The sequence below is a fragment of the Ranitomeya imitator genome, chromosome 10, assembly GCF_032444005.1.
Source record: "Ranitomeya imitator isolate aRanImi1 chromosome 10, aRanImi1.pri, whole genome shotgun sequence".
Lineage (NCBI taxonomy): Eukaryota > Metazoa > Chordata > Amphibia > Anura > Dendrobatidae > Ranitomeya > Ranitomeya imitator.
In genome coordinates, this window is record NC_091291.1 from 59,135,457 (window position 1) to 59,207,545 (window position 72,089).

General features: G+C 45.7%; 1 protein-coding gene across 1 annotated transcript in view; it reads left to right on the forward strand.

Moving 5' to 3' along the window:
- Nucleotides 1-71,453: 71,453 nt before the first annotated feature.
- The window catches only part of ZNF865 (zinc finger protein 865), an 8,104-nt gene continuing 7,468 nt past the window's right edge, over nt 71,454-72,089 (forward strand). Inside the window, exon 1 of the mRNA XM_069741479.1 lies at nt 71,454-71,729. The gene's annotated coding sequence lies outside the window, so the exon portion shown is untranslated. The remainder of the gene's footprint in view (nt 71,730-72,089) is intronic.

Below are 72,089 nucleotides of genomic sequence, written 5' to 3' on the forward strand. Positions count from 1 at the left end.
GCCGAATGCAGTGTTGTTTTCAAAAACTACTAAACGAGAGCCAGAAGATCGAAGCAATGGAGAGGAAACCTGGGGAACACCTTGGAGTGGAAGACAACGTCTCTACACCCCAGACCCATCTTGTAGGCCGAATGCAGTGTTGTTTTCAAAAACTACTAAACGAGAGCCAGAAGATCGAAGCAATGGAGAGGAAACCTGGAGAACACCTTGGAGCGGAAGACACCGGCTCTACAACCCAGACCCAACTTGTAGGCCGAATGCAGTGTTGTTTTCAACAACTACTAAACGAGAGCCAGAAGATCGAAGCAATGGAGAAGAAACCTGGGTAACACCTTGGAGTGGAAGACACCGTCTCTACACCCCAGACCCAACTTGTAGGCCGAATGCAGTGTTGTTTTCAACAACTACTAAACAAGAGCTTTAAGATTGAAGCAATGGAGAGGAAACCTGGGGAACACCGTGGAGCGGAACACACCGTCTCTACACCCCAGACCCAACTTGTAGGCCGAATGCAGTGTTGTTTTCAACAACTACTAAACAAGAGCTTTAAGATTGAAGCAATGGAGAGGAAACCTGGAGAACACCTTGGAGCGGAAGACACCGTCTCTACAACCCAGACCCAACTTGTAGGCCGAATGCAGTGTTGTTTTCAACAACTACTAAACAAGAGCTTTAAGATTGAAGCAATGGAGAGGAAACCTGGAGAACACCTTGGAGCAGAACACACCCTCTCTACACCCCAGACCCAACTTGTAGGCCGAATGCAGTGTTGTTTTCAACAACTACTAAACAAGAGTTTTAAGATTGAAGCAATGGAGAGGCAACCTGGGGAACACCTTGGAGCGGAACACACCATCTCTACACCCCAGACCCAACTTGTAGGCCGAATGCAGTGTTGTTTTCAACAACTACTAAACAAGAGCTTTAAGATTGAAGCAATGGAGAGGAAACCTGGGGAACACCTTGGAGTGGAAGACACCGTCTCTACACCCCAGACCCAACTTGTAGGCCGAATGCAGTGTTGTTTTCAACAACTACTAAACAAGAGCTTCAAGATTGAAGCAATGGAGAGGAAACCTGGGGAACACCTTGGAGTGGAAGACACCGTCTCTACACCCCAGACCCAACTTGTAGGCCGAATGCAGTGATGTTTTCAACAACTACTAAACAAGAGCTTTAAGATTGAAGCAATGGAGAAGAAACCTGGGGAACACCTTGGAGTGGAACACACCGTCTCTACACCCCAGACCCAACTTGTAGGCCGAATTGTTATGACCTGGTGGTTAGGACAATAATGGACCTGGTGGTTAAGAGCACACGGAATGACCTGATAGTTACCAATAATATAGGACGAGCTCTGAGACGTGGGAACTCTGCTGACCGCAATCCCTAATCCTATCACACACACTAGAAATAGCCATGGATTGCTCCTAACGCTCCCTATGCAACTCGTCACAGCCTAAGGAACTAGCTAGCCCTGAAGATAGAAAAATAAAGCCTACCTTGCCTCAGAGAAATTCCCCAAAGGAAAAGGCAGCCCCCCACATATGACTGTGAGTAAAGATGAAAATTACAAACACAGAGATGAAATAGATTTAGCAAAGTGAGGCCCGACTTACTGAACAGATTGAGGATAGGAAAGATAACTTTGCGGTCAGCACAAAAAACTACAAAAAGACCACGCAGAGGGCGCAAAAGACCCTCCGCACCGACTCACGGTGCGGAGGCGCTCCTCTGCGTCCCAGAGCTTCCAGCAAGCAAGACAAAAATCAAAATAGCAAGCTGGACAGAAAAACAGCAAACAAGAGAAAAACAAGCAGGAACTTAGCTTCTGCTGGGAAGACAGGTCACAAGAACGATCCAGGAGTGAACTAAACCAATACTGGAACATTGACAGGTGGCATGGAGCAATGATCTAAGTGGAGTTAAATAGAGCAGCTAGCTAACGAATTAACCTCGTCACCTGTGGAAGGAAACTCAGAAGCCGCAGCCCCACTCACAACCACCAGAGGAAGCCCATGGACAGAACCAGCCGAAGTACCATTCATGACCACAAGAGGGAGCTTGACAACAGAATTCACAACACCGAATGCAGTGTTGTTTTCAACAAATACTAAACAAGAGCTTTAAGATTGAAGCAATGGAGAGGAAACCTGGAGAACACCTTGGAGCGGAAGACACCGTCTCTACAACCCAGACCCAACTTGTAGGCCGAATGCAGTGTTGTTTTCAACAACTACTAAACAAGAGCTTCAAGATTGAAGCAATGGAGAGGAAACCTGGGGAACACCTTGGAGCGGAAGACACCATCTCTACACCCCAGACCCAACTTGTAGGCCGAATGCAGTGTTGTTTTCAACAACTACTTAAGAAGAGCCAGAAGATTGAAGCAATGGAGAGGAAACCTGGGGAACACCTTGGAGTGGAACACACCGTCTCTACACCCCAGACCCAACTTGTAGGCCGAATGCAGTGTTGTTTTCAACAACTACTAAACAAGAGCTTTAAGATTGAAGCAATGGAGAGGCAACCTGGGGAACACCTTGGAGCGGAACACACCGTCTCTACACCCCAGACCCAACTTGTAGGCCGAATGCAGTGTTGTTTTCAACAACTACTAAACGAGAGCCAGAAGATCGAAGCAATGGAGAGGAAACCTGGGGAACACCTTGGAGTGGAAGACAACGTCTCTACACCCCAGACCCATCTTGTAGGCCGAATGCAGTGTTGTTTTCAAAAACTACTAAACGAGAGCCAGAAGATCGAAGCAATGGAGAGGAAACCTGGGGAACACCTTGGAGTGGAAGACAACCTCTCTACACCCCAGACCCATCTTGTAGGCCGAATGCAGTGTTGTTTTCAAAAACTACTAAACGAGAGCCAGAAGATCGAAGCAATGGAGAGGAAACCTGGAGAACACCTTGGAGCGGAAGACACCGGCTCTACAACCCAGACCCAACTTGTAGGCCGAATGCAGTGTTGTTTTCAACAACTACTAAACGAGAGCCAGAAGATCGAAGCAATGGAGAAGAAACCTGGGTAACACCTTGGAGTGGAAGACACCGTCTCTACACCCCAGACCCAACTTGTAGGCCGAATGCAGTGTTGTTTTCAACAACTACTAAACAAGAGCTTTAAGATTGAAGCAATGGAGAGGAAACCTGGGGAACACCGTGGAGCGGAACACACCGTCTCTACACCCCAGACCCAACTTGTAGGCCGAATGCAGTGTTGTTTTCAACAACTACTAAACAAGAGCTTTAAGATTGAAGCAATGGAGAGGAAACCTGGAGAACACCTTGGAGCGGAAGACACCGTCTCTACAACCCAGACCCAACTTGTAGGCCGAATGCAGTGTTGTTTTCAACAACTACTAAACAAGAGCTTTAAGATTGAAGCAATGGAGAGGAAACCTGGAGAACACCTTGGAGCAGAACACACCCTCTCTACACCCCAGACCCAACTTGTAGGCCGAATGCAGTGTTGTTTTCAACAACTACTAAACAAGAGTTTTAAGATTGAAGCAATGGAGAGGCAACCTGGGGAACACCTTGGAGCGGAACACACCATCTCTACACCCCAGACCCAACTTGTAGGCCGAATGCAGTGTTGTTTTCAACAACTACTAAACAAGAGCTTTAAGATTGAAGCAATGGAGAGGAAACCTGGGGAACACCTTGGAGTGGAAGACACCGTCTCTACACCCCAGACCCAACTTGTAGGCCGAATGCAGTGTTGTTTTCAACAACTACTAAACAAGAGCTTCAAGATTGAAGCAATGGAGAGGAAACCTGGGGAACACCTTGGAGCGGAAGACACCGTCTCTACACCCCAGACCCAACTTGTATGCCGAATGCAGTGTTGTTTTGAACAACTACTTAAGAAGAGCCAGAAGATTGAAGCAATGGAGAGGAAACCTGGGGAACACCTTGGAGTGGAACACACCGTCTCTACACCCCAGACCCAACTTGTAGGCCGAATGCAGTGTTGTTTTCAACAACTACTAAACAAGAGCTTTAAGATTGAAGCAATGGAGAGGCAACCTGGGGAACACCTTGGAGCGGAACACACCGTCTCTACACCCCAGACCCAACTTGTAGGCCGAATGCAGTGTTGTTTTCAACAACTACTAAACAAGAGCTTTAAGATTGAAGCAATGGAGAGGAAACCTGGAGAACACCTTGGAGCAGAACACACCCTCTCTACACCCCAGACCCAACTTGTAGGCCGAATGCAGTGTTTTTTTTAACAACTACTAAACAAGAGCTTTAAGATTGAAGCAATGGAGAGGCAACCTGGGGAACACCTTGGAGCGGAACACACCGTCTCTACACCCCAGACCCAACTTGTAGGCCGAATGCAGTGTTGTTTTCAACAACTACTAAACGAGAGCCAGAAGATCGAAGCAATGGAGAGGAAACCTGGGGAACACCTTGGAGTGGAAGACAACGTCTCTACACCCCAGACCCAACTTGTAGGCCGAATGCAGTGTTGTTTTCAAAAACTACTAAACGAGAGCCAGAAGATCGAAGCAATGGAGAGGAAACCTGGAGAACACCTTGGAGCGAAAGACACCGGCTCTACAACCCAGACCCAACTTGTAGGCCGAATGCAGTGTTGTTTTCAACAACTACTAAACGAGAGCCAGAAGATCGAAGCAATGGAGAAGAAACCTGGGTAACACCTTGGAGTGGAAGACACCGACTCTACACCCCAGACCCAACTTGTAGGCCGAATGCAGTGTTGTTTTCAACAACTACTAAACAAGAGCTTTAAGATTGAAGCAATGGAGAGGAAACCTGGGGAACACCTTGGAGTGGAACACACCGTTTCTACACCCCAGACCCAACTTGTAGGCCGAATGCAGTGTTGTTTTCAACAACTACTAAACAAGAGCTTTAAGATTGAAGCAATGGAGAGGAAACCTGGAGAACACCTTGGAGCGGAAGACACCGTCTCTACAACCCAGACCCAACTTGTAGGCCGAATGCAGTGTTGTTTTCAACAACTACTAAACAAGAGCTTTAAGATTGAAGCAATGGAGAGGAAACCTGGAGAACACCTTGGAGCAGAACACACCCTCTCTACACCCCAGACCCAACTTGTAGGCCGAATGCAGTGTTGTTTTCAACAACTACTAAACAAGAGCTTTAAGATTGAAGCAATGGAGAGGAAACCTGGGGAACACCTTGGAGTGGAAGACACCGTCTCTACACCCCAGACCCAACTTGTAGGCCGAATGCAGTGTTGTTTTCAACAACCACTAAACGAGAGCCAGAAGGTCGAAGCAATGGAGAGGAAACCTGGGGAACACGTTGGAGTGGAAGACACCGTCTCTACACCCCAGACCCAACTTGTAGGCCGAATGCAGTGTTGTTTTCAACAACTACTAAACGAGAGCCAGAAGATCGAAGCAATGGAGAGGAAACCTGGAGAACACCTTGGAGTGGAAGACACCGGCTCTACAACCCAGACCCAACTTGTAGGCCGAATGCAGTGTTGTTTTCAACAACTACTAAACGAGAGCCAGAAGATCGAAGCAATGGAGAAGAAACCTGGGTAACACCTTGGAGTGGAAGACACCGTCTCTACACCCCAGACCCAACTTGTAGGCCGAATGCAGTGTTGTTTTCAACAACTACTAAACGAGAGCTCTAAAACTGAAGCAATGGAGAGGAAACCTGGGGAACACCTTGGAGTGGAACACACCGTTTCTACACCCCAGACCCAACTTGTAGGCCGAATGCAGTGTTGTTTTCAACAACTACTAAACGAGAGCTTTAAGATTGAAGCAATGGAGAGGAAACCTGGGGAACACCTTGGAGTGGAACACACCGTTTCTACACCCCAGACCCAACTTGTAGGCCGAATGCAGTGTTGTTTTCAACAACTACTAAACAAGAGCTTTAAGATTGAAGCAATGGAGAGGAAACCTGGAGAACACCTTGGAGCGGAAGACACCGTCTCTACAACCCAGACCCAACTTGTAGGCCGAATGCAGTGTTCTTTTCAACAACTACTAAACAAGAGCTTTAAGATTGAAGCAATGGAGAGGAAACCTGGAGAACACCTTGGAGCGGAAGACACCGTCTCTACAACCCAGACCCAACTTGTAGGCCGAATGCAGTGTTGTTTTCAACAACTACTTAAGAAGAGCTAGAAGATTGAAGCAATGGAGAGGAAACCTGCGGAACACCTTGGAGTGGAACACACCGTCTCACACCCCAGACCCAACTTGTAGGCCGAATGCAGTGTTGTTTTCAACAACTACTAAACAAGAGCTTTAAGATTGACGCAATGGAGAGGAAACCTGGAGAACACCTTGGAGCGGAACACACCGTCTCTACACCCCAGACCCAACTTGTAGGCCGAATGCAGTGTTGTTTTCAACAACTACTAAACAAGAGCTTTAAGATTGAAGCAATGGAGAGGAAACCTGGAGAACACCTTGGAGCGGAAGACACCGTCTCTACACCCCAGACCCAACTTGTAGGCCGAATGCAGTGTTGTTTTCAACAACTACTTAAGAAGAGCCAGAAGATTGAAGCAATGGAGAGGAAACCTGGGGAACACCTTGGAGCGGAAGACACCGTCTCTACAACCCAGACCCAACTTGTAGGCCGGATGCAGTGTTGTTTTCAACAACTACTAAACAAGAGCTTTAAGATTGTAGCAATGGAGAGGAAACCTGGAGAACACCTTGGTGCGGAACACACCGTCTCTACACCCCAGACCCAACTTGTAGGCCGAATACAGTGTTGTTTTCAACAACTACTAAACAAGAGCTTTAAGATTGAAGCAATGGAGAGGCAACCTGGGGAACACCTTGGAGTGGAACACACCGTCTCTACACCCCAGACCCAACTTGTAGGCCGAATGCAGTGTTGTTTTCAACAAATACTAAACAAGAGCTTTATGATTGAAGCAATGGAGAGGAAACCTGGAGAACACCTTGGAGCGGAAGACACCGTCTCTACAACCCAGACCCAACTTGTAGGCCGAATGCAGTGTTGCTTTCAACAACTACTAAACGAGAGCCAGAAGATCGAAGCAATGGAGAGGAAACCTGGGGAACACCTTGGAGTGGAAGACACCGTCTCTACACCCCAGACCCAACTTGTAGGCCTAATGCAGTGTTGTTTTCAACAACTATTAAACGAGAGTTCCCCGTTATGTGTCGCTTCTTGTTGTATGTGAGGCACTATGTGTAGCATGCGGTAGTGCGGTGGCAGCGCACCGCTTATGAGCAGTACTTTATATCATGTGCACCTCTGTCATCAATCTGTGCCACGGTGGTGCGTTCCACGTTTGAAGCGCACCACACTATCGACGCACCGGAGGTGGTATCTATCTATGCCCCGGTGATGCGTTCCACATTTGAAGCGCAACACAATATTGGCGTTGGTGGCGCATCTAATCTGGCGCCGATACTTCCTGCTATTCAGACCCTTGTCACTACTGGGCGCCTTACGGATGCGTTCCATTTCTGGAGCGCATCACATTATCGGTGCACCGGAAGTGGCGTTGCCAATATGGCGCCGGCACTTCCGGTTTTTCGGATATCAGCGGACGACAGCCCGGCGGCATGGGAGGATTCCTGCGTGCGTTCCAGGAGTGGAACGCAGCATGGATTCGACCGGACTCATGGCGATATCATAGGTTGGTAGGGGTGGACACTCATTATGTCATTATGTCATCTGCCTGGGAGGGAGGGGCCCCCCACCGGTTTATTAGGGGGGAGCGGGCGTCACTCAGAGCTGACTCACTTCTTGTGGCAGACACCACACAGGACTGCCGGTATCTGGAAGCTATATAGCCACTGCATATAGCTCCGGTCTATGGACTGCTAACTTCGCTTATGGACTTTTGAGCTACGTTTGGGCCTGTTGGCCACTGAAACTCCCCTGATGAATCTCCGGGATTGGAGAGGAAACGCGTAGGGAGGCGTTATACTACATCATACATTGTGGAGGGGTGTCCGTAGTGGGGCTTATCCGGGCCTGTCCTTGTGAGGACAGGAGTCATTGCTGGGACACGACAGGGGATATAGGGCAGAGGTCCCCCGTTCCTACATTCTTATCCCACAACTACTGGACCCTCCCTGGGACCCTTTTGCATCGATTTGGGTACCCATCGTCCATAATTGGTGAGACCATACCAGTTTTTTAATTGAGCACGGTTTTCGGAGTGAGCACTTTGTTTATATGTTGTATTGTTTTGTCCACCTTTTAATATCATTCGTAAAAGTTACGTTTTATATTATTGGGTTATGCTCTTCTGGCTGCTTCCCTATTATCTACCCAAAGAGTTGTGCAACAGCTTGGTACTTCTAGCTGCAGCTGTTTCACACAACAACTATTAAACGAGAGCCAGAAGATCGAAGCAATGGAGAGGAAACCTGGGGACCCAACTTGTAGGCCGAATGCAGTGTTGTTTTCAACAACTACTAAACAAGAGCTAGAAGCTCTAAGCTATGGAGAGGAAACCTGGGGAACACCTTGGAGCGGCAGACACCGTTAGTAGGCCCTACCGAAGTAGTAGTAGTAGCCCCAATGCAGTTTTCAAATTCCTATAGGCTGAAAACCAGACTATTGACGCTCAGCTTTTTTAAAAGGAGGACAGCTGTATTGAGTGGCGCAGACAGACACAGGTAGTAGGCCTTAACCACAACATTTGGCTCAATGCAGTTTAAAAAAGGTTACAGGGGTACACAGGCAGCATTGGTCTGTTCAGTGGAGGACAATTTCAATTATGGACCACAGACAGAGTTTGTATGCCTACTATTAAAAAAAGGATGCTCTATGCAATTTAAAATAGGTTCCAGGGGTACACGGGCAGCAGTGGTCTGGTCAGTGGAGGGCTAGTGGAAGGAGGGACCGCAGACAGGTGTAGTAGGCCTAACATAACAAAATTTGGCTGTAGGCACTTTTAAATTGGTTCCAGGGGTACACGGGCAGCAGTGGTCTGGTCAGTGGAGGACTAGTGGAAGGAGGGACCGCAGACAGGCGTAGTAGGCCTAACATAACAAAATTTGGCTGTAGGCACTTTTAAATTGGTTCCAGGGGTACACGGGCAGCAGTAGACAGGTCACTGGAGGACTAGTGGAAGGAGGGACCGCAGACAGGCGTAGTAGGCCTAACATAACAAAATTTGGCTGTAGGCACTTTTAAATTGGTTACAGGGGTACACGGGCAGCAGTAGACAGGTCACTGGAGGACTAGTGGAAGGAGGGACCGCAGACAGGTGTAGTAGGCCTAACATAACAAAATTTGGCTGTAGGCACTTTTAAATTGGTTCCAGGGGTACACGAGCAGCAGTAGACAGGTCACTGGAGGACTAGTGGAAGGAGGGACCGCAGACAGGCGTAGTAGGCCTAACATAACAAAATTTGGCTGTAGGCACTTTTAAATTGGTTCCAGGGGTACACGGGCAGCAGTAGACAGGTCACTGGAGGACTAGTGGAAGGAGGGACCGCAGACAGGCGTAGTAGGCCTAACATAACAAAATTTGGCTGTAGGCACTTTTAAATTGGTTCCAGGGGTGCACGGGCAGCAGTAGACAGGTCACTGGAGGACTAGTGGAAGGAGGGACCGCAGACAGGCGTAGTAGGCCTAACATAACAAAATTTGGCTGTAGGCACTTTTAAATTGTTTCCAAGGGTACACGGGCAGCAGTAGACAGGTCACTGGAGGACTAGTGGAAGGAGGGACCGCAGACAGGCGTAGTAGGCCTAACATAACAAAATTTGGCTGTAGGCACTTGCAATTCTCTTGCAGGGGTACGCAGGCAGCATTGGTGTTGTCAGCGGAGGCCGATTGTAATGAGTGTCTGTCAGTTAGTACTCCAAAAAAATAAATAGATGTTAATGTCTCGCATTACAACAAAACCAAAACACAAAAGGGTGGAATACTTAGGTACAGGGGTGGGCTCCTCTACTGAGTTTTAGACCTAGTAATTTGGCGCTAATTATTTACTGGTGTAAATATAGGACACTGCCCCTGACTATGTTAAGTACCATCATACATGTCAACACATTGGTATTGTCAGTGCCAGGCATTGAATGATGTCAGCACATAGACTAAACATTGGTGGAACTGTGAGAGATAATTGTGCAAGTGGTAGAGCAATGTTTGAGCTGGGGGGGAACTCTCTTGTGGTCAGCGGTACAGGCCCAGGGCCCCTCATGTTACAACAGTGTGTCTGACGTTGGGTGCGCACCACCACCGCCAGAGACACTTTATTGTACTATGAGGGACCCAGTGGCAGTGCCGTCGACCAAAAGCGGGCACACCCACCTCTTCAGACAAGCGGCACTCTCACGGGTGCTTGCGCCAAGTGGCGAGACCATGGCCCCGTGGGGGGGATTTTGGCCATTTAGGGAGGTGTAAACATGTCGTATGCTGGACAATCAGCTGCTGCAAATTACGCGATTGGAAAAGTCAGTCAGAGTAGTCCACAAGCAAGACCTTTTCATAGGAAAGCTAGGTGTCGGCCGGGCAAGGTGGGGCAAAAGAATTCGAAATCCAGTTGTGGTTCATTTTAATGAAGGTTAGATCATTAACATTTTGGGTAGCCAGTTGAGTCCTTTTTTCGGTTAATATTGAACCTGCAGCACTGAATACTCTTTCTGATAGGACACTAGCTGCCGGGCAAGCAAGCTCCTGCAATGCATATTCTGCCAATTCTGGCCAGGTGTATAATTTGGATGCCCAGTAATCAAATGGGAATGACGGTTGAGGGAGAACATCGATAAGGGATGAAAAATAGTTAGTAACCATACTGGACAAATGTTGTCTCCTGTCACTTTGAATTGATGCTGCAGTACCTGTCCTGTCTGCGGTCATAGCAAAATCACTCCACAACCTGGTCAGAAAACCCCTCTGTCCAACGCCACTTCTGATTTGTGCACCTCTAACACCTCTGGTCTGCTGGCCCCTGCAGCTCGTGTGAGAACGATCACGGGCGCTGTGTGCTGGGAATGCCTGAAGCAAACGGTCAACAAGAGTTGATTGTTTGGTTGCTAATATTAGTTCCAAGTTCTCATGTGGCATAATATTTTGCAATTTGCCTTTATAGCGAGGATCAAGGAGGCAGGCCAACCAGTAATCGTCATCGTTCATCATTTTAGTAATGCGTGGGTCCCTTTTGAGGATACGTAAGGCATAATCCGCCATGTGGGCCAAAGTTCCAGTTGTCAAATCTGCGGTTGTGCTGGGTTGAGGGGCTGTTTCAGGCAAATCTACGTCACTTGTGTCCCTCAAAAAACCAGAACCCGGCCTTGCCATGCCACCAATTTCCCGTGGCCCCGGAAAAGCTTCCTCATTAAAAAAATACTCATCCCCATCATCCTCCTCGTCCTCGTCCTCCTGTTCACCCACTACCTCGTCCTGTACACTGCCCTGACCAGACAATGGCTGACTGTCATCAAGGCTTTCCTCTTCCTCTGCTGCAGACGCCTGCTCCTTTATGTGCGTCAAACTTTGCATCAGCAGACACATTAGGGGGATGCTCATGCTTATTCTGGCGTTGTCTGCACTAACCAGCCGTGTGCATTTCTCAAAATACTGAAGGACTTGACACATGTCTGGTATCTTCGACCACTGCACACCTGACAACTCCATGTCTGCCATCCTACCGCCTGCCCGTGTATGTGTATCCTCCTACAAATACATAACAGCGCGCCTCTGTTCGCACAGTCTCTGAAGCATGTGCAGTGTTGAGTTCCACCTTGTTGCAACGTCTATGATTAGGCGATGCTGGGGAAGGATCAAAGAACGCTGATAGGTCTGCATACGGCTGGAGTGTACGGGCGAACGGCGGATATGCGAGCAAAGTCCGCGCACTTTGAGGAGCAGGTCGGATAACCCCGGATAACTTTTCAGGAAGCACTGCACCACCAGGTTTAAGGTGTGAGCCAGGCAAGGAATGTGTTTCAGTTGGGAAAGGGAGATGGCAGCCATGAAATTCCTTCCGTTATCACTCACTACCTTGCCTGCCTCAAGATCTACAGTGCCCAGCCATGACTGTGTTTCTTTCTGCAAGAACTCGGACAGAACTTCCGCGGTGTGTCTGTTGTCGCCCAAACACTTCATAGCCAATACAGCCTGCTGACGCTTGCCAGTAGCTGCCCCATAATGGGACAACTGGTGTGCAACTGTGGCAGCTGCGGATGGAGTGGTTGTGCGACTGCGGTCTGTGGACGAGCTCTCGCTTCTGCAGGAGGACGAGGAGGAGGAGGAGGGGGTGCGAACGGCTACAGCCAACTGTTTCCTAGACCGTGGGCTAGGCAGAACTGTCCCAAAATTGCTGTCCCCTGTGGACCCTGCATCCACCACATTCACCCAGTGTGCCGTGATGGACACGTAACGTCCCTGGCCATGCCTACTGGTCCATGCATCTGTTGTCAGGTGCACCTTTGTACTCACAGATTGCCTGAGTGCATGGACGATGCGCTCTTTAACATGCTGGTGGAGGGCTGGGATGGCTTTTCGTGAAAAGAAGTGTTGACTGGGTAGCTCGTAGCGTGGTACAGCGTAGTCCATCAGGGCTTTGAAAGCTTCACTTTCAACTAACCGGTAGGGCATCATCTCTAACGAGATTAGTCTAGCTATGTGGGCGTTCAAACCCTGTGTACGCGGATGCGAGGCTAAGTACTTCCTTTTTCTAACCAGAGTCTCATGTAGGGTGAGCTGGACTGGAGAGCTGGAGATCGTGGAACTAGCGGGGGTGCCGGTGGACATGGCAGACTGAGAGACGGTTGGAGATGGTATTGTTTCCGCCGGTGCCCTAGATGCAGTGTTTCCTACTACGAAACTGGTGATTCCCTGACCCTGACTGCTTTGGCCTGGTAAAGAAATCTGCACAGATACTGCAGGTGGTGCGGAAAATGGTGGCCTTACACTGACGGAAGGGATGTAGCGTTGCTGACTAGCTTCATTGGCCGAGGGTGCTACAACCTTAAGGGACGTTTGGTAGTTAGTCCAGGCTTGCAAATGCATGGTGGTTAAATGTCTATGCATGCAACTTGTATTTAGACTTTTCAGATTCTGACCTCTGCTTAAGATAGTTGAACATTTTTGACAGATGACTTTGCGCTGATCAATTGGATGTTGTTTAAAAAAATGCCAGACTGCACTCTTTCTAGCATCGGATACCTTTTCAGGCATTGCAGACTGAGCTTTAACCGGATGGCCACGCTGTCCTCCAACAGGTTTTGGCTTTGCCACGTGTTTTGGGCCATCTACGGGCCCGGCAGATGGAACCGGTTGCGATGTTGATGCCTGCTGCGGCCCCTCCTCCTCCGCTTCAGAACTACTGCCGCCTGCACCCTGTTCCCCCAATGGCTGCCAATCGGGGTCAACAACTGGGTCACCTATAACCTCCTCTTCTAGCTCGTGTGCAACTTCGTCTGTGTCACCGTGTAAGTCGGTGGTATAGCGTTCGTGACGGGGCAACATAGTCTCACAGGGTCTGATTCTGGATCAGTACCCTGCGAGGGCAATGTTGTGGTCTGAGTCAAAGGACCAGCATAGTAGTCTGGCTGTGGCTGTGCACCAGTGCACTCCATGTCCGATTCAACTTGTAATGGGCATGGCCTGTTAACTGTTTCACTTTCTAAGCCAGGGACGGTATGTGTAAAGAGCTCCATGGAGTAACCCGTTGTGTCGCCTGCTGCATCCTTCTCTGTTGCTGTTTTTGCTGAAGAGGACAAGGAAGCGACTTGTCCCTGACTGTGAACATCCACTAACGACGCGCTGCTTTTACATTTACCAGTTTCAGAAGAGGAGGCAAAAGAGCCAGAGGCTGAGTCAGCAAGGTAAGCCAAAACTTGCTCTTGCTGCTCCGGCTTTAAAAGCGGTTTTCCTACTCCCAGAAAAGGGAGCGTTCGAGGCCTTGTGTAGCCAGACGACGAACCTGGCTCCACAGCTCGAGACTTAGGTGCTATATTGTTTTTCCCACGACCACCCAATGCTCCACTACCACTACCATCATTATCAGCTGGCAATGAACGCCCACAGCCACGACCTCTTCCACCAGACTTCCTCATTGTTTTAAAAATGTCACCAAACTAACGGTATTTGTTACTGTCAAACAACTTACAAGGTGAACTCTAACTTCTTTATGATTTAGATATCCCTTTATAGGTGGGTGAGACCGCAAGGAAACTCAGGCAGGATGTTATACACTCTGTTTTCTGTGGCACCAAATGAGAGAGATGCCACACACGCAGGACTGTCACTCAAGCACAAAGGCCAATATTAATCTCCCACTGTTTTTTTTTTTTTCAGGGAGAATTTAGATACCAAATTTAAAAAAACAACAACTAGGCTTTCTATGGCCAACTATTTAAGAGAGATGGCACACTCAGGACTGGCAGACAAGCAGAAAGGCCAATATTAATCTCCCACGTTTTTTTTTATTTTTTCAGGGAGAATTTAGATAGCAAATTTTTTTAACAAACAAAACTAGGCTTTCTATGGCCCACTATTTAAGAGAGATGGCACACTCAGGACTGGCAGACAAGCAGAAAGGCAAATATTAATCTCCCACTGTTTTTATTTTTTTTTTCAGGGAGAATTTAGATATCAAATTTAAAAAAAAAACACTAGGCTTTCTATGGCCCACTATTTAAGAGAGATGGCACACTCAGGACTGGCAGACAAGCAGAAAGGCCAATATTAATCTCCCACAGTTTTTTATTTTTTCATGGAGAATTTTGATACCAAATTAAAAAAAAACACTAGGCTTTCTATGGCCCACTATTTAAGAGAGATGGCACACCCAGGACTGGCAGACAAGCAGAAAGGCCAATATTAATAATCTCCCACTTTTTTTTATTTTTTCAGGGAGAATTTAGATACCAAATTTAAAAAAATAAAAAAACACTAGGCTTTCTATGGCCCACTATTTAAGAGAGATTGCACACTCAGGACTGGCAGACAAGCAGAAAGGCCAATATTAATCTCCCACGTTTTTTTTTATTTTTTCAGGGAGAATTTAGATAGCAAATTTTTTTAACAAACAAAACTAGGCTTTCTATGGCCCACTATTTAAGAGAGATGGCACACTCCGGACTGGCAGACAAGCAGAAAGGCAAATATTAATCTCCCACTGTTTTTATTTTTTTTTTCAGGGAGAATTTAGATATCAAATTTAAAAAAAAAACACTAGGCTTTCTATGGCCCACTATTTAAGAGAGATGGCACACTCAGGACTGGCAGACAAGCAGAAAGGCCAATATTAATCTCCCACAGTTTTTTATTTTTTCATGGAGAATTTTGATACCAAATTAAAAAAAAACACTAGGCTTTCTATGGCCCACTATTTAAGAGAGATGGCACACCCAGGACTGGCAGACAAGCAGAAAGGCCAATATTAATAATCTCCCACTTTTTTTTATTTTTTCAGGGAGAATTTAGATACCAAATTTAAAAAAATAAAAAAACACTAGGCTTTCTATGGCCCACTATTTAAGAGAGATTGCACACTCAGGACTGGCAGACAAGCAGAAAGGCCAATATTAATCTCCCACGTTTTTTTTTTTTCAGGGAGAATTTAGATACCAAATTTAAAAAAAAAAAAACCTGGCTTTCTATGGCCCACTATTTAAGAGAGATGGCACACTCAGGACTGGCAGAAAAGCAGAAAGACCAATATTAATCTCCCACAGGTTTTTTTTTTCAGGGAGAATTTAGATACCAAATTTAAAAAAAAACACTAGGCTTTCTATGGCCCACTATTTAAGAGAGATGGCACACTCAGGACTGGCAGACAAGCAGAAAGGCCAATATTAATCTCCCACAGTTTTTTTTTTTTCAGGGAGAATTTAGATACCAAATTTAAAAAAAAACAAACTAGGCTTTCTATGGCCCACTATTTAAGAGAGATGGCACACTCAGGACTGACAGACAAGCAGAAAGGCCAATATTAATCTCCCACAGTTTTTTTTTTCAGGGAGAATTTAGATACCAAATTAAAAAAAAAAACTAGGCTTTCTATGGCCCACTATTTAAGAGAGATGGCACACTCAGGACTGGCAGACAAGCAGAAAGGCCAATATTAATCTCCCACAGTTTTTTTTTCAGGGAGAATTTAGATACCAAATTAAAAAAAAAAAAAACTAGGCTTTCTATGGCCCACTATTTAAGAGAGATGGCACACTCAGGACTGACAGACAAGCAGAAAGGCCAATATTAATCTCCCACAGTTTTTTTTTTTTCAGGGAGAATTTTGATACCAAATTAAAAAAAAAAAACACTAGGCTTTCTATGGCCCACTATTTAAGAGAGATGGCACACTCAGGACTGGCACACAAGCAGAAAGGCCAATATTAATCTCCCACAGTTTTTTTTTTTTCAGGGAGAATTTAGATACCAAATTTTTTTTTTAAAAAACTAGGCTTTCTATGGCCCACTATTTAAGAGAGATGGCACACTCAGGACTGGCAGACAAGCAGAAAGGCAAATATTAATCTCCCACGTTTTTTTTAATTTTTTCAGGGAGAATTTAGATACCAAATTTAAAAAAAAAAAAACCAGGCTTTCTATGGCCCACTATTTAAGAGAGATGGCACACTCAGGACTGGCAGAAAAGCAGAAAGACCAATATTAATCTCCCACAGGTTTTTTTTTTCAGGGAGAATTTAGATACCAAATTTAAAAAAAAACACTAGGCTTTCTATGGCCCACTATTTAAGAGAGATGGCACACTCAGGACTGGCAGACAAGCAGAAAGGCCAATATTAATCTCCCACAGTTTTTTTTTTTTTCAGGGAGAATTTAGATACCAAATTTAAAAAAAAACAAACTAGGCTTTCTATGGCCCACTATTTAAGAGAGATGGCACACTCAGGACTGACAGACAAGCAGAAAGGCCAATATTAATCTCCCACAGTTTTTTTTTTCAGGGAGAATTTAGATACCAAATTAAAAAAAAAAAACTAGGCTTTCTATGGCCCACTATTTAAGAGAGATGGCACACTCAGGACTGGCAGACAAGCAGAAAGGCCAATATTAATCTCCCACAGTTTTTTTTTTTTTTCAGGGAGAATTTAGATACCAAATTAAAAAAAAAAAAACTAGGCTTTCTATGGCCCACTATTTAAGAGAGATGGCACACTCAGGACTGACAGACAAGCAGAAAGGCCAATATTAATCTCCCACAGTTTTTTTTTTTTTCAGGGAGAATTTTGATACCAAATTAAAAAAAAAAAACACTAGGCTTTCTATGGCCCACTATTTAAGAGAGATGGCACACTCAGGACTGGCACACAAGCAGAAAGGCCAATATTAATCTCCCACAGTTTTTTTTTTTTTCAGGGAGAATTTAGATACCAAATTTTTTTTTTTTAAAACTAGGCTTTCTATGGCCCACTATTTAAGAGAGATGGCACACTCAGGACTGGCAGACAAGCAGAAAGGCAAATATTAATCTCCCACGTTTTTTTTAATTTTTTCAGGGAGAATTTAGATACCAAATTAAAAAAAAAAAATAAAAGGCTTTCTATGGCACACTATTTAAGAGAGATGGCACGCACAGGACTGGCACTCTAGCAGAAATGCCAATCTTAATCTCCCACAACTTATTATTTTAGGGAGAATTAAAAAAAAAAAGGGACTGTCCTACAATTACTATCTCCCTGCAGTAATCTCAGCCAGGTATGGCAGGCAGCAATAACAAAGAGTGGACTGCTGCACAAATTACATCAAAAGTGTGGACAAACAAAAAAGATAGCTGTGCAGAAAGGAAGGAACAACAGGATTTGTGCTTTGAAAAAAGCAGTTGGTTTGCACAGCGGCGTACACACAGCAATGCAGCTATCAGGGAGCCTTCTAGGGCAGCCCAATGAGCTACAGCGCTGAGGAAAAAAAATGTAGCTTCCACTGTCCCTGCAAACAAAAGGTGGTGTTGGACAGTGGAAATCGCTACAGCACAAGCGGTTTGGTGGTTAATGGACCCTGCCTAACGCTATCCCTGCTTCTGACGAAGCGGCAGCAACCTCTCCCTATGCTCAGATCAGCAGCAGTAAGATGGCGGTCGGCGGGAACGCCCCTTTATAGCCCCTGTGACGCCGCAGACAGCAAGCCAATCACTGCAATGCCCTTCTCTAAGATGGTTGGGACCAGGACCTATGTCATCAAGCTGCCCACACTCTGCGTCCACCTTCATTGGCTGAGAAATGGCGCTTTTAGCGTCATTGAAATGCGACTTTGGCGCGAAAGTCGCGTACCGCATGGCCGACCCCACACAGGGGTCGGGTTTCGTGAAACCCGACTGTGCCAAAAGTTGGCGACTTTTGAAAATGAACGATCCGTTTCGCTCAACCCTATTGCTCTCTATTAGGCTTTTACCTGTGCGAGTGCCATTATTATTCAGTCTGATCAGGCTTTATATACATAGCCACAACTTTTGCGGTGATTCATCGGCAAAACCACTTGCTTCATATTGAGCATGCACACATAACACTGCTATTCAACATGCTCAACACATGGGGCATTACTATGTTTATCTACGATTGTAGTATATTGTGAACTATATTTTTTATTAATCTTCTGCACTATTATGTCAGTTTGATTGTCCGCTTTGGTTTCAGCTATGCATTAGATTTGTGCACAAGAGACATTTTGTATATGTATTTGCATTACCAAGCATTGTATGTACTCTGAATGGGATCTGTATTATGCATAGTATGGTTATGCTATATCATGTATTTTTTATATAGGGGTGACGGCTACTTGGTCCTATATTTAGGCCCTTTTTAAATGGTTTTACTCTGTTTGTCGTTTTTGAGGTGTAATTAAAGATTTTAAAAAAAATGTTTAATTATCCCTGGGTGTGCATACCATAATTGGTTTAGTCTTTTTTCTCCTACATTTTGCCCAGTTCTCTTTACGGACCAGGTTTTGCACCCTGTCTTATTGTTGATACGTGGGTGCACCCCTTGTCTATATATATTCCTAATAGGAAGGCTTCTAACTCCACCTGGTAAAGGGGACTCTGAATTTGCTTCTAAGCTGGCCGGACCCTACTGACCGAATACCACAGGTGGCATCACAAACACAAACTTTAATCAATTTCCTTTTACATGGGCGCCCAGGGCCATGGACCGGGTCGCTCCCGTGACACATCCCCCTTAAGTACCGGATCCGGTGGATGACTCACATGTGATGGGCGCGCACATCCAGCAGAGGTCATTTGCTAGGACGGTGGCCACTTTAATATGAGCTCGTCGGATCTGTAGAGATGGAGGATGCCGCCTGGCCCTGGGAGTGCAGTCATGTAAGAGGAATCTTTTTTAACCTTTCTCTCTGTGCATGCGGCCAGGACAAGGTGCCAGGATTGATATATTGGGGGCCAGGATGGATATATATGCGGGCCAGGATGTGTGTATATCTATATGGCGGACCAGGATGGCTATATGGGGGGCAAAGATGGATATATATGGGGTCCAGGATGGATATATGTGGGGCCAAGATACATATATATAGGGGATCAGGATGGATATAAGGGAGGCACGATGGATATATGGGGGTACGACAATGGACCAGGATGCTTATATATTGGGGGCCAGGATGGATATATACAAGGAGCTGGGATGGGTATTGTAATGTGCTGCTGCAGTGCAGTATAGAGCAACCTCCACCAGGGGGTGCTGGTTAAGGAAAGGAGATTGTACACACAACGCAGCAACACTGAACAACAACACAGGTGTCACAAGTAAAGAGAGAAACGTGAGACAAACCAAGGTCATACACGGAGATAGCAGCGCGGTACAGAAGGGGCGAGCAGAGAATAGTCGGGGACAAGCAAGACGTCAGAGCCTACCGGGAACGTGGTAACCAAAACGTGAGACGTAAGACGGAGTCGGGGTACAGGCCAAAGGACGGAACAAGTCATAAACGGGTGCAGGCAGTCAGACGCAAAGAGGAACACTAGAACAGGGATCCAAGTCAGGTGCTCAAACCGTGCACCATGAACTATAGCTGACACTGTCCCACAGGCTGCAGAGGACTTAAATAGCTCAGCCAGCTTCAAAGTGAGGCAGAGGGGATTAACTCCCACATGACCAGTCCAGAGATAAAACAGCTGAACATAAACTCAGAACTGGATCATGACAGATATATGGGGGGACCACGATGGATATATGAGGGAGCCAGGATGGATGTATGGGGGAGCAAGGATGCATATATATGGGTGCCATGATGGATATATGGGGGCACCAGGATGGGTATATGGTGGAGCCAGGAAGCATATATATGGTGGGCTAAAATGGATATATGGGGCCAAGATGGATATATGGGAGACCAGGATGGGTATATATGGAAGGCCAGGATGGATATATATGGGGGGCAGGATGGACATAAAGGGGGCAGGATGAATATCAAGTGACCAGGATGCTTACAGTATATATTGGGGGACAGGATGGATATATATGGGGGGGTCCAGGATGGATAAATATGAGCCAGAATTTATATATGGAGAGGCCAGGATGGATATATGGGGGGCCAGGATACATGTATATGGAGAGCCAGGATGGATTTATGGGGAAGCCAGGATGGATGTATAGGGAAGTCTGGATGAATATATATGGTGGGCCATGATGCATATACAACCCCTGGCAAAAATTATGGAATCACCGGTCTTGGAGTATGTTCATTCAGTTGTTTAATTTTGTAGAAAAAAAGCAGATCACAGACATGGCACAAAACTAAAGTCATCTCAAAAGGAAACTTTCTGGCTTTAATAAAGACTAAAAGAAATCAAGAATAAACAATTTGGTAGTCAGTAACGGTTACTTTTTTTTTTAACCAAGCATAGCGAAAAAATTATGGAATCACCCTGCAAATTTTCATACCCAAGAATAACACCTGCATCAAATTAGATCTGCACATTTGCATCTAAAAATGAGTGATCACACATTGGAGAGCCGTTGCACCAAGTGGACTGACATGAATCTTGGCTACAACATGAGAAATGTCAATTCTCAAACTCTTAAGAGGGTAAATCATCACGCAATGTTGCAAAAGATGTTGGTTGTTCATAGCCAGCTGTGTCTAAAATCTGGACCAAATACAAACAACATGGGAAGGTTGTTAAAGGAAAACATACTGGTAGACCACGGAAGACATCAAAGCATCAAGACCGGAAAATTACTTCAAATTCCGCTGGACAGTTAATTATAGATTGGCTGTCTACCTACTACACCTACGAAGACATAGGGGGCAACATTGGGAGAGGGGCGTCTCTAGGGTCCCGGAAGACCTCCAAGCCTTCCCGTCAAATGGGTGGCATCCTAGCCATAACATATCTGGGGGACGTTAGAAACTAGTAACATCTGGAACCAAAGAACGAGGGAGAGAAAGAAAGCTGTAGAGAACGAACGAACGAGAACAGCAGTTGTGAGGACTATTCCGAATGCTCAGCAGGGTAGGACTAGAACACACAGGCGCTATTGGTAGGCAACGATTTCCATCTGCGAGGGAAACTCTGGATGTGCCCATCGGACCGGCCGGTCTCTGATAGCCCGGTTGAACGTGCTCTGGACTGAGGATATTGAAGCCTTCAGTAAAGAGGTAAAGAGACTGCAACCTTGTGTCCTCGTTATTGCCTGCACCGCACACCATCACCATCCACCTTACTGGGAAGCCCTGGGGACATACTTCACCTGTGGGAAGTTATACCATCCAGCTGCCATTCCATCACCCCAGCGGACCCCACAGCAGCGTTGGTCACCCTGACCGAATACCACAGGTGGCGTCACGAACCCCTGACAGACTGTACTATCACCTTTATTGGACGTCCCTTAGCAGGGTCACGACCGGTTCCAGCCACCGTGACAACCCCAGAATTGAGCAGAAAGGACCGGTACCGAGTGACCTGTGGCCCTGTGTCTGGGGGCGCTCCACAAATATTGAAATTCTACTCTGAATGTCCCCTACAAGGTCATTAATAAATATGTTAAAAAGAAGAGGGCCCAATACTGACCCCTGTGGTACCCCACTGCTAACCGCTACCCTGTCCGAGTGTGCTCCATTAATAACCACCCTTTGTTTCCTATCCCTGAGCCAGCTCTCAACCCACTTGCACATATTTTCCCCTATCCCCATTATTCTCATTTTATGTATCAACCTTTTGTGTGGCATTGTATCAAAAGCTTTTGAAAAGTCCATATACACTACATCCACTGGGTTCCCTTGGTCCAATCCGGAACTTACCTCTTCATAGAAACTGATCAAATTAGTCTGACATGAACGGTCCCTAGTAAACCCGTGCTAATACTGGGTCATGAGGTTATTCCTCTCCATATACTCCAGTATAGCATCCCTTAGAATACCCTCCAGGATTTTACCCACAGTAGAGGTTAAGCTTACTGGCCTATAATTTCCGAGTTCAGTTTTTGTCCCCTTTTTGAATATTGGCACCACATTTGCTATACGCCAGTCCTGTGGTACAGACCCTGTTATTATGGAGTCTTTAAAGATTATAAATAATGGTCTATCAATGACTGTACTTAATTCCTGCAGTACTCGAGGGTGTATCCCATCCGGGCCCGGAGATTTGTCAATTTTAGTGATTTTTAGACGCCACCGCGCTTCCTGCTGGGTTAAGCAGGTGACATTTAATTGGGAATTTTTATCACTAGTCATTTTGTCTGCCATGGGATTTTCTTGTGTAAATACTGATGAAAAAAAGTCATTTAGCATATTGGCTTTTTCCTCATCCTCATCCACCATTTCACCCAGACTATTTTTAACCCCTTTCTGACCTCGGACGGGATAGTACGTCCGAGGTCAGAAGCCCCGCTTTGATGCAGGGCTCCGCGGTGAGCCCGCATCAAAGCCGGGACATGTCAGCTGTTTTGAACAGCTGACATGTGCCCGTAATAGGCGCGGGCAGAATCGCGATCTGCCCGCACCTATTAACTAGTTAAATGCCGCTTTCAAACGCAGACAGCGGCATTTAACCACCGCTTCCGGCTGGGCGGCCGGAAATGACGTCATCGCCGACCCCCGTCACATGATCAGGGGTCGGCGATGCGTCTCCATTGTAACCATAGAGGTCCTTGAGACCTCTATGGTTACTGATCGCCGGTGGCTGTGAGCGCCACCCTGTGGTCGGCGCTCACAGCACACCTCCATTTCTGCTACATAGCAGCGATCAGCAGATTGCTGCTATGTAGCAGAGGCGATCGTGCTGTGCCTGCTTCTAGCCTCCCATGGAGGCTATTGAAGCATGGCAAAAGTAAAAAAAAAAAAGTTGAAAAAAATGTTAAAAAAAATTAAAAAAAATATAAAAGTTTAAATCACCCCCCTTTCGCCCCAATCAAAATAAATCAATAAAAAAAATATAAAATCTACGCATATTTGGTATCGCCGCGCTCAGAATCGCCCGATCTATCAACTAAAAAAAAGCATTAACCTGATCGCTAAACAGCGTAGCGGGAAAAAAATTAGAAACGCCAGAATTACGTTTTTTTGGTCACCGCAACATTGAATTAAAATGCAATAACGGGCGATCAAAAGAACGTATCTGCACCGAAATGCTATCATTAAAAACGTCATCTCGGCACGCAAAAAATAAGCCCTCAACCAACCCCAGATCATGAAAAATGGAGACGCTACGAGTATCGGAAAAAGGCGCAATTTTTTTTTTTTTTTAGCAAAGTTTGGAATTTTTTTTCACCACTTAGGTAAAAAATAACCTAGTCATGTTTGGTGTCTATGAACTCGTACTGACCTGGAGAATCATAATGTCAGGTCATTTTTAGCATTTAGTGAACCTAGCAAAAAAGCCAAACAAAAAACAAGTGTGGGACTGCACTTTTTTTACAATTTCACCGCACTTGGAATATTTTTCCCGTTTTCTAGTACACGACATGCTAAAACCAATGATGTCGTTCAAAAGTACAGCTCGTCCCGCAAAAAATAAGCCCTCACATGGTCAAATTGACGGAAAAATAAAAAAGTTATGGCTCTGGGAAGGAGGGGAGCGAAAAACGAACACGGAAAAACAAAAAATCCCAAGGTCATGAAGGGGTTAATAATGGTCTATTCATGACTGTACTTAATTCCTGCAGTACTCAGGGGTGTATCCCATCTGGGCTCGGAGATTTGTCAATTTTAGTGATTTTTAGACGCCACCGCACTTCCTGCTGGGTTAAGCAGGTGACATTTAATTGGTAATTTTTATCACTAGTCATTTTGTCTGCCATGGGATTGTCTGATGAAAAAAAGTCATTTAGCATATTGGCTTTTTCCTCATCCTCATCCACCATTTCACCCAGACTATTTTTAAGGGGGCCAACACTATCATTTTTTAGTTTCTTACTATTTATGTAGTTAAAGAATATTTTGGGATTATTTTTACGCTCTCTGGCAATGAATCCCTCAGTCTCAATCTTTGCTGCCTTGATTTGCTTTTTACAGAATTTATTCCTTTTTTGTATTTATTTAATGCCTCATCACTACCTACTTCCTTTAATTCTCTAAATGCTTTCTTTTTGTCACTTATTGCGCCCCTTACAGCTCTATTTAGCCATAAATATATACTCGTTACTCGAGGTTTCTCGGGCATGCTCGGGTGTCCTCCAAGTATTTTTTAGTGCTCGGAAATTTAGTTTTTATTGCCGCAGCTGAATGATTTACATCTGATTGCCAGCATAAGTACATGTGGAGGTTACCTGGTTGCTAGGGAATCCCCACATGTACTTATGCTGGCTAACAGATGTAAATCAATCAGCTGCGGCAATAAAAACTAAATTTCTGAGCACTAAAAAATACTCAGAGGACACACGAGCGTGCTTGAGAAATCTCGGGTAACGAGTATTTTCGCTCATCACTATCAATAAACCCCCCAAAAAATCAAGCGATATAAAACCAACAACAGAAATTGTTTAAAATCGCAATGACGCAAATAAACGCAAGCAGCACATAAGTAAAGAATGCAAATTAGTAATGTAATAATAATTCCTTGCAGAGATTCAATCCTGCTGCGCTACAAGTGCTCAAATAAAACATCCAAAAGGTTTCCTGGTCATGAAGATGTTTCCTGATGTCTCCTCCCCTTTGTGTCAAATGGGTTCTCTCAATGGCATAAACTTGAAAGGATGATGTATTCCACCCATGGACCTGTACAAAATGTCTGGAAGCCTGTGACATTGTACGAAATGATTCTGAAATACTATAAATGTCACATGTTCAGAAATGCGTTTTTTTAAAATTCCTAATAGTGCATCCAACATACATTTTATCGCAACTGGAACAGTGAATGATGTATTCTACATTCTCACTATTACAGTTTAGATAGTGTTTAAAGGGAACCTGTCACCCCCAAAATCGATGGTGAGGTAAGCTCACCGTCATCAGGGGCTTATCTACAGCATTCTGTAATGCTGTAGATAAGCCACCGATGTTACCTGAATGAGGAGAAAAAGACGTTAGCTTATACTCACCCAGGGGCGGTCCCGCTCCAGTGGGTGTCTCAGGTCCGGTACAGCGCCTCCCATCTTCATTCTATGACGTCCTCTTCTTGTATTCACGCCACAGCTCCGGCGCAGGCGTACTTTGTCTGCCCTGTTGGGAGCAGAGCAAAGTACTGCAGTGCGCAGGCGCTGGGCCTCTCTGACCTTTCCGGCGCCTGCGCACTGCAGTACTTAGCTCTGTCGTCAACAGGGCAGACAAAGTACTCCTGCGCCGGAGCCGCGGTGTGAAGACCAGAAGAAGACGTCATGGAATGAAGTTAGGAGGCGCCGGAGTGGACCTGAGAATCCCATTTGACCGGACCGCAGCGGGACCGCCCCTGGGTGAGTATAATCTAACCTCTTTTTCTCCTCTTTCAGGTAACATCGGGGGCTTATCTACAGCATTCCAGAATGCTGTAGATAAGCCCCTGATGCCGGTGGGCTTACCTCACCATCGATTTTGGGGGTGACAGCTTCCCTTTAATATCAAAGTGCTTAGATGCATTAGAGTTACTGAAGGCTTTCGTTACAGACACAAATTTGCACATCCTACATCGGTTTTCACCAGATTTAAAAAAAAAACCTTACAATTCAGCCATCTATGTCTACCCTGGTTGGTATAACGTAAGAGAGAATGTTACCCACAGTTTGGGCTCTTTTTGCAACAACAGCACAACCCGAAGTTAGTACTTTGGACCCTTTTATGATGACTGTCGGTTGCGCTCTTTTATGACTGTCGGTTGCACTCTGTTATGATGACTGTCGGTTGCGCTCTGATATGATGATGGTCAGTTGCGCTGTTTATGATGACTGTTGGTTGCGCTCTGTAATGATTAAGTAAATAAGGCAGCACACTACAGCGCTAGAACATACAAACTCGAAAAACGAAATTTGAACTGCATTACTGCAGTAGAAATATGAAAAATGAGAGCGTTTAGCGCATAAAAATGGCCAATTTTATGTGTACCTGGTAGCCCCTTTACGGCATCTCTCTTATACCAGGTCCTACACTTGCCTTACCTCGCTGCAGTAATGCAGTTCAAATTTCGTTTTTCGAGTTTGTATGTTCTAGCGCTGCAGTGTGCTGCCTTATTTACTTAACTATATACGAGTTGGCGACTCTAGGTTCAGCACCTGTTCACACTGAGTCTATGTTTGGATGTGCCGGTCAGGTTTTTGAAATGCGCTCAGTAATGATGACTGTCGGTTGCGCTCTGATATGATGATAGTCAGTTACGCTGTTTATGAGGACTGTTGATTACTCTTTTATGATGACTGTCGGTTGCGCTCTGTTATGATGACTGTCGGTTGCGCTGTTTATGACTGTCGGTTGCGCTCTGATATGACAGTCATTTGCGCTGTTTATGATGACTGTTAGTTAGGTTCTATTATGACTGTCAGTTGCGCTCTGTTATGATGACTTTTGGTTGTGCTGTTTATGACTAGGGCCGCCATCAGGGCATTACAGCCCTTACTACAGTATGGGGCCCGGAGGTCAGAGGCAAAAAGGGGGGCCCGAACACGCTGGCAGCTCACTCCGCTCGGGCCCCCCTCTCTTTGTTTCTGTTCATCAGGCCCCTGGACATTTTGTTCTATTCTGCCGAACTCACGATGCATAACAACACTGTGGTGATTTAAACATAAACCTAGTGTTGTTAATGCATCGGACAGAAGAAAATGGGCGCTGTACTTTTAAGTTGCAGCCAGCCCGGGTGCATCATTGACCTGACGTCACGCTGCTCATGCTCACACTTCCTCATTCCAAGCAGAGCAGTGCGATGTGCCAGGTGTCGGTGGGCGGACAAAGTAGGCTGCTGAGGAGGCGGTGGCGGCGGCGAGCAGTCAGGCAGAGTAAAGTGAGGAGACTGCGTCCAGTCTCTCTGAGTCTGGTGAGCAGAAGAGGCTTCAGGTGGCTGCGTCTGGCAGTGTGTGGCTGATGAGGGAAGGCGAGTGGTGACTGGGGGCTGCGTCCAACAGGGTTCAGGGGAAGGATAGTGGGAACTGCCAGCCCCCACTAGCCTCCCCCTGGACCCTGCAACCCCCACTAGCCTCCCCCTGGACCCTGCAGCCCCCACTAGCCTCCCCCTGGGCCCTGCAGCCCACAGTCCTCACTAGCCTCCCCTGGACCCTGCAGCCCCCGCTAGCCTCCCTCTGGGCCCTGCAGCCCCCAGTCCCCACTAGTCTCCCCCCCTGGACCCTGCAGCCCCCAGTCCCCACTGGTCTCCCCCTGGGCCCTGCAGCCCCCACTAGCCTCCCCCTGGGCCCTGCAGCCCCCACTAGTCTCCCCCCTGGGCCCTGTAGCCCCCAGTCCCCACTAGTCTCCCCCCTGGGCCCTGCAGCCCCCACTAGCCTCCCCCTGGGCCCTGCAGCCCCAGTCCCCACTAGCCCCCCTGGACCCTGCAGTCCCCACTAGCCTCTCCCCTGGGCCCTGCAGCCCCAGTCCCCACTAGCCCCCCCTGGACCCTGCAGCCCCCCTGGACCCTGCAGCCCCCACTAGTCTCCTTCTGAACTCTCCACTAGCCTCCCCCTGGACCCTGCAGCCCCCACTAGCCTCCCCTGGACCCTGCAGCCCCCACTAGCCTCCCCTGGACCCTGTAGCCCCCACTAGCCTCTCCCCTGGGCCCTGCAGCTCCCAGTTCCCACTAGCCTCCCCCCTGGACCGTGCAGCCCCCACTAGCCTCCCCTGGACCCTGCAGCCCCCACTAGCCTCCCCTGGACCCTGTAGCCCCCACTAGCCTCTCCCCTGGGCCCTGCAGCTCTCAGTTCCCACTAGCCTCCCCTGGACCCTGTAGCCCCCACTAGCCTCCCCTGGACCCTGTAACCTCCACTAGCCTCCCCCCTGGTCCCCTGCAGCCCCCAGTCCCCACCAGGCTCCCCCTGGGCCCTGCAGCCCCCAATAGCCTCCCCATGGGCCCTGCAGCCCCCAGTCCCCACTAGCCTTCCCTGGACCCTGCAGTCCCCACTAGCCTCCCCCTGGGCCCTACAGCCCCCACTAGCCTCCCCCCTGGGCCCTGCAGCCCCCCAGTCCTCACTAGCCTCCCCCTGGGCCCTGCAGCCCCCAGTCCCCACTAGGCTCCCCCTGGGCCCTGCAGCCTCCACTGGCCTCCCGCCTGGGCCCTGCAGCCCCCCCAATCCTCACTAGCATCTCCCTGGGCCCTACAGTCCCCCGTACCCACTAGGCTCCCCCTGGGCCCTGCAGCCCCCACTAGGCTCCCCCCTGGGCCCTGCAGCCCCCACTAGACTCCCCCCTGGGCCCTGCTGCCCCCACTAGCCTCCTCCCTGGGCCCTGCAGCCCCCAGTCTCCACTAGGTTCCCCCCTGGGCCCTGCATCCCCGACTAGCCTCGCCCTGCAGCCCCCACTAGGCTCCCCCCTGGACCCTGCAGCCCCCACTATTCTCCCCCTGGGCCCTGTTGGGGCCGCATCCAACAGGACCCAGGGGAGGCTAGTTGGGACTGGGGGCCACGTCCAACAGGGTGAGGGGAGGCTAGAAGGGTAAGGGTGCTAAGGGGAGTATGCATCCAGCAGGTGGAGATTGCTAGGGAGAGTCTGCGTTCCACAGGTGGAATCTGCTGCGGGGAGGCTGAGGAGATAGCGAGGTCAACCAGGGCTAGTCGACGATTGCATTTCAAGAGGGTGCCAACCTCTGTGAACAGGTAGCAAACAAGATATAGTTGACAAGTGTAAAGAGTTGTGGAATTAATGGTGCTATAAAAGTAAGTAAAATAAATAATAATAAATAATAATTTTATTTATATAGCGCCAACATATTCCGCAACGCTTTACAAATTATAGGGGGATTTGTACAGACAATAGACATTACAGCATAACAAAAATCACAGTTCAAAACAGATACCAAGAGGAATGAGGGCCCTGCTCCAAGCTTACAGACTATAGGAAAAAGGGAGACACGAGAGGTGGATGGTAACAATTGCTTTCGTTGTTCGGACCAGCCATAGTGTAAGGCTCGGGTGTTCATGTGAAGCTGCATGAACCAGTTAACTGCCTAAATATGTAGCGTTACAGACACAGAGGGATATTAACTACATGAAGTGTATGAGAACATGATGCGAGGAACCTAATTATGGTTTAAATTTTGTGAATGGGCCACACAGGGATAGTTAGGTTAAGGTCCTCGCCCCTCTGTATCAGTCTGTCATTGTTTATTGTGATATCTGTAATTTGTATGTAACCCCTTCTCATGTACAGCACCATGGAATCAATGGTGCTATATAAATAAATAATAATAATGCATTGAGGCGGTAGGCCAGTCTGAACAAATGCGTTTTTAGGGCATGCTTAAAACTGTGGGGATTAATTGTATTAACCAGCGCAGTAAATAAATGGGGTGATCACCCCTTTACTGTTGACTACTTTTTATTTTTTATATGATCACTTTGAGTTAAGTTTTGAGGTGTATTTATGTTCTAGAATTTATAGATTTTTAATAAATACCAATACATTGGCTGTAATATAGGCTGAAATGGATGGACAAATGTCTTTTTTCGGCCTTACTAACTATGTTACTATGTTACTATGTTACATTTTTTAGTTTAGCATAATTGGTGATTATATACAGTGCCTACAAGTAGTATTCAACCCCCTGCAGATTTAGCAGGTTTAATAAGATGCAAATAAGTTAGAGCCTTCAAACTTCAAACAAGAGCAGGATTTATTAACAGATGCATAAATCTTACAAACCAAAAAGTTTTGTTGCTCAGTAAAATTTTTATAAATTTTAAACATAAAAGTGTGGGTCAATTATTATTCAACCCCTAGGTTTAATATTTTGTGGAATAACCTTTGTTTGCAATTACAGCTAATAATCGTCTTTTATAAGACCTGATCAGGCCGGCACAGGTCTCTGGAGTTATCTTGGCCCACTACTCCATGCAGATCTTCTCCAAGTTATCTAGGTTCTTTGGGTGTCTCATGTGGTCTTTAATCTTGAGCTCCTTCCACAAGTTTTCAATTGGGTTAAGGTCAGGAGACTGACTAAGCCACTGCAACACCTTGATTTTTTGCCTCTTGAACCAGGCCTTGGTTTTCTTGGCTGTGTGCTTTGGGTCGTTGTCTTGTTGGAAGATGAAATGACGACCCATCTTAAGATCCTTGATGGAGGAGCGGAGGTTCTTGGCCAAAATCTCCAGGTAGGCCGTGCAAACCATCTTCCCATGGATGCGGACCAGATGGCCAGGCCCCTTGGCTGAGAAACAGCCCCACAGCATGATGCTGGCACCACCATGCTTGACTGTAGGGATGGTATTCTTGAGGTCGTATGCAGTGCCATCCAGTCTCCAAACGTCACGTGTGTGGTTGGCACCAAAGATCTCGATCTTGGTCTCATCAGACCAGAGAACCTTGAACCAGTCAGTCTCAGAGTCCTCCAAGTGATCATGAGCAAACTGTAGACGAGCCTTGACATGACGCTTTGAAAGTAAAGGTACTTTATGGGCTCGTCTGGAACGGAGACCATTGCGGTGGAGTACGTTACTTATGGTATTGACTGAAACCAATGTCCCCACTGCCATGAGATCTTCCCGGAGCTCCTTCCTTGTTGTCCTTGGGTTAGCCTTGACTCTTCGGACAAGCCTGGCCTCGGCAGAGGAGGAAACTTTAAAAGTCTGTCCAGGCCGTGGAAGGCTAACAGTAGTTCCATAAGCCTTCCACTTCCGGATGATGCTCCCAACAGTGGAGACAGGTAGGCCCAACTCCTTGGAAAGGGGTTTGTACCCCTTGCCAGCCTTGTGACCCTCCACGATCTTGTCTCTGATGGCCTTGGAATGCTCCTTTGTCTTTCCCATGTTGACCATGTATGAGTGCTGTTCATAAGTTTGGGGAGGGTCTTAAATAGTCAGAAAAGGCAGGAAAAAGAGATAATTAATCCAAACATGGGAAGCTCATTGTTCTTTGTGCCTGAACTACTTCTTAATACTTTAGGGGAACCAAACAGAATTCTGGTGGGTTGAGGGGTTGAATAATAAATGACCCTCTGAAATTCACAATTTAAAAAAAAAAATAAACAAAGAAATAACAATCTTTTTTGCTGCAGTGCATTTCACACTTCCAGGCTGATCTACAGTCCAAATGTCACAATGCCAAGTTAATTCCAAATGTGTAAACCTGCTAAATCTGCAGGGGGTTGAATACTACTTGTAGGCACTGTATGCAATAATATACACTGTTTCCATTTATTTGGTGGGCAGGCTGAGGCAGCAGCGGTGGGCAGGCTGAGGCGACCATTAGATTCTTGACTGGGTAGTGGGCGCGGTGGCAACATCGGCTGTGTGAGTAAATAACAAGTCCATGTTTGTTTGTCCACCATTTCAGTTTTATTGATGCAATTGTTGATGCAACTGAGTATATATGACTGGGAAGCATCTTTATTATTATGGCAGTGTAATTTTTGAAAGGGGGAAATCGGTCTGCGCTTGCACAGCAGTGCATGGACTGGGTGCCGATCTCCTGACCAGCATCCTCATGCAGGCTGTGAGGCTGCTGAGTTCAGGTCAGGAGACCCGCGGCCGGTCCATGCACTGCAGTCCAGGTGCAGACCGATATTAACCAGTTCCTCTAGTCAGATTCCTCTAGTTAGATCAAGTCTACCTTGTTTTGGTGGCAGGCTTAAAAAATCTTTTGGTCAAAACAAAAGCTGATGGCTATATATGTGATATTGTGTATGTGTGATTGGTGAGGACGTGGTGCAGTAGTGGAGTTTTTCCAAGAGAGGGTAGAGGGACTGTGGAAGGTTTGAAGGGTGGAGGCGGAACTGGGGGTGGAGCCTGGGTGGAGTTTCAAGGGGGCCCCGAAATTTTGACAGTATGGGGCCCTGAAATTCCTAGTGGCAGCCCTGTTTATGACTGTCGGTTGCGCTCTGATATGATGATAGTCAGTGGCGCTGTTTATGATGACTGTCGGTTGCGCTCTTTTATGATGACTGTTGGTTGCGCTTTTATGATGACCATCAATTCCACTCTGTTATGATGACTGTCGGTTGGGCTGTTTATTATGACTGTCGGTAGCGCTCTTTTATGATGACTGTCGGTTGCGCTGTTTATGACTGTCGGTTGCGCTCTTTTATGATGACTGTCGGTATCGATGTTTATGATGACTGCTAGTTGCGCTCTTTTATGACGACAGTCGGTTGCACTGTTTATGACTATCAGTTGCGCTGTTTATGATGACTGTCGGTTGTGCTCTTTTATGATGACTGTCGGTTGTGCTCTTTCATGATGACTGTCCGTTGCACTGTTTATGACTGTCGGTGGCGCTCTTTTAGGATTGTCGGTTGTGCTCTTTTATGATGATTGCCGGTTGCGCTCTGTTATGATGACTGTCGGTTGCGCTTTTATGATGACTGTCGGTGGAGTTCTTTTATGATGACTGTCGGTTGCGCTCTGTTATGATGACTGTCAGTTGCGCTGTTTATGATGACTCTTGGTTACGCTCTTTTATGACTGTCGGTTGCGCTCTGTTATGATGACTGTCAGTTGCGCTGTTTATAATGACTGTCGGTTGCACTGTTTATGACTGTCGGTTGCGCTCTTTTATGATGACTGTCGGTTGCACTGTTGATTGTGGTTTATGATGACTGTCGGTTGCACTCTTTTATGATGATTGTCGGTTGTGCTATGTTATGATGGCTGTCGGTTGCGCTCTGTTATGATGACTGTCCGTTGCGCTGTTTATGACTGTCAGTGGCTTTCTTTTATGATGACTGTCGGTTGCACTTTTATGATGACTTGGTTGCACTCTGTTATGATGACTGTCGGTAGGGCTGTTATGTTGACTGTCAGTTGCGCTGTTTATGATGGCTGTCAGTTGCGCTCTGTGATGTTGCCTTTCTGTTGCGCTCTGTTATGATGACTGCCGATTACGCGGTTTATGACTGTCGGTTGCACTCTTTTATGATGACTGTTGGTTGTGCTCTTTTATGATGACCATCGATTGCGCTCTGTTATGATGACTGTCGGTTGCGCTGTTTATGATGACTGTCGGTTGCGCTCTGTTATGATGACTGTTGGTTGTGCTCTTTTATGATGACCATCGATTGCGCTCTGTTATGATGACTGTCGGTTGCGCTGTTTATGATGACTGTAGGTTGCGCTCTGTTATGATGACTGTCGGTTGCGCTGTTTATGATGACTGTCGGTTGCGCTCTTTTATGATGGCTGTCGGTTGCGCTGTTATGATGACTGTCCATTGCGCTGTTTATGACTGTCAGTGGCTTTCTTTTATGATGACTGTCGGTTGCGCTTTTATGATGACTTGGTTGCACTCTGTTATGATGACTGTCGGTAGCGCTGTTATGTTGACTGTCAGTTAAGCTGTTTATGATGGCTGTCAGTTGCGCTCTGTGATGATGCCTTTCGGTTGCGCTCTGTTATGATGACTGCCGATTACGCGGTTTATGACTGTCAGTTGCACTCTGATATGGTGATAGTCAGTTGCGCTCTTTTATGATGACTGTTGGTTGTGCTCTTTTATGATGACCATCGATTGCGCTCTGTTATGATGACTGTCGGTTGCGCTGTTTATGACTGTCGGTTGCGCTCTTTTATGATGGCTGTCGGTTGCGCTCTGTTATGATGACTGTCGGTTGCGCTGTTTATGATGACTGTCATTGGCATTCTTTTATGATGACTGTCGGTTGCGCTCTTTTATGATGACTGTCGGTTGCGCTGTTTATGACTGTCAGTTGTGCTGTTTATGACTGTCGGTTGCGCTCTTTTATGATGACTGTCGGTTGCACTGTCGGTTGTGGTTTATGATGACTGTCGGTTGCACTCTTATGATGACTGTTGGTTGCGCTGTTATGATGACTGTCGGTTGCACTCTTTTATGATGACTGTCGATTGCGCTCTGTTATGATGGCTGTCGATTGCGCTCTGTTATGATGACTGTCAGTTGCGCCGTTTATGACTGTCAGTGGCTTTCTTTTATGATGATTGTCGGTTGTGCTTGGTTGCACTCTGTTATGACTGTCGGTTGCGCTGTTATGTTGACTGTCGGTTGCTCTGTTTATGATGGCTGTCAGTTGCGCTCTGTTATGATGCCTTTCGGTTGCGCTCTGTTATGATGACTGTCAGTTGCGCTCTGTTATGATGACTGTCAGTTGCGCTGTTTATGACTGTCGGTTGTGCTCTTTTATGATGACTGTTGGTTGCACTCTTTTATGATGACCATCGATTGCGCTCTGTTATGATGACTGTCGGTTGCACTGTTTATGACTGTCGGTTGCGCTCTTTTATGATGGCTGTCGGTTGCGCTGTTATGATGACTGTCGGTTGCGCTGTTTATGATGACTGTCATTGGCATTCTTTTATGATGACTGTCGGTTGTGCTCTTTTATGACTGTCCGTTGCGCTGTTATGATGACTGTCGGTTGCGCTCTTTTATGACTGTCCGTTGCGCTGTTATGATGACTGTCGGTTGCGCTCTTTTATGATGACTGCCGGTTGCGCTCTGTTATGATGACTGTCGGTTGCGCTCTTTTATGATGACTGTCGGTTGCACTCTGTTATAACTGTCGGTTGCGCTCTTTTATGATGACTGTCGGTTGCGCTCTGTTATGATGACTGTCGGTTGCGCTGTTTATGATGACTGTCATTGGCATTCTTTTATGATGACTGTCGGTTGTGCTGTTTATGATGACTGTCGGTTGCGCTCTTTTATTTTATTATTTTTTTTTTTTAATTTTCAAACTTTTCAATACATGTAAACAAGTAAACAATCATGCAGGTTACATGAATCAGATGAGGGTGGATACATAATAATAGTGGATTGTACTATAGCATTTCGGCCGAACCCTCCTCACGGGTCGATAAACTGAAGTGTACACGGTTCTGATTTTAGCATAACTAGTATGCGATCCACATAGTAGGCTACACAATCCGCAACCCGAATCTCAAGAAAATATCGTTCAGAAAATGAGACCAACAATAACAATAAAACAAACAGAGAAAAATAGAAAATAGGTAGGGAGGGGAGTAGGGGTGTGGGAGGTACCGGGGGGGGGGGGGGAGATATGCGGTCAAAGCAGGACTCTTTGTACAAAGATACCCCGTCAGGGATAAAAAACGGTCAGAATGAGACCATGACTATACAGGGAGCAAAACAGATGTTTTTGACCAGTTAGGAAGCAGAGAATAGGACAAATAATGAGCATTACTCAAACAATCAGGTAATTGAGCTGTGTCCGGGGCCATCACAGTGCAGGAAAGAGCCTTAGGAGAAAAGAAGTCAGCACAACCATATGTTGTGTAAGGAGAATAGTGAGTGGGAGACTAGGGGGTAGCTTGAGATGCTAGTTGCCATGGCAACCATATACGAAAGAATTTATCATGCGTATGTGAATCCCAACTAGTCAATTCTTCCATCCTGAAGATGTCCTGGACTTTTTTGAGCCATTCATTGATATGAGGGGGGGACGTTTGTCTCCAGTGTAAAGCGATCAAGTGCTTGGCAGCGGCTATTAGAAGGGGGAGTAGGTCATGCTTCTTAGGTTTGTAGGACTTCGTGGGGAGGGACAGTAAAGCCTCTTGAGGAGACAAGTTCTGCATTATTAGTTTCATCTTACGGAGTTGGTTAAAGATCTCCTCCCAAAATTTAGCGATAATTGGGCATGACCAGAAAATGTGCGCCAGAGAGCCTTTAGTCTTCATACATCTCCAGCAAAGCGGAGATTCCGAGAGGCCAAAGTGGTAGAGCGACTCAGGGATTTTGTACCATCTGGAGAGGACTTTAAAGGCATTCTCCTGGAGCAAAACACATCTTGAGAACCCATGTGAGTGCTCTAAGACTTGCGCTATTTCTCTGTTGGAGAGAGATATGTTCAACTCAGACTCCCATGATGAAATATATAGTGGTTTAAAGTGAGATTTAGGGGAGATTAAGTTATGGTATAGTTTAGAAATTAATTTGGGGGGTGTAGGGTTGAGTTTAAGAAGAAGTTCCAGCCAGAGCCAATCGGAATTAGTTTGGATGTCTGACTTAAGCTTAGAAAAAATATATTGTACATGGTGGATTTGAATGAAATCTTTGGGTTGTTTCTTGGCGTCTCGAGGCCAACTGTTTATGCAACTAATTTGGTTGGAGAGTAGGTGTGAGATTGGGAGGGACGGCAGGGATTTCCAGAGGTCAAATGTGTCTATGTATTTTGGCTCAATGAGCCAAGGTATAACTCCCAAAGGCATGCTGTCCAAAAAAAAGGCATCTTGGCCAGTTGTTCTGGACTAGCTTCTTCCTTATATTCAGGGTGTTGCTGGTTATTTCCTCCAAAGAATTTTGCGGGGGGCCGCAGCGGTCCAGAGATATTTCTCCGCCTCACCTCCCATTAACAATCGTTCAAGATTGGGGGGTTTTGAATCATGTTTTGTTTTAACCAGGCACATCCACCTAGCCAGATGGACCGCCTGATAATAAGTCTTAAAGTTAGGGAGTCCAAGACCACCTTTCTTTTTCGGGAGTGAGAGTATTTTAAAGGGTAATCTAGCCCTCCTGCCCCTCCACACATACCCATTGACTATTTTATTGGCTAAAGTGAAGAAAGATTTGGGGAGAGGTATGGGAATCATGGTCATATGGTAGAATATTTTTGGTAGGATGTATGATTTAATTACATTTATCCTCCCGATCCATGAGAGGAATGGTAAATCATAGGATTTAAGAAGTGTTTGGAGATTATCCAGAAGGGGAACAAAATTGTATTTATACAGAGATGAGGGGTTAGCAGTGAGAAAGACTCCTAGATACTTCAGTTTGTCTGCAAGCCATTTGAAGGGGGCAGACTTTTTAAGATCCAGGACTACTTTGACCGGTATCGAGACATTCATGACTTCCGATTTGTGCATATTAACTTTGAAGTTGGAGATAACCCCAAACTCGTCAAGAAGTTTCAGGATAGAGGGAAAAGCAGTCATAGGATTGGAGATCACGATCATAAGGTCGTCCGCGAATGCAGCTGTTTTAAATTCTGTCTGTTCCACGACTAGACCTCTGATCAACTCCTCCTGTCTTATTCTTTGTATTAAGGTCTCCATAACTAGCACAAAGAGGGTGGGAAAGAGAGGGCAGCCTTGTCTGGTTCCATTCCTAATCCCAAAGGAATCTGAAAGTAACCCGTTGACCCTGACCCTAGCGGTTGGAGCAGAGTACAGAGTCATGATGGCGTCAATAAAAGGTTGGGGGAAGTTAAACTTCCGCAAAGTGCATGGTTGCGCTCTTTTATGACTGTCCGTTGCGCTGTTATGATGACTGTCGGTTGCGCTCTTTTATGATGACTGCCGGTTGCGCTCTGTTATGATGACTGTTGGTTGCGCTCTTTTATGATGACTGTCGGTTGCGCTCTGTTATGATAACTGTCGGTTGCGCTCTTTTATGATGACTGTCGGTTGCGCTCTGTCATGATGACTGTTATGACCTGGTGGTTAGGACAATAATGGACCTGGTGGTTAAGAGCGCACGGAAAGACCTGACAGTTACAATAATACAGGACAAGCTCTGGGAAGTGGAAACTCTACTGACCGCAATCCCTAATCCTATCACACACACTAGAAATAGCCGTGGATTGCTCCTAACGCTCCCTATGCAACTCGTCACAGCCTCAGTACTAGCTAGCCCTAAAGATAGAAAAATAAAGCCTACCTTGCCTCAGAGAAATTCCCCAAAGGAAAAGGCAGCCCCCACATATAATGACTGTGAGTTAAGATGAAAATCACAAACACAGAGATGAAATAGATTTTAGCAAAGAGAGGCCCGACTTACTGAACAGACAGAGGATAGGAAAGGTAACTTTGCGGTCAGCACAAAAACTACAAAAAAAACACGCAGAGTGCGCAAAAAGACCCTCCGCACCGACTCACGGTGCGGAGGCGCCACCCTGCATCCCAGAGCTTCCAGCAAGCAAGACAAAAATCAAAATAGCAAGCTGGACAGAAAAAATAGCAAACAAGAGAAAAACAAGCAGGAACTTAGCTTCTGCTGGAGAAGACAGGTCACCAGAACGATCCAGGAGCGAACTAGACCAATACTAGAACATTGACAGCTGGCATGGAACAATGATCTAAGTGGAGTTAAATAGAGCAGCCCGCTAACGAATTAACCTCGTCACCTGTGGAAGGAAACTCAGAAGAAGCAGCTCCACTCACAGCCACCAGAGGAAGTCCATGGACAGAACCAGCCGAAGTACCATTCATGACCACAGGAGGGAGCTCGACAACAGAATTCACAACAGTACCCCCCCCTTGAGGAGGGGTCACCGAACCCTCACCAGAGCCCCCAGGCCGACCAGGACGAGCCAAATGAAAGGCACGAACCAGATCGGCAGCATGAACATCAGAGGCAAAAACCCAGGAATTATCTTCCTGACCATAACCCTTCCACTTGACCAGGTACTGGAGTTTCCATCTCGAAATACGAGAATCCAAAATCTTCTCCACCACATACTCCAACTCCCCCTCAACCAACACCAGGGCAGGAGGATCAACGGATGGAACCACAGACGCCACGTATCTCCGCAATAACGACCTATGGAACACATTATGGATGGCAAAAGAAGCTGGAAGGGTCAAACGAAATGACACAGGATTGAGAACCTCAGAAATCTTATACGGACCAATGAAACGAGGCTTAAACTTAGGAGAGGAAACCTTCATAGGAACATAACGAGACAACAACCAAACCAAATCCCCAACACGAAGTCGGGGACCCACACAGCGCCGGCGGTTAGCGAAACGTTGAGCCTTCTCCTGGGACAATGTCAAATTGTCCACCACATGAGTCCAAATCTGCTGCAACCTATCCACCACAGTATCTACACCAGGACAGTCCGAATACTCAACCTGCCCTGAAGAGAAACGAGGATGGAAACCAGAATTGCAGAAAAAAGGAGAAACCAAAGTAGCCGAGCTGGCCCGATTATTAAGGGCGAACTCAGCCAAAGGTAAAAAGGTCAACCAATCATCCTGATCAGCAGAAACAAAGCATCTCAGATATGTTTCCAAAGTCTGATTAGTTCGTTCGGTTTGGCCATTTGTCTGAGGATGGAAAGCCGAGGAAAAAGACAAATCAATGCCCATCCTAGCACAAAAGGATCGCCAAAACCTCGAAACAGACTGGGAACCTCTGTTCGAGACGATGTTCTCCGGAATGCCATGTAAACGAACCACATGCTGGAAAAACAATGGCACCAAATCAGAGGAGGAAGGCAATTTAGACAAGGGTACCAAATGGACCATCTTAGAGAAGCGATCACAAACCACCCAAATGACCGACATCTTTTGAGAGACAGGAAGATCCGAAATAAAATCCATAGAAATATGCGTCCAGGGCCTCTTCGGGACCGGCAAGGGCAAAAGCAACCCACTGGCACGAGAACAGCAGGGCTTAGACCGAGCACAAGTCCCAAAGGACTGCACAAAAGAACGCACATCCCGTGACAAAGACGGCCACCAAAAGGATCTAGCCACCAAATCTCTGGTACCAAAGATTCCAGGGTGACCAGCCAACACCGAACAATGAACCTCAGAGATAAGTCTACTAGTCCATTTATCAGGGACAAACAGTTTCTCCGCTGGGCAACGGTCAGGTCTATCAGCCTGAAATTTTTGCAGCACCCGCCGCAAATCAGGGGAGATGGCAGACAAAATTACCCCCTCTTTAAGAATACCCGCCGGCTCAGGAACACCCAGAGAGTCAGGTACAAAACTCCTTGACAGGGCATCAGCCTTCACATTCTTAGAGCCCGGAAGGTACGAAACCACAAAATCAAAACGGGAGAAAAATAGCGACCAACGAGCCTGTCTAGGATTCAACCGTTTGGCAGACTCGAGATAAGTCAAATTCTTGTGATCCGTCAAGACCACCACGCGATGCTTGGCTCCTTCAAGCCAATGACGCCACTCCTCGAATGCCCACTTCATGGCCAACAACTCTCAATTGCCAACATCATAATTGCGCTCAGCAGGCGAAAACTTTCTAGAAAAGAAAGCACATGGTTTCATCACCGAGCCATCAGAACTTCTTTGCGACAAAACAGCCCCTGCTCTAATCTCAGAAGCATCAACGTCGACCTGAAACGGGAGCGAAACATCTGGCTGGCACAACACAGGGGCAGAAGAAAAACGACGCTTCAACTCCTGAAAAGCTTCCACAGCCGCAGAAGACCAATTGACCACATCAGCACCCTTCTTGGTCAAATCAGTCAACGGTTTAGCAACACTAGAAAAATTAGCGATGAAGCGAAGATAAAAATTAGCAAAGCCCAGGAACTTTTGCAGGCTCTTCACAGATGTCGGCTGAGTCCAATCATAAATGGCCTGGACTTTAACAGGGTCCATCTCGATAGTAGAAGGGGAAAAAATAAAACCCAAAAATGAAACCTTCTGAACTCCAAAGAGACACTTTGACCCCTTCACAAACAAGGAATTCGCACGAAGGACCTGGAACACCATTCTGACCTGCTTCACGTGAGACTCCCAATCATCCGAAAAGACCAAAATATCATCCAAATATACAATCAGGAATTTATCCAGGTACTCTCGGAAGATGTCATGCATAAAGGACTGAAATACTGATGGAGCATTGGAAAGCCCGAATGTCATAACCAGGTACTCAAAATGGCCCTCCGGCGTATTAAATGCTGTTTTCCATTCATCGCCCTGTTTAATACGCACAAGATTATACGCCCCTCGAAGATCTATCTTGGTGAACCAACTAGCCCCTTTATTACGAACAAACAAATCAGACAGCAGCGGCAAAGGATACTGAAATTTGACTGTAATTTTATTAAGAAGGCGGTAATCAATACAAGGTCTCAAAGAACCATCCTTCTTGGCCACAAAAAAGAACCCTGCTCCTAACGGTGATGACGACGGGCGAATATGACCTTTCTCCAAGGATTCCTTTATATAACTCCGCATAGCGGCGTGTTCTGGCACAGATAAATTGAACAGTCGGCCCTTAGGAAACTTACTACCAGGAATCAAATTAATTGCACAATCACAATCCCTATGAGGAGGTAGGGCACTGGATTTGGGCTCATCAAATACATCCCGGTAATCCGCCAAAAACTCTGGGACTTCAGAAGGAGTGGAAGACGAAATTGACAAAAATGGAACATCACCATGTACCCCCTGACAACCCCAGCTGGACACAGACATAGATTTCCAATCCAATACTGGATTGTGGACCTGTAGCCATGGCAACCCCAAAACGACCACATCATGCAGATTATGCAACACCAAAAAGCGAATATCCTCCTGATGTGCAGGAGCCATGCACATGGTCAATTGGGTCCAGTACTGAGGCTTATTCTTGGCCAAAGGTGTAGCATCAATTCCTCTCAATGGAATAGGACACTGCAAGGACTCCAAGAAAAAACCACAGCGCCTGGCAAACTCCAAGTCCATCAAATTCAGGGCAGCGCCTGAATCCACAAATGCCATAACAGAATAGGACGACAGAGAGCGAATCAGAGTAACGGACAAAAGAAATTTAGACTGTACCGTACCAATGGTGGCAGACCTAGCGAACCGCTTAGTGCGCTTAGGACAATCGGAGATAGCATGAGTGGAATCACCACAGTAAAAACACAGCCCATTCCGACGTCTGTGTTCTTGCCGTTCAGCTCTGGTCAAAGTCATATCACATTGCATAGGCTCAGGTCTATGCTCAGATAATTCCGCCAAATGGTGCACAGCTTTACGCTCACGCAAGCGTCGATCGATCTGAATGGCCAAAGACATAGACTCATTCAGACCAGCAGGCATGGGAAATCCCACCATGACATCCTTAAGGGCTTTAGAGAGACCCTTTCTGAAAATTGCTGCCAGGGCAGATTCATTCCACTGAGTGAGCACAGACCACTTTCTAAACTTCTGACAATACATCTCTACCTCATCCTGACCCTGACACAAAGCCAGCAAGATTTTCTCTGCCTGATCCACTGAATTTGGTTCATCATAAAGCAATCGAAGCGCCAGAAAAAATGCATCAACATCACGCAATGCCGGATCTCCTGGCGCAAGGGAAAATGCCCAGTCTTGAGGGTCGCCACGTAACAAAGAAATAATGATTTTCACTTGTTGAACAGGGTCACCTGAGGAGCGAGGTTTCAAAGCAAGAAACAATTTACAATTATTTTTGAAATTCAGAAACTTAGATCTATCCCCAAAAAACAAATCAGGAATTGGAATCCTAGGCTCTGACATCGGATTCTGAACCACAAAATCTTGAATGTTTTGTACCCCTGCAGTGAGATTATCCATCCAAGAGGACAGACCTTGAATGTCCATATCTACACCTGTGTCCTGAACCACCCAGAGGTAAAGGGGAAAAGAGAGACAAAACACACTGCAAAGAAAAAAAAATGGTCTCAGAACTTCTCTTATCCCTCTATTGAGATGCATTAATACTTTGGGCCAGCTGTACTGTTATGACCTGGTGGTTAGGACAATAATGGACCTGGTGGCTAAGAGCGCACGGAAAGACCTGACAGTTACAATAATACAGGACAAGCTCTGGGAAGTGGAAACTCTGCTGACCGCAATCCCTAATCCTATCACACACACTAGAAATAGCCGTGGATTGCTCCTAACGCTCCCTATGCAACTCGTCACAGCCTCAGAACTAGCTAGCCCTAAAGATAGAAAAATAAAGCCTACCTTGCCTCAGAGAAATTCCCCAAAGGAAAAGGCAGCCCCCCACATATAATGACTGTGAGTTAAGATGAAAATCACAAACACAGAGATTAAATAGATTTTAGCAAAGAGAGGCCCGACTTACTGAACAGACAGAGGATAGGAAAGGTAACTTTGCGGTCAGCACAAAAACTACAAAAAAACCACGCAGAGTGCGCAAAAAGACCCTCCGCACCGACTCACGGTGCGGAGGCGCCACCCTGCATCTCAGAGCTTCCAGCAAGCAAGACAAAAATCAAAATAGCAAGCTGGACAGAAAAAATAGCAAACAAGAGAAAAACAAGCAGGAACTTAGCTTCTGCTGGAGAAGACAGGTCACCAGAACGATCCAGGAGCGAACTAGACCAATACTAGAACATTGACAGCTGGCATGGAGCAATGATCTAAATGGAGTTAAATAGAGCAGCCCGCTAACGAATTAACCTCGTCACCTGTGGAAGGAAACTGCGCTGTTTATGATGGCTGTCAGTTGCGCTCTGTTATGATGCCTTTCGGTTGCGCTCTGTTATGATGACTGTCAATTGCGCTGTTTATGACTGTCAGTGGCTTTCTTTTATGATGACTGTCAGTTGCACTGTTTATGATGACTTGGCTGCTCTCTGTTATGATGACTGTCGGTAGCGCTGTTATGTTGACTGTCGGTTGCGCTGTTTATGATGGCTGTCAGTTGCGCTCTGTGATGCCTTTCGGTTGTGCTCTGTTATGATGACTATCAGTTGTGCTGTTTATGATGACTGTCGGTTGCGCTGTTTATGACTGTCGGTTGCGCTCTTTTATGAGGACTGTCGGTTGCACTGTCGGTTGTGGTTTATGATGACTGTTGGTTGCACTCTTTTATGATGACTGACGGTTGCGCTATGTTATGATGGCTGTCGGTTGCGCTGTTATGATGACTGTCGGTTGCGCTGTTTGTGACTGTCAGTGGCATTCTTTTATGATGACTGTCGGTTGAGCTGTTTATGATGACTGTCGGTTGCACTCTGTTATGATGACTGTCGGTTGCGCTGTTATGTTGATTGTCGGTTGCGCTGTTTATGATTGCTGTCAGTTACGCTGTTATGATGCCTTTCGGTTGTGCTCTGTTATGACTGTCGGTTGCGCTCTTTTATGATGACTGTCGGTTGCACTGTCGGTTGTTGTTTATGATGACTGTCGGTTGCACTCTTATGATGACTGTCGGTTGCACTCTTTTATGATGACTGTTGCTTGCGCTCTGTTATGACTGTTGGTTGCGCTCTTTTATGATGACTGTCGGTTGTGCTGTGTTATGATGACTGTCGGTTGCGCTCTGTTATGACTGTCGGTTGCACTCTTTTATGATGACTATTGCTTGCGCTCTGTTATGACTGTTGGTTGCGCTCTTTTATGATGACTGTCGCTTGCGCTCTGTTATGATGACTGTCGGTTGTGCTCTGTTATGATGACTGTCGGTTGCGCTCTGCTATGATCTGTCGCTTGTGCTCTGTTATGATGACTGTCGGTTGTGCTCTGTTATGATGACTGCCGGTTGCGCTATTTTATGATAACTGTCGGTTGGGTTCTTTTATGATGACTGTCGGTAGTGCTCTTTTATGATGACTGCCAATGGAGCTCTGTTATGACTGATGGTTGCGCTGTTTATGACAGTCGGTTGCGCTCCTTTACACTAGGGTTGAGCGACTTTTAGTTTTTTAGGGTCGAATCGGGTTTCACGAAACCTGACTATCTCAAAAGTCGAGTCGAGTGGAATCGGCCGATTATCGCGAAAAGTCGGGGATCGACCGAAACACGAAACCCAATGCAAGTCAATGGGGGAGCATAGTCAGCAGTGAGTGGAGGCCAGGAAAACATGTACAGTGCCCATTTTAATGGCAAAAACATACATTCTTGTTACTGAAGCTTGTCAATCTTAATTTACCTTATAATAATAGTAAGGCATTGGAAATTGGGGGTCATTTGGCTAAAGTTGTGGGGGGTAGGGCTGGTTCAAGTATTTAGTGGGCCCAGGAAATCTGGACCACGTCACGGCAGTGGAGCAGGGAGAGGTAAGTATTTCAACTTTGCAAATGCTGTGATCCTGAGCAAGCAGGGGGGGCCCACTCATTGGCATTGGCACTGGCACAGGGCCCCTCAAAGTACGGCGGTGTGTTTGCACGGCGGGGCGCCTCCCACCGGCAGCGACACTTTTGCGTACTATGAGGGGCCCTGTGCCAGTGACGTCGCCAACGAGTATTCCTCCCCCCACCTGATGAAGGAACCTGCACCTTCATCTGCACCTTCCTCTTTGTCCCCGTGTAAGGTGGTATGGTATGCGGGAAGGGGAACCTAACTTTCAGCAGGGTCACAATCTTGCTGTGTAGCGTGCACGGGGAATGTTGCGTTATGGGTCAATGTACCAGCAGACTCATCTATCACTGGCTGGGCAATGGACATGATGAGGAGGAAACAGATATGGGCCCAAAGAATAAAGTGGGCTAAATGCAGTTCAAAATTGGTAACATGACTAACCTGGGGGCATTGCTTTGTTCAGTGGAGGACAACAGGAATGAGAGGCTGACACAGAGAGTAGGCCCAAATCAGTAAGTAGTCTAAATGCAGTTCAAAATTGGCAACAGTAGTAAACAGGCGGCACAGCTTTGTTCAGTGGAGGAGAACAGCAAGGAGCGGCAGACACCGATAGTAGGCCCCAACCCAACTAGTAGGCCAAATGCAGTCTAACATTAACAACTACTTAACGAGAGCCTGAAAATGGAATTTCAGGACAGGAAACCAGGAGAACAGCAAGGAGCGGCAGACACTGTTAGTAGGCCCCAACCCAACTAGAAGGCCAAATGCAGTTGTTCCATTTAACAACTATTTAACAAGAGCCTGAAGATAGAAGCTCAGGAAAGGCAACCAGCAGAACACCTTGGAGCGGCAGACACTGTTAGTAGGCCCCAACCAAACTAGTAGGCCCACTGCCGTTTTAAAATTCCGATAGGCTGAAAACCTGATAATTGCAGGTCATTTTTTTAAAGAGGACAGCTGTATTGAGTGGCGCAGCCAGACACTGCAAGTAGGTCTTACACCACAAAGTTGGCTCGACCCAGGTGTAAAAAAGGTTACATGGGTACACGGTCTGCATTGGTGTGCTCAGTGGAGGACAATTGGAAGGAGGGACCGCAGAAAGACTTAGTAGGCCTAAAATAACAAAATAGGCTCTATGCAGCTTCGATTATGTGGCAACCTGGAGAACACCTTGGAGCGGGAGACACCGTCTCTACAACCCAGACCCAACTTGTAGGCCTAATGCAGTGTTGTTTCAACAACTACTTAACGAGAGCTAGAAGATAGAAGCTGTGGAGAGGCTACCTGGAGAACACCTTGGAGCGGCAGACACCGTCTCTACAACCCAGACCCAACTTGTAGGCCTAATGCAGTGTTGTTTCAACAACTACTTAATGAGAGCTAGAAGATAGAAGCTATGGAGAGGCAACCTGGAGAACACCTTGGAGCGGGAGACACCATCTCTACAACCCAGACCCAACTTGTAGGCCTAATGCAGTGTTGTTTCAACAACTACTTAACGAGAGCTAGTAGAAGCTATGGAGAGGCAACCTGGAGAACACCTTGGAGCGGCAGACACCGTCTCTACAACCCAGACCCAACTTGTAGGCCTAATGCAGTGTTGTTTCAACAACTACTTAACGAGAGCTAGAAGATAGAAGCTATGGAGAGGCAACCTGGAGAACACCTTGGAGCGGGAGACACCGTCTCTACAACCCAGACCCAACTTGTGGGCCTAATGCAGTGTTGTTTCAAAAACTACTTAACAAGAGCTAGAAGATCGAAGCAATGGAGAGGCAACCTGGAAAACACCTTGGAGCGGGAGACACCGTCTCTACAACCCAGACCCAACTTGTAGGCCTAATGCAGGGTTGTTTCAACAACTACTTAACGAGAGCTAGAAGATTGAAGCAATGGAGAGGCAACCTGGAGAACACCTTGGAGCGGCAGACACCGTCTCTACAACCCAGACCCAACTTGTAGGCCTAATGCAGTGTTGTTTCAACAACTACTTAACGAGAGCTAGAAGATAAAAGCTATGGAGAGGCAACCTGGAGAACACCTTGGAGCGGCAGACACCGTCTCTACAACCCAGACCCAACTTGTAGGCCTAATGCAGTGTTGTTTCAACAACTACTTAACGAGAGCTAGAAGATAGAAGCTATGGAGAGGCAACCTGGAGAACACCTTGGAGCGGGATACACCGTCTCTACAACCCAGACCCAACTTGTAGGCCTAATGCAGTGTTGTTTCAACAACTACTTAACGAGAGCTAGAAGATCGAAGCAATGGAGAGGCAACCTGGAGAACACTTTGGAGCGGGAGACACCATCTCTACAACCCAGACCCAACTTGTAGGCCTAATGCAGTGTTGTTTCAACAACTACTTAACGAGAGCTAGAAGATAGAAGCTATGGAGAGGCAACCTGGAGAACACCTTGGAGCGTCAGACACCGTTAGTAGGCCCTACCGAAGTAGTAGCCCCAATGCAGTTTTCAAATTCCTATAAGCTGAAAACCAGACTATTGACGCTCAGCTTTCTCCAGAGGAGGACAGCTGTATTGAGTGGCGCAGACAGACACAGGTAGTAGGCCTTAAACAAAAAATTTGGCTCAATGCAGTTTAAAAAAGGTTACAGGGATACACAGGCAGCATTGCTCTGGTCAGTGGAGGACAATTTCAATTATGGACCGCAGACAGACTTAGGCTACGTTCACATTAGCGTTATGCATGTTTGCGTCGGGTTTGCGTCGGGTGACGCAGCGGCGACGCATGCGTCATGCGCCCCTATATTTAACATGGGGGACGCATGCGTCTTTTTGTGATGCGTTGTGACGCTTGCGGCAAAAAAAACGCATGCGTCGGGCCAAGAACAAGTTGCATTTTTCTTGCGTCCAAATTTCGGCAAAATACGACGCATGCGTCGCAAAACACAGCGGCGCACAACGCAAATGTGAACGTAGCCTTAGTACGTCTACAATTAAAAAAAGGATGCTCTATGCAATTTAAAATAGGTTCCAGGGGTACACGGACAGCATTGGTCTGGTCAGTGGAGGACTATTGGAAGGAGGGACCGCAGACAGGCTTAGTAGGCCTAACATAACAAAAGTAGGCTGTAGGCACTTTAAAATAGGTTCCAGGGGTACACGGGCAGCAGTGGTCTGGTTAGTGGAGGACTATTGGAAGGAGGGACCGCAGACAGGCTTAGTAAGCCTAACATAACAAAAGTAGGCTGTAGGCACTTTAAAATAAGTTCCAGGGGTACACGGGCAGCAGTGGTGTGGTCAGTGGAGGACTATTGGAAGGAGGGACCGCAGACAGGCTTTGTAGGCTTAACATAACAAAAGTAGGCTGGAGGCACTTTAAAATAGGTTCCAGGGGTACACGGGCAGCAGTGGTGTGGTCAGTGGAGGACTATTGGAAGGCGGGACTGCAGACAGGCTTAGTAGGCCTAACATAACAAAAGTAGGCTGTAGGCACTTTAAAATAGGTTCCAGGGGTACACGGGCAGCAGTGGTCTGGTCAGTGGAGGACTATTGGAAGGAGGGACCGCAGACAGGCTTAGTAGGCCTAACATAACAAAAGTAGGCTCTATGCACTTAGAATTATCTTGCAGGGGTACACAGGCAGCATTGGTGTAGTCAGCGGAGGCCGATTGTAAGGAGTGTCTGACAGTTAGTACTCCCAAAAAATAAATAGATGTTAATGTCTCGCAATACAACAAAAACAAAAAACAAAAGGATGGCATACTTAGGTACAGGGGTGGGCTCCTCTGCTGAGTTTCAGACCTAGTAATTTGGCGCAAAGTATTTACTGGTGTAAATATAGGACACTGCCCCCGATTATTTTAAGTAGCATCATACATGTCAACACATTGGTATTGTCAGTGCCAGGCATTGAAGGATGTCAGCGCATAGACTAAACATTGGTGGAGCTGTGAGAGATAATTTTGCAAATCGTAGAGCACTGTTTGAGCTGTGGGGGAAACTGTCTTGTGGCCGGCGGTACAGGCCCAGGGCCCCTCATGTTACAACGGTGTGTCTGACGTTGGTTGCGCGCCACCACCGCCAGAGACACTTTATTGTACTATGAGGGACCCAGTGGCAGTGCCATCGACCAAAAGTGTGCACACCCACCTCTTCAGACAAACGGCACTCTCACGGGTGCTTGCGCCAAGTGGCGAGACCACGGCCCCGTGGAGGGAGTTTGGCTATTTAGGGAGGTGTAAACATGTCGTATGCTGGACAAACAGCTGCTGCAAATTACGAGATTGGAAAACTCAGTCAGACCGGTCCACAAGCAAGACCTTTTCATTGGAAAGCTAGGTGTCAGCCGGGAAAGGTGGGGCAAAATAATTCGATAATAATCCAGTAGTGGTTCATTTTAATGAAGGTTAGATCATCAACATTTTGGGTAGCCAGACGAGTCCTTTTTTCGGTTAATATTGAACCAGCAGCACTGAATACTCTTTCTGATAGCACACTAGCTGCAGGGCAAGCAAGCTCCTGCAATGCATATTCTGCCAATTCTGGCCAGGTGTCTAATTTTGATGCCCAGTAATCAAATGGGAATGACGGTTGAGGGAGAACATCGATAAGGGATGAAAAATAGTTAGTAACCATACTGGACAAATGTTGTCTCCTGTCACTTTGAATTGATGCTGCAGTACCTGCAATGTCTGCGGTCATAGCAAAATCACTCCACAACCTGGTCAGAAAACCCCTCTGTCCAACGCCACTTCTGATTTGTGCACCTCTAACACCTCTGGTCTGCTGCCCCCTGCAGCTCGTGTGAGAACGAACACCGGCGCTGTGTGCTGGGAATGCCTGAATCAAACGGTCAACAAGAGTTGATTGTTTGGTTGCTAATATTTGTTCCAGGTTCTCATGTGGCATAATATTTTGCAATTTGCCTTTATAGCGAGGATCAAGGAGGCAGACCAACCAGTAATCGTCATCGGTCATCATTTTAATAATGCGTGGGTCCCTTTTGAGGATACGTAAGGCATAATCCGCCATGTGGGCCAAAGTTCCAGTTGTCAAATCTGCGGTTGTGCTGGGTTGAGGGGCAGTTACAGGCAAATCTACATCACTTGTGTCCCTCAAAAAACCAGAACCCGGCCTTGCCACGCCACCAATTTCCAGTGGCCCCGAAGAAGCTTCCTCATTAAAAAAATACTCATCCCCATCATCCTCCTCGTCCTCCTCCTCCTGTTCGCCCGCTACCTCGTCCTGTACACTGCCCTGACCAGACAATAGCTGACTGTCATCAAGGCTTTCCTCTTCCTCTGCTGCAGACGCCTGCTCCTTTATGTGCGTCAAACTTTGCATCAGCAGACGCATTAGGGGGATGCTCATGCTTATTATGGCGTTGTCTGCACTAACCAGCCGTGTGCATTCCTCAAAACACTGAAGGACTTGACACATGTCTTGTACCTTCGACCACTGCACACCTGACAACTCCATGTCTGCCATCCTACTGCCTGCCCGTGTATGTGTATCCTCCCACAAATACATAACAGCACGCCTCTGTTCGCACAGTCTCTGAAGCATTTGCAGTGTTAAGTTCCACCTTGTTGCAACGTCGATGATTAGGCGATGCTGGGGAAGGTTCAAAGACCACTGATAGGTCTGCATACGGCTGGAGTGTACGGGCGAACGGCGGATATGCGAGCAAAGTCCGCGCACTTTGAGGAGCAGGTCGGATAACCCCGGATAACTTTTCAGGAAGCACTGCACCACCAGGTTTAAGGTGTGAGCCAGGCAAGGAATGTGTTTCAGTTGGGAAAGGGTGATGGCAGCCATGAAATTCCTTCTGTTATCACTCACTACCTTGCCTGCCTCAAGATCTACAGTGCCCAGCCACGACTGCGTTTCTTTCTGCAAGAACTCGGACAGAACTTCCGCGGTGTGTCTGTTGTCGCCCAAACACTTCATAGCCAATACAGCCTGCTGACGCTTGCCAGTAGCTGCCCCATAATGGGACACCTGGTGTGCAACAGTGGCAGCTGCGGATGGAGTGGTTGTGCGACTGCGGTCTGTGGACGAGCTCTCGCTTCTGCAGGAGGATGAGGAGGAGGAGGGGGGCGAACGGCTACAGCCAACTGTTTCCTAGACCGTGGGCTAGGCAGAACTGTCCCATTATTGCTGTCCCCTGTGGACCCTGCATCCACCACATTCACCCAGTGTGCCGTGATGGACACGTAACGTCCCTGGCCATGCCTACTGGTCCATGCATCTGTTGTCAGGTGCACCTTTGTACTCACAGATTGCCTGAGTGCATGGACGATGCACTTTTTAACATGCTGGTGGAGGGCTGGGATGGCTTTTCTCGAAAAGAAGTGTCGACTGGGTAGCTCGTAGCGTGGTACAGCGTAGTCCATCAGGGCTTTGAAAGCTTCGCTTTCAACTAATCGGTAGGGCATCATCTCTAACGAGATTAGTCTAGCTATGTGGGCATTCAAACCCTGTGTACGCGGATGCGAGGATGAGTATTTCCTTTTTTTAACGAGAGTCTCATGTAGGGTGAGCTGGACTGGAGAGCTGGAGATCGTGGAACTAGCGGGGGTGCCGGTGGACATGGCAGACTGAGAGACGGTTGGAGACGGTATTCTTGCCGGTGCCCTACATGCAGTGTTTCCTACTATGAAACTGGTGATTCCCTGACCCTGACTGCTTTGGCCTGGCAACGAAACCTGCACAGATACTACAGGTGGTGCGGAAAATGGTGGCCTTACAGTGACGGAAGGGATGTAGCGTTGCTGACTAGCTTCATTGGCCGAGGGTGCTACAACCTTTTAGGGACGTTTGGTAGTTAGTCCAGGCTTGCAAATGCATGGTGGTTAAATGTCTATGCATGCAACTTGTATTTAGACTTTTCAGATTCTGACCTCTGCTTAAGGTAGTTGAACATTTTTGACAGATGACTTTGCGCTGATCAATTGGATGTTGTTTAAAAAAATGCCAGACTGCACTCTTTCTAGCATCGGATACCTTTTCAGGCATTGCAGACTGAGCTTCTTTAACCGGATGGCCACGCTGTCCTCCAACTGGTTTTGGCTTTGCCACGCGTTTTGGGCCAGATACGGGCCCGGCAGATGGAACCTGTTGCGATGTTGATGCCTGCTGCGGCCCCTCCTCCTCCGCTTCAGAACTACTGTCGCCTGCACCCTGTTCCCCAAATGGCTGCCAATCGGGGTCAACAACTGGGTCATCTATGACCTCCTCTTCTATCTCATGTGCAACTTCGTCTGTGTTACCGTGTAAGCCGGTGGTATAGCGTTCGTGACGGGGCACCATAGTCTCATCAGGGTCTGATTCTGGATCAGTACACTGCGAGGGCAATGTTGTGGTCTGAGTAAAAGGAACAGCATAGTAATCTGGCTGTGGCTGTGCATCTGTGCACTCCATGTCCGATTCAACTTGTAATGGGCATGGCCTGTTAACTGTTTCACTTTCTAACCCAGGAATGGTATGTGTAAAGAGCTCCATGGAGTAACCCGTTGTGTCGCCTGACGCATCCTTCTCTGTTGTTGTTTTTGCTGAACAGGACAATGGAGCGACTTGTCCCTGAGCGTGAACATCCACTAACGACGCGCTGCTTTTACATTTACCAGTTTCAGAAGAGGAGGTAAAAGAGCTAGAGGCTGAGTCAGCAAGGAAAGCCAAAACTTGCTCTTGCTGCTCCGGCTTTAAAAGCGGTTTTCCTACTCCCAGAAAAGGGAGCGTTCGAGGCCTTGTGTAGCCAGACGACGAACCTGGCTCCACAGCTCGAGACTTAGGTGCTATATTGTTTTTCCCACGACCACCTGATGCTCCACCACCACTACCATCATTACCAGCTGGCAACGAACACCCACGGCCACGACCTCTTCCACCAGACTTCCTCATTGTTTTAAAAATGTAACCAAAGTAACGGTATTTGTTACTGTAAAACAACTTACAAGGTGAACTCAAACTTCTGTAGGATTTAGATATCCCTTTATAGGTGGGTGAGACTGCAAGGAAAATCAGGCAGAATGTTACACACTCGGTTTTCTGTGGCACAAAATGAGAGAGATGCCACACACACAGGACTGTCACTCAAGCACAAATGCCAATATTAATCTCCCACTATTTATATTTTTTCAGGGAGAATTTAAAAACAAAAACAAAAAAAAAACAGACACTAGGCTTTCTGTGGCCCACAATTTGAGAGAGATGGCACACACGACTGGCACTCAAGCACAAATGCCAATATTAATCTCCCACTATTTATTTTTTTTCAGGGAGAATTTAAAAACCAAAATAAAAAAAAAGACACTAGGCTTTCTGTGGCCCACAATTTGAGAGAGATGGCACACACGACTGGCACTCAAGCACAAATGCCAATATTAATCTCCCACTATTTATTTTTTTTCAGGGAGAATTTAAAAAACAATAAAAAAAAACAGACACTAGGCTTTCTGTGGCCCACAATTTGAGAGAGATGGCACACGCGACTGGCACTCAAGCACAAATGCCAATATTAATCTCCCACTATTTATTTTTTTTCAGGGAGAGTTTAAAAACCAAAATAAAAAAAAAGACACTAGGCTTTCTGTGGCCCACAATTTAAGAGAGATGGCACACACGACTGGCACTCAAGCACAAATGCCAATATTAATCTCCCACTATTTATTTTTTTTCAGGGAGAGTTTAAAAACCAAAATAAAAAAAAAGACACTAGGCTTTCTGTGGCCCACAATTTGAGAGAGATGGCACACACGACTGGCACTCAAGCACAAATGCCAATATTAATCTCCCACTATTTTTTTTTTTTTTATTTCTGGGAGAATTGGCAAGAAATCAGGCCCACTGTTAGACTGTATGTTTTTTGTGCCAGAAAATGAGACACAGATGCCACACACAGGACTGCCACTGATGCAGATTTGCCAATTTTAATCTGCACCCTTTTTTTTTTATTCAGGGAGACTAGCGAATAAATGTGGGCCACTGTATTTGAGTATATTTTCTGTGGCAGAAAGTGGCTTGAACAGATGTATCGAAAAAAAAAAAAAAGGGACTGTCCTACAATTACTATCTCCCTGCAGTTATCTCAGCAATGTATGGCAGGCAGCAATAACAAGGAGTGGACTGCTGCACAAATTAAATAAAAAGTGTGGACAAACAAACAAGATAGCTGTGCAGAAAGGAAGGAACAACAGGAAAAAAGCAGTTGGTTTGCACAGCGGTGTACAAACAGCAATGCAACTATCAGGGAGCCTTCTAGGGCAGCCCAATGAGCTACAGCGCTGAGGAAAAAAAATGTAGCTTCCACTGTCCCTGCAAACAAAAGGTGGTGTTGGACAGTGGAAATCGCTACAGCACAAGCGGTTTGGGGGTTAATGGACCCTGCCTAACGCTATCCCTGCTTCTGACAAAGCGGCAGCAACCTCTCCCTATGCTCAGATCAGCAGCAGTAAGATGGCGGTCGGCGGGAATGCCCCTTTGTAGCCCCTGTGACGCCGCAGACAGCAAGCCAATCACTGCAATGCCCTTCTCTAAGATGGTGGGGACCGAGACCTATGGCATCACGCTGCCCACACTCTGCGTCCACCTTCATTGGCTGAGAAATGGCGCTTTTCGCGTCATTGAAATGCGACTTTGGCGCGAAAGTCGCGTACCGCATGGCCGATCCCACACAGGGATCGGGTCGGGTTTCATGAAACCCGACTGTGCCAAAAGTCGGCGACTTATGAATATGACCGACCCGTTTCGCTCAACCCTACTTTACACCTCTCGCCGTGGAGCTCCGCCCACTTCTCCCAATGTCGCTGCTGTGGACAGGACAAGTGACCGGAGACGTCACATTCTGATGACACTGAACAATCAGCGCGGAGTGTAATTATTTATATTACAAAAAGTGACAATAAGGCCGGCCTCACACTCAGCGTATAAAAATACGGTCCGTAAATTACGGCCGTAATACGCAGAAAAGTCCCCAAAATAGTGGTCCGTATCTCCTCCGTAGGCAGGATGTGTCAGCGTATTTTGCGCATGGCATCCTCCGTATGTAGTCCGTATGGCATCCGTACTGCGTGTTTTTCTCGCAGGCTTGCAAAACCGACATACGGATATACAATAGATCCATGGGCTCAAAAAATCATAAAAACATATATACTGTATATATATATATATATACAGTTAGGGCCAGAAATATTTGGACAGTGACACAATTTTCGCGATTTGGGCTCTGCATGCCACCACATTGGATTTGAAATGAAACCTCTACAACAGAATTCAAGTGCAGATTGTAACGTTTAATTTGAAGGGTTGAACAAAAATATCTGATAGAAAATGTAGGAATTGTACACATTTCTTTACAAACACTCCACATTTTAGGAGGTCAAAAGTAATTGGACAAATAAACATAACCCAAACAAAATATTTTTATTTTCAATATTTTGTTGCAAATCCTTTGGAGGCAATCACTGCCTTAAGTCTGGAACCCATGGACATCACCAAACGCTGGGTTTCCTCCTTCTTAATGCTTTGCCAGGCCTTTACAGCCGCAGCCTTCAGGTCTTGCTTGTTTGTGGGTCTTTCCGTCTTAAGTCTGGATTTGAGCAAGTGAAATGCATGCTCAATTGGGTTTAGATCTGGAGATTGACTTGGCCATTGCAGAATGTTCCACTTTTTGGCACTCATGAACTCCTGGGTAGCTTTGGCTGTATGCTTGGGGTCATTGTCCATCTGTACTATGAAGCGCCGTCCAATCAACTTTGCAGCATTTGGCTGAATCACTTCAGGATTCATCCGGCTACTCTTGTCTGCTCTTATGTCATCAATAAACACAAGTGACCCAGTGCCATTGAAAGCCATGCATGCCCATGCCATCACGTTGCCTCCACCATGTTTTACAGAGGATGTGGTGTGCCTTGGATCATGTGCCGTTCCCTTTCTTCTCCAAACTTTTTTCCTCCCATCATTCTGGTACAGGTTGATCTTTGTCTCATCTGTCCATAGAATACTTTTCCAGAACTGAGCTGGCTTCTTGAGGTGTTTTTCTGCAAATTTAACTCTGGCCTGTCTATTTTTGTTATTGATGAATGGTTTGCATCTAGATGTGAACCCTTTGTATTTACTGTCATGGAGTCTTCTCTTTACTGTTGACTTAGAGACAGATACACCTACTTCACTGAGAGTGTTCTGGACTTCAGTTGATGTTGTGAACGGGTTCTTCTTCACCAAATTAAGTATGCGGCGATCATCCACCACTGTTGTCATCCGTGGACGCCCAGGCCTTTTTGAGTTCCCAAGCTCACCAGTCAATTCCTTTTTTCTCAGAATGTACCCAACTGTTGATTTTGCTACTCCAAGCATGTCTGCTATCTCTCTGATGGATTTTTTCTTTTTTTTCAGCCTCAGGATGTTCTGCTTCACCTCAATTGAGAGTTCCTTTGACCGCATGTTGTCTGCTCACAGCAACAGCTTCCAAATGCAAAACCACACACCTGGAATCCACCCCTGACCTTTTAACTACTTCATTGATTACAGGTTAACGAGGGAGACGCCTTCAGAGTTAATTGCAGCTCTTAGAGTCCGTTGTCCAATTACTTTTGGTCCCTTGAAAAAGAGGACGCTATGCATTACAGAGCTATGATTCCTAAACCCTTTCTCCGATTTGGATGTGGAAACTATCATATTGCAGCTGGGAGTGTGCACTTTCAGCCCATATCTAATATATAATTGCCTAGAATACTACTTCCTGCAATTTGTGCCAACTTCCGTGGCTTTGTCCGGAGCTAATGTCCGGAGCTAATGTCCGGAGATTAATTGCCTAGAATACTACTTCCTGCAATTTGTGCCAACTTCCGTGGCTTTGTCCGGAGCTAATGTCTGGAGCTAATGTCCGGAGCTAATGTCCGGAGCTAATGTCCGGAGCTAATGTCCGGAGCTAATGTCCGGAGATAAGTGACGTCAACAGTGTCCAGTGTCTGATTGGTTGCCACCTGCTGCGAGCGACCAATCAGAAACGTGCCGTACTGTGACACACTCCGCCCGCCATTTTGGTGTGATTTTTGAATTTTTACCTCACAGCAAGTTTCTACTGCGTGGAGGCGGGCCCAGTGACGTTGCTCTTCAAGCTCCTGCCGAATTTCGTCAAAAAAATGATAATACCATTTACCAAAACTATATAAATTTAGTTGTGAAGTGGTTCAGTGACATTTTCACACCAATTTTGAACTTTTGTTTGTTTTCTCTATATACTGCCTATTATTCACTGACTGTTATACTGAGAGACTGCCGTTTATTAACCTCTTCTTTGCCACATTGGGTATATTGCTCTATTATTTGCCACAAAAGGACATTGTCCATTATTGCCCAGCAATTTCTCTGCAATATAAACTGCCTATTTATTAATATCTGCATTCCTGCAAAGAACTATTGCCTATTATTAACTGGCTATTTTCCTACTACCTGACACTGCCTCTTATTAACCTGTTGTTTGCCACCACCACGCTTAAAGCTGTTTAGCTTAGCCAACATGAGCTCTAATAGTAAGGATACTAATGACACAGAGCCCAAAGCTGCTGATGGCGCACGTAAGATTAGGTCTGATAGAAAGTATACTAATAATGCAGAGCAAAAAGACGCCGATGCCGCACGTAAGCGCAAACAGCGTGCTAACAAGAGTACAGAGGATAGATGAAAGCGCATGGACACTGTTAAGTATACTAATGACACAGAGTCCAAAGCTTATGATGGCGCACGTAAGATCAGGTCTGATATAAAGTATGGTAATGATGCAGAGCGAAAAGCCGCCGATGCCGGACGTAAGCGCAAACAGCGTGTTAACAAGAGTACAGAGGATAGATGCAAGTGCCTGGATACTGTTAAGTATACTAATGACACAGAGCCCAAAGCTGCTGATGGCGCACGTAAGATCAGGTCTGATATAAAGTATGGTAATGATGCAGAGCGAAAAGCCGTTGATGCCGCACGTAAGCGCAAACAGCGTGTTAACAAGAGTACAGAGGATAGATGCAAGCGCCTGGATACTGTTAAGTATACTAATGACACAGAGTCCAAAGCTGCTGATGGCGCACGTAAGATCAGGTCTGATATAAAGTATGGTAATGATGCAGAGCGAAAAGCCGCCGATGCCGCACGTAAGCGCAAACAGCGTGCTAACAAGAGTACAGAGGAGAGATGCAAGCGCCTGGACACTGTTAAGTATACTAATGACACAGAGCCCAAAGCTGCTGATGGCGCACGTAACATCAGGTCTGATAATAAGTATACCAATGACGCTTAGCGAAAAGCCGCCGATGCCGCACGTAAGCACAAACAGCGTGCTAACGAGACTACAGAGGACAGACATAAGCGCCTGGACACTGTTAATGCTGCTTGCAATAAACGCATTACTAATGAGTCTTTTGAGGACAAAACTAATCGATTGAGTAATAAAGCTGCTGCTGCACGCTCTCAACGTTGCAAACATAATATTTCCACGTCCTCAGTCATAGATTCTGCCCACAATACAGCTTCTTTGTCTCCATTCATAGAATGTGTGCAGCTTGAAGCTCCTTTAACCGTTGGTAAATCTGCATGTAAGCGCAAACACTGTCCTACTTACACTCCAAATGATAAACGCCGTCACCTGCACACTGTTAAGTCTGCTTATAAGACATGCTTCACACCTGACTCTTCTAAGGCAACAAACAAACCATTACCAAATGCAGCTGGTGCACGCCGTGAATGGCGCAAAAAAAACAGCTTGCACCTCCATATTAATAAACTCTGACCACGATACACCTTCCAACTCCTCAGTGATTGAATCTGTGGACAGTGAAGATCCTCTACCAGGTCCACGCTTTATATATGTTGGCTTACAGAAACATTCCAATGCTCCGTTATCACAACCTGTACCTCAACATCCTACAGGTTTTACTAATGATGACAGTACCATAGTAGAACACTCCTATGGTCATATGAACTATTTATGTGAACATTGTCAAGCATTACATTTTAATGCTGAGATACCAGCAGATAAAAATTTTACTCTGTGTTGTCACAAGAGTAAAGTGCATATACTTATACCCGAATATCCCGAGGTCTTTAAACGATTGCTGACAGGGGAGAGTGAGTTCAGTAAGAATCTCATGGAAAATATTCGTAGTATTAACAGCTCATTTGCTTTCGCCTCCATGGGTGCCAATATATCCCCTCCACCTGGACATGGCCCTTACTGTTTCCGTATACATGGACAAATATATCATCGTACTGGAACTCTACATCCCAGTGATGATCAAGTTCCAGCTTATGCCCAACTGTATATTTTGGATACCGCTACCGCGAATGAACAACGTTTAAACTGTGAACAAAATCAAAAATGTCATCCCACTTTGATGAGTATAATTGCTCTTCAGTTAGACAATGTGAATCCCTTTGTTGCTGCCTACAAAATGTTACGAGATGTGGAACATGAAGAACATCTTAAAGCTGAAGCTAATGGCACTCTCATGCCAAATATCATCATGGCCCTTAAACAAGATCGGAATCAAGACCCTCGCCGATATAATAATCCAACTGTCAATGAAGTTGCTGTCGTATTTGAAAATGACAATGGAGAGCCACCATTTAATCGTGATATTTTAATACATTTACAACCGGACCCCAAAAATCCTTTGGCGCCAAGAACACAACAGGTCAGCATTCTACACAGTAATTTAGATGCTTTACTCTATCCTTTATTTTTCCCTTACGGAGACCAGGGCTGGCATGATGGCCTCAAGCAACAAGGGCAAAGTCCACGCAGAGTTACACAACTGCAATATTACTGCTATGTGCTGTCTGTCCGTAATCAGTTTAATCCACTCCTGAATGGTGGCAAACTCACTCAGCAGTACTTAGTGGATGCTTATGTGAAAATCGAGGCAAAACGCCTAAATTATATCCGTCAACACCAAAAGGATTTGAAAGTAGAGGATTATTGTGTACTCCAGGAACATCTCCAGAAAAAATCCATTGAGAAGGGCATCCCCATTGGAAAAACGGTCATTTTACCATCTTCGTTTGAAGGCAGTCCCAGGAATATGCAGCAGCGGTACCAGGATGCCATGGCTATTGTGACTAAATATGGTCGTCCTGATCTATTCATCACCATGACCTGTAATCCGAAATGGAATGAGATTACTGAGAATTTGGAACCTTGGCAGCGTGTGGAACATAGACCTGATTTGGTGGCACGTGTTTTCAAAATAAAACTGGAAGCACTCTTAAAAGACATTAACAATGGATTATTTGGGAAAGTTTGCGCTATGGTTCATGTAATTGAATTTCAAAAACGTGGCCTTCCACACGCTCACATTTTGATTATTCTGGACAGCAACTCCAAATTAAGGACTGAGGAGGACATAGACAATACAGTGTGGGCTGAAATTCCCAATCCTACCCACTACCCTCAGCTCCATAAAATTGTTCTCCAACATATGATTCATGGTCCGTGTGGAGAACACAACCCAAATTCTCCCTGTATGGATCTGGGGAAGTGTACAAAAGGTTTCCCTAAAGATTTGCAACCAAGAACCATCATAGCTAAGGACGCCTATCCTACTTACCACAGACACTTTGGCCCATCTTTTCAACACCATTCTAACATGATTGATAATTCGTGGGTGGTTCCATATAATCCGTTCCTGCTATTAAAATACAAGTGCCATATAAATGTCGAAGTTTGTGGTTCCATTCAGGCTGTGAAATATTTATTTAAATACGTCTACAAAGGACATGATAAATCCAATCTTGAAATCTGCCAGACTAACATCCAACATGATGAAACACACCAATTCATGGATTCAAGATATGTCAGTGCACCAGAGGCAGCTTGGCGAATATTCTCATATCCAATGCATAAACAATCTCATAGCATCATTCGCCTTGCTGTACATCTACCGCATTCTCAGCCACTCTATTTTCATGAGGATGACTCTATTGGAAACATCAAACAAAAGCTCCATCAAAATTCTACACTGATGGCCTACTTCAAGCTTAATCAGAACGACCATCATGCTCATATTTATTTATACCGTGAAATTCCCGAAAACTATGTTTGGAAAGAAGGTTCTTGGGAAGTTAGAAAGCGAGCAGGTGGTTCTATGATTGGACGAATGTATACTGTCAGTGTGAAAGACCAAGAACGCTACTATTTAAGATTGTTATTGTTACATGTCAAAGGTGCAACCAGTTTTGACAGCATAAAAACTGTACACGGAGTCACACATGAAACCTTCAAAGATGCGGCATTAGCTCTTGGCTTACTATTTGATGATAGTCTGTGGAGAAATAACATAGTAACATAGTTAGTAAGGCCGAAAAAAGACATTTGTCCATCCAGTTCAGCCTATATTCCATCATAATAAATACCCAGATCTACGTCCTTCTACAGAACCTAATAATTGTATGATACAATATTGTTCTGCTCCAGGAAGACATCCAGGCCTCTCTTGAACCCCTCGACTGAGTTCGCCATCACCACCTCCTCAGGCAAGCAATTCCAGATTCTCACTGCCCTAACAGTAAAGAATCCTCTTCTATGTTGGTGGAAAAACCTTCTCTCCTCCAGACGCAAAGAATGCCCCCTTGTGCCCGTCACCTTCCTTGGTATAAACAGATCCTCAGCGAGATATTTGTATTGTCCCCTTATATACTTATACATGGTTATTATATCGCCCATCAGTCGTCTTTTTTCTAGACTAATCCTAATTTCGCTAATCTATCTGGGTATTGTAGTTCTCCCATCCCCTTTATTAATTTTGTTGCCCTCCTTTGTACTCTCTCTAGTTCCATTATATCCTTCCTGAGCACCGGTGCCCAAAACTGGACACAGTACTCCATGTGCGGTCTAACTAGGGATTTGTACAGAGGCAGTATAATGCTCTCATCATGTGTATCCAGACCTCTTTTAATGCACCCCATGATCCTGTTTGCCTTGGCAGCTGCTGCCTGGCACTGGCTGCTCCAGGTAAGTTTATCATTAACTAGGATCCCCAAGTCCTTCTCCCTGTCAGATTTACCCAGTGGTTTCCCGTTCAGTGTGTAATGGTGATATTGATTCCCTCTTCCCATGTGTATAACCTTACATTTATCATTGTTAAACCTCATCTGCCACCTTTCAGCCCAAGTTCAGCCCAAATACATTACTTGATGCCAGTATTCTCAACATGCCAGCAGAGCTACGTGACATGTTTGCCTACATTTGTATTTTTGGTCCTCCAGCTAAACCTCGGGACTTATGGGATGAATTTAAGGAACACTTTGTAGAAGACTACTGCCATGCATACCACTCCGACACTCTGGAGTGTGTCAATTGTGAAGGCTATGCTATGACAGATGTCCAACATGTTCTTAAAGCTCATGGCAAAACTTATATTGATTTTAATTTGCCACGTCCAGTCAAGAAACAACACCTCCTCCCACAGTATGATAAAGATTATGAGTTATCAGCAGCTGCTGAAATGAAAGCTACTCTAAATGAGGACCAACTTTTTGCTTTTGATGCTATCACTCAAGCTTTAGAAGACACTAATTCTACAGCAAAGTGTTTTTTCCTTGATGGTCCTGGTGGCAGCGGAAAAACGTACCTATATCATCTACTCCTACATCAGCTAAGAGGACAAGGAGACATTGTGTCACCTGCTGCCACTACTGGAATTGCCGCCAACTTGCTACAAGGTGGACGAACCATTCATTCTCTTTATGGGATTCCAATTCCTGTGAATGAAACATCTGTTTCCAGGATTAAGAATGATACCAATGCAGCAAAAGATTTGCACAGCACTAAACTTTTTATTATTGATGAGTGCACAATGCTATCCAAATATGCATTGCATGTCATTGATAGAGTTTTACGTGATGTCATGACAACAAATGTAGCTCACAAAGAAAAAACACCGTTTGGAGGTAAAGTGATTGTTTTTGGAGGCGACTTTAGACAATGTCTTCCTGTCATCCCTCATGTGACAAGAACTGATGTTGTAGAGAGCTGTATAAAATATTCACAACACTGGCAACATTTTACTCGCCTGCCACTTATTAACAACATGCGCTCCATTGATCCTCACTACAGCAGTTGGTTGCTTCAACTGGGAAATGGTGAACTATCTAATGAACATAACCTTGGAGATGATGTAATTGAAATTCCTCCAGACATGGTATGTACTGGCTCTTTAATAATTGAAATTTTTGGAGATAATCTTTGTATTGATGTGAATGACACCGAAAGTATAAATACAGCTGCATCTCATGCAATTTTATGTCCAAAAAAATGAGGACGTTGAGAAAGTCAATTCCCAAGTCATGGATTTATTGATAGGTGACTATACTGAATATATCAGTGATGATTCCATCGATCCTGATGAAGCTGATGACCTCGATCAATACCCACTTGAGTTTTTGAATTCACTAACACCAACTGGTATGCCTTCACATCGGCTGAAACTTAAAATTGGCACCATTGTCATGTTATTACGTAATGTGAACACGAACAAAGGTCTCTGCAATGGTACGCGGCTCATTGTCACTGCCTTACATGCCAATATCATACTGGCTAAAGTAATTAGTGGGTCAGCAGCAGGAAATGTGGTATTCATTCCACGAATTGATTTGTGTCCATCAGAGACTGGATTACCTTTTAAATTAAGACGGAGACAATTTCCCATCAAGCCCGCATTTGCAATGACCATAAATAAATCTCAAGGCCAGACCCTCTATCGAGTTGGCATTTATCTACCAGAACCTGCTTTTGCCCATGGTCAATTGTATGTTGCTTTTTCCAGGGTGAAGCAATGTTGCAATGTGAGGGTTAAAGTGGTTAATACACCACTTCAAGGACAATTATTGGCTGATAGTACTAAAGTCTTCACACGTAATATTGTGTACAAAAATATTTTAGTTTAAACTTAATTTTCTTTTTTTTCATTATTCAGTTTTTCTAATAACATAGACAGCAATAGGCAAATTCTATGTGTAGAGATAAGGAAAAAAAAATAAATAAAAAAAAATTAGTGTAGCCATAGACATATAGATTTTAAGTACTTATGTAGGAAATACGCATATAACATACGTACTCATTAGCATATAGGGTTAATAACTCTATATCATATCTACATAAATTTAGAAATATGATATATCAATACATATTTTTATAGGTAAGTAGAACACACATTAAGTACAAGATGTAAGATGTGTATCATTCAAATGCCTGTATTTGGTGATAGGAACCTGTATTTGAAGCTCCAGCAGTATAGCTGCTGAGAGATTTCATTTTGTTTTTAAAAAGGGTGAGGTTTTTGTGAACAGGTAAGAGACGGGTGGGATGGCTGTTCACACACATCTCTATCTTCAGGTGTGTTCTGTACATAGAAATAGATATATAGATAGGTACATTTTTAGATAGATAGGGAAAGAATAGAGATTTTGCTTTCACATCAACATTTTTCTGCTATTTGGAGAATTTATGGTGGAAAAAAGGCTATTTCTGCACTTCCTGCCTAAGGGCTGACCCACGCCACTCTTGCTGTAAGTTGCACGCAATGTATACGGAATTTGTACTTCACTTGCGGCAGGTGCGGCACATGTGGTTTCTGCTGTTTTCGCCACAAAATCTCCACTTACCAGTGTTTTTGTTGTGGCTGCATTTAATGCAATTGCCGAAGCCGCGTTTGCTGCATTTACTGCAAGTTAACTCCAAGCTTCATCTACACTGCATGGCACTTGCTGAAAGTGTGTTGTAGGTCAGTTCTTTGGTGCCAAGTGTGGAAGTTGTATTGTTTTTAACATTACTTCTGCAAATATCAGAAACATGCAGATGTAAAAGAGGTCTGAGTATTAAGAAATAGGAATCAGTTGGTTAGGACCCATCAGTTCAAAGGCTACCGTGATGTGGTTGATGGGCATGCTTATATTAGCCCATCGGTGTACTATGAACGTTGATTTCTTAAATTTTACACTTCTGTAAAAATAAACACAAAAAATTTGGGTACACAAAAAGGCTTTTATTTCTGTTGTACCTATTAGAATTATTTAAAATGAAGGCTTAGCTAAGCCCAAGAGATGATTAAAAACGTTTCATACCAACCCATCAGATGTAAAATTACTGTGAAAATACCTGATGGGCACACAAGTATGCGCCAGTATGGGTACTAAGAGCCTTTCCACATAATAATGAAATATTTTAAAATGTCATAGAACATACCAATATACATAGTTATTGATACATATTATTTATTATTTACATTATTGTTCTTAAGCAAAGAACCGTTGTGGCATTTGCCACAACACGCAAAGTTGTCATCTGATGTCTTTCATCCCTCCCCTCATAAGCATGTTCATGGATCCTGTGTAACTGTACCTTAAATAACAAGAATTGTCAAGAGCTGGTGAGTGCAGCCATTTTTTGTTCTTTCTTACTATTATTTATTAATTGTATTATTCTTACATTTGAATAAATAAAGTATATATGGATTCTAGACTCCCGATTCTTTAGAATCGGGCTGCCATCTAGTTATATATATAATTGTATTTCTGAACATGTTTTTGTAAACAGCTAAAATAACAAAACTTGTGTCACTGTTCAAATATTTCTGGCCCTAACTGTATATATATACATATATGTCAATTATCGTTTGTGTGACTGGTATGTACTCCATGAAGTACATTATCGTTTGGGTGACTGGTATGTACTCCACGAAGCCTTTTTGATATATGTCAGTAGACACATCTACTATATAAAGCTGAATGTGTGTGTGTGTGTATGTGTGTATGTCCGGGATTGGCATCTGCACCGTCGCAGCTACAGCCACAAAATTTTGCACAGTCACACGTCTGGACCCTGAGAGCGTCATAGGCTATGTTGTGAGGTGAAATTTTAACCCCGCGCGTTCCAATTCAGCAAACAATTTTGCCCCTATCTACATAATGGGGAAAAAAGTGAAAGGAAAAGTGTTGGAAGCGTCGCAGCTACAGCCACAAAATTTTGCACAGTCACACGTCTGGACCCCGAAAGCGTCATAGGCTATATTGTGAGGCGAAATTTTAACCCCGCGCGTTCCAATTCACCAAACAATTTTGCCCCTATCTACATAATGGGGAAAAAAGTGAAAGGAAAAGTGTTGGAAGCGTCGCAGCTACAGCCACAAAATTTTGCACAGTCACACGTCTGGACCCCAAGAGCGTCATAGGCTATATTGTGAGGCGAAATTTTAACCCCGCGCGTTCCAATTCACCAAACAATTTTGCCCCTATCTACATAATGGGGAAAAAAGTGAAAGGAAAAGTGTTGGAAGCGTCGCAGCTACAGCAACAAAATTTTGCACAGTCACACGTCTGGACCCCGAGACCGTCATAGGCTATGTTGTGAGGTGAAATATTAACCCCGCGCTTTCCAATTCACCAAACAATTTTGCCCCTATCTACATAATGGGGAAAAAAGTGAAAGGAAAAGTGTTGGAGGCGTCGCAGCTACAGAAACAAAATTTTGCACAGTCACACGTCAGGACCCTGAGAGCGTCATAGGCTTCGTTGTGAGGTGAAATTTTAACCCCGCGCTTTCCAATTCACCAAACAATTTTGCCCCTATCTACATAATGGGAAAAAATGAAAGGAAAAGTGTAGGAGGCAAATTGACAGCTGCCAGATGTGAACAAGGGGGACTTAAAGAATGAGAGCGATGGCGCCAAAGAGTATATACCGTACAGTTGCTAAGGTGGGGCCTCGATATGGGATACTCACCACACACGGGGATATGAACACACACAAAATGCGCCACACACTACCACGTGCTTGAACACATATCACCCTCAGCACATATTTCACCACACATACGCCAACCTCGCCACATAAAAGTCAAAACAAAAAAGTCGCCACTCAAAACTCGCCACGCGCAGAACTCGCCACATGCAAAAACTAGGCTCTTGCAAAACTCGCCACAAGTGCAAAATTCTCCTCATGAAAAACTCGCCACACGCAAAACTTGCACACGCGGAAAAATTGCCACATGCACAAAAGTTGCAACACATGCAAAAGTTGCTTCACACAAAACTTGCACACTCAAAAGGCACCACACATAATACTCGCAACGCGCAAAACTCACCATGCGCAAAACTTGCTGCACACAACTTGCTACACTAACCTGTCACATGCAACTCGACACACAAAAAGTTGCTACACGCATGTCGCCACACAAAACTCATCTCACAAAAGTCGCTACATGCATGTCGCCACACGCAACTCAACACACACAACTTGACAAACGAAACTCGCCCTAAAACACACACAAGTCTGGTATTATCCTTCAAAAATAAAAATCTGATTAATAAGCAGACAAACTACAACAATTGCACCATATAGGAAATACGGCAGCTGTCAGTCACATGACCTGTCTATTATGTGTATGTGTGAGCTAATATATACTGCCAGGGGGAGGGCTTCCTGTTGGCTGGGGATTTATCAGGCTGCCAATTTAGCTTACAAATACTGAGGTAAAAATACTGAGCAAATAACGTGTGAACGAGGTCTAATACAGGAGGAGATGACACACAGGTATATACTATATCAGGGGAGATGACACACAGATATATACTATATACAGGAGAGATGACACACAGGTATATACTATATAGAGGAGGAGATGACATATAGGTACATATATATACAGGAGGAGATGACATACAGGTATATACTATATACAGGAGGAGATGACATACAGGTATATGCTATATATAGAAGATGACATGCAGGTATATACTATATGCAGGAGGAGATGACACTCAGATATATACTATATACAGGGGAGATGACACACAGGTATATACTATATACAGGAGGAGATGACACACAGGTATATACTATATACAGGAGGAGATTACATACAGGTATATGCTATATATAGCAGATGACATGCAGGTATATACTATATGCAGGAGGAGATGACACTCAGATATATACTATATACAGGGGAGATGACATACAGGTATATACTATATACAGGAGATGACATACAGATGTATACTATATATAAGGGAGATGACAAACATGTATATACTGAGGTGATGAGGTGAAAATGAGAGGTGTGAGGTGAAAATGAAAAGGTGTGAGTGCAAAATGAGAGGAGTGAGGAAAAATAGTGGAGTGATCAGAAAATGACAGATGTGAGGTTGAAATGACAAGTGTTAGGGGGGAATGAGAGGAGTGAGGGAGAAAATGAGAGGTGTGAGGGAGAAAATGAGAGATGTGAGGGGGAAAATGAAAGATGTGATTGGGAAAATGAGAGGCGTGATGGGAAAATAAGAGAAGTGAGGTGCTATAACTAACCACAGATATTTACTATGCCCAGGCAACGCCGGGCTCTTCAGCTAGTATATGTATATATATTAATATTTCATCCAGTGCGAGATAGCTTTAAAGCCGGTAATTCAATTGCCGGCTTTTGCTATCTCCTTCCTAAACCCGACATGATATGAGACATGGTTTACATAAAGTAAACCATCTCATATCCCCATTTTTTTTGCATATTCCACACTACTAATGTTAGTAGTGTGTATGTGCAAAATTTGGGCGCTCTATTAAATTAAAGGGTTAAATGGCGGAAAAAATTGGCGTGGGCTCCCGTACAATTTTCTCCGCCAGAGTAGTAAAGCTAGTGACTGAGGGCAGATATTAATAGCCTGGAGAGGGTCCATGGTTATTGGCCCCCCCTGGCTAAAAACATCTGCCCCCAGCCACCCCAGAAAAGGCACATCTGGAAGATGCGTCTATTCTGGCACTTGGCCACTCTCTTCCCATTCTCCTGTAGTGGTGGGATATGGGGTAATGAAGGGATAATGTCACCTTGCTATTGTAAGGAGACATTAAGCCAGATTAATAATGGAGAGGCGTCAATTATGACACCTATCCATTATTAATCCAATTGTATGAAATGGTTAAAAAAAAACACACATTATTTAAAAGTATTTTAATGAAATAAATACACAGGTTGTTTTAATATTTTATTGTTCTCTCAATCCACCTGAAGACCCTCGCTCTGTAACAAATAAAAAATAATAAACCAACAATATACATACCTTCCGTTGATCTGTAACGTCCCACGATGTAAATCCATCTGAAGGGGTTAAAATATTTTACAGGCAGGAGCTCTGCTATAATGCAGCTGTGCTCGTGCCTGTAAAACCCCAGCGAATGAAGGTAATGTAGGTCAATGACCTGTAGTTACCTTCATTCGCGGTGATGCGCCCTCTGCTGGATGTCCTCATATGAACTCGAGCCTGGGAGCTTTCCAGAAAAGTTCCCATGCTTGAGGGACATCCAGCAGAGGGCGCATCACCACGAATGAAGGTAACTACAGGTCATCGGCCTACATTACCTTCATTCGCTGGGGTTTTGCAGGCAGGAGAACAGCTGCATTATAGCAGATGTTTTTAGCCAGGGAAGGGGGCAATAACCATGGACCCTCTCCAGGCTATTAAAGGGAACCTGTCACCTGAATTTGGCGGGACTGGTTTTGGGTCATATGGGCGGAGTTTTCAGGTGTTTGATTCACCCTTTCCTTACCCGCTGGCTGCATGCTGGCTGCAATATTGGATTGAAGTTCATTCTCTGTCCTCCGTAGTACCTGCCTGCGAAAGGCAATCTTGCCTTACGCAGGCGTGTACTACGGAGGGCATAGAATGAACTTTAGTCCAATATTGCGGCCAGCATGCAGCCAGCGGGTAAGGAAAGGGTGAATCAAACACCCAAAAACTCCGCCCATACGACCAAAACCGGTCCCGCCAAATTCAGGTGACAGGTTCCCTTTAATATCTGCCCTCAATCACTGGCTTTACTACTCTGGCGCCAATTTTTTCCGCCATTTAACCCTTTAATAGCTAGAGCGCCCAAATTTTGCACATACACACTACTAACATTAGTAGTGTGGAATATGCAAAAAAAAAATGGGGATACGAGATGGTTTACTGTATGTAAACCATGTCTCATATCATGTCGGGTTTAGGAAGGAGATAGCAAAAGCTGGTAATTGAATTACCGACTTTAAAGCTGTCTAGCGCTGTATGATATATTAATATATATACATATATGTGTCTACTGACATATACATTTATATATATACCTAATCTATGTGTACACATTTATTCTACCTATTCTACTGTAAGCTCTCAGTGTGATTTTACTGTACACCGCACTGAGTCGCCGCCTTTTCTCTCTAACAGCGCTGCGTATTTCTCGCAAGTCACACTGCTGGTCCGTGTGTAATCTGTATTTTTCTGGCCCCCATAGACTTTCATTGGCGTATTTTTTGCGCAATACGGTGACAAACGCAGCATGCTGCGATTTTCTACGGCCGTAGAAGACCGCATAATACGGATCAGTAAAATACGGCTGATAGGAGCTGGGCCATAGAGAATCATTGTACCGTATGCAATCCGTATTTTCAGCACCTCTCTTACGTCCGTAAAACACTGAAAAATGTAAGATTTAGGCTATGTGCACACGTATTCTGGGTCCACTGCGGATTTTTCCGCGGCGAATTCCAGCAGATTTGATAAATCCGCAGTGGAAAACCACTGCGGATTTATCGCGGTTTTCCACTGCGGATTTACAACTGCGGTTTTCCATAAGGGCAGTTGTGAATCCACTGTGGATTCTGCACAAAGAAGTGACATGCTGCGGATTGTAAACCGCTGCGTTTCCGCGCGTTTTTTTCCGCATGTGCACAGCGTTTTTCTTTTTCCCATACGTTTACATTGAACTGTAAACGCAGGGGAAACTGCTGCAGATCCGCAGCAAAATCCGCATCGTGTGCACACGGCCTTATAAATCAGGAGAAAGAACGAATTTTACCCAAATACATATAATATAGAACAGTGTAATGAACCTTCCTGTCTGACCTGTGATATTTGCTCCATTAAAACCTTGAGACATTCCATAAGAAACGCATTAAAAACCCAGAAGAGCCGACTAGAATGGAGTCTGTATGAGGAGCTCAAGGAATCAACTCCGATCTATCTGCATTATGCAGCTGTCAGCCGCGCTGAGGACTGCGCCCTCCCATCCTCTGCAGCTTCTCATAAGTGAGAGCTAAAAAGTGATCTCGCCTGTTGCCTCCAAGCGATCACATGACAGCAGACACGTGGCCGAGTGACGTCATACGTAGCCGGAGCCTATACAGTCTGGCATCTACCATAGAGGTTTCTCTTGTTTCTTCCGCTTTATCCGCTGCAGACACCATGGAACATGCGCAGACGCTCACGAGTGTGTTGCTGACCCGGAAGCAGTAACAATCCATTTGTACTGTTTCTGACTCACAGAAGAAGCCTTTTTTCATGGGGTAGAGAGGACCCACGTAACCAGCTGATGAGAGGAAGGGAGAGATGGCTGCACGCAGCATTCGGCGGAGGAGATGGTGGCTGCACAGACAGTAGAGGACTCGGCAGCCAGCTGAGGGGGAGGAATGGCTGGACGGAGAAGATGACCGCAGGCTGCTGAGCTGGAGAGGGGTGGGAAGGGCTGCACCTCCATGGAGCAGAACTAAAGTAAGTCCCATTCGGGGATGTCTCCAGAGTCCTATAGGATTGGGGGAACCTACTGGGTGCAGTGTCCCTAGCCATGACCTTGTAATAATGAGCCGCCTCATGACCTCTGATGTCTGTGCTACAAAGTATAGTCACACACAGAAAGCAGTGTACTGATTGTGGGTGACAGCTTTGCTCATGGACTGATCGTGGGTGGCAGCTTTGCTCATGGACTGATCGTGAGTGGCGGCTCCGCTCACGGGCTGATCGTGGGTGGCGGCTCCGCTCACGGGCTGATCGTGGGTGGCGGCTCCGCTCATGGACTGTTCGTGGGTGGCGGCTCCGCTCACGGGCTGATCGTGGGTGGCGGCTCCGCTCACG